At 39.8% G+C, this 72089-nt stretch overlaps 4 protein-coding genes across 5 annotated transcripts; 3 read left to right on the forward strand and 1 right to left on the reverse strand.

Annotated features, from left to right (window-relative positions):
* Nucleotides 1-3474: 3474 nt before the first annotated feature.
* ifitm5 (interferon induced transmembrane protein 5) lies at nt 3475-6734 on the reverse strand. Its single transcript, XM_080505112.1, has 2 exons — nt 6469-6734; nt 3475-5302 (listed from the first exon to the last, which is right to left on the reverse strand). Exons 1-2 carry the CDS (start codon nt 6673-6675, stop codon nt 5081-5083), a joined length of 429 nt encoding a protein of 142 aa, XP_080361238.1. The 5' UTR covers nt 6676-6734; the 3' UTR covers nt 3475-5080.
* Nucleotides 6735-12730: 5996 nt separating this feature from the next.
* hsp90b1 (heat shock protein 90, beta (grp94), member 1) lies at nt 12731-18545 on the forward strand. The gene is made up of 18 exons (XM_080504377.1): nt 12731-12865; nt 13326-13428; nt 13716-13857; nt 13958-14074; nt 14173-14504; nt 14605-14716; nt 14834-14965; nt 15114-15230; nt 15354-15491; nt 15583-15660; nt 15742-15807; nt 15993-16262; nt 16350-16595; nt 16690-16826; nt 16912-16990; nt 17135-17290; nt 17465-17560; nt 17644-18545. The coding sequence occupies exons 1-18, from the start codon at nt 12817-12819 to the stop codon at nt 17668-17670; spliced, it is 2397 nt and encodes a 798-aa protein (XP_080360503.1). The 5' UTR covers nt 12731-12816; the 3' UTR covers nt 17671-18545.
* A 3515-nt stretch (nt 18546-22060) lies between these two features.
* Nucleotides 22061-28867, forward strand: prkar2b (protein kinase cAMP-dependent type II regulatory subunit beta; the record flags this gene model as incomplete). The annotated part of the gene is made up of 11 exons (XM_080504892.1): nt 22061-22340; nt 23395-23430; nt 24859-24911; nt 25045-25128; nt 25343-25449; nt 25645-25798; nt 27872-27973; nt 28066-28140; nt 28265-28333; nt 28438-28573; nt 28734-28867. The coding sequence occupies exons 1-11, from the start codon at nt 22076-22078 to the stop codon at nt 28865-28867; spliced, it is 1215 nt and encodes a 404-aa protein (XP_080361018.1). The 5' UTR covers nt 22061-22075.
* Nucleotides 28868-30589: 1722 nt separating this feature from the next.
* Nucleotides 30590-39760, forward strand: hbp1 (HMG-box transcription factor 1). Of its 2 annotated transcripts, none has more exons than XM_080505399.1 (11): nt 30590-30628; nt 31935-32103; nt 32201-32378; nt 32808-32928; nt 33052-33166; nt 33554-33672; nt 34190-34346; nt 34566-34710; nt 35807-36085; nt 38076-38217; nt 38315-39760. In XM_080505399.1, the coding sequence occupies exons 2-11, from the start codon at nt 32031-32033 to the stop codon at nt 38330-38332; spliced, it is 1347 nt and encodes a 448-aa protein (XP_080361525.1). In that variant the 5' UTR covers nt 30590-30628; nt 31935-32030; the 3' UTR covers nt 38333-39760. The 2 variants fall into 2 exon arrangements, with proteins under 2 accessions (XP_080361525.1, XP_080361526.1); XM_080505400.1 differs by having other exon boundaries at nt 30600-30628; nt 31949-32103.
* The last annotated feature ends 32329 nt before the right edge of the window (nt 39761-72089 follow it).

Raw genomic sequence — 72089 nt, forward strand, 5'->3', positions numbered from 1 at the left:
ACGCCTTGTTGGTTTGAGATCCGATGACTTTTAGAGGTAAGTGGAGTCCAGTGACTTCATTGTCACGTTCAAGAAACCAGTTTAGGATGATTTGAGCCTTGTGATGTTCTGCGTCATTCCTATTAGAAGAAGCCACCAGAAGATGAATATGCTGTTTTCATAAAAGGATGGGCATGAGCAGTGTCCTTTTTGTATTAATGTGTATTTGAACAGGTGTTAAATTTTAATTAAAATTAGGCTGCTGCTGATAATATGTGGAAAAATAACCTTTTTTTTTTTTTCCAAGTGTGAATTTCCATCTTACAAAATGTGCAACTGATTACGAGTCAATAGCCAATGGGAATTATCCAAGGCTGTGAGTGAGGGCGGAGCCAGGGTGGAAAAAAAGACACTGTGATCCATGTGGGGAGAAAATAAATGAACAGCAAATGGATTCAATCTGTTTTTGATTCTGCGCGGTACACTCTGTACTGGTGATGACTAAGCATCCAGCCTTTTTCAACCAATCCAGAAATGTTTTCAGGAAGTGTCTTTGCCAAGAGGTAAAAAAAAAAAAACCCCACCAAAAAGAAGAATACAAAAGAAATCCCACTAAACAGAAAACTTAATGAACATCTTTAAATGATCAATAATGACTTTACTAAAGCAGGTATGATCCCAAACACTGAGGGGTAGTTCTTGTGTGAATACGTCTTCTCCTGCACCAACTGCGTACAAACATTCACCCAAACATTAACAAGACTCAGCAACAAATAAAATCTGCTTGGCATTAGTGCAGAAGAAGATTTGGCAATTGTTTTATAGGTCCACGTGCTTGCTCTGCTTTGCCGTTCCGCCCACAAATGCCCTGGCCTCACAAAAGCTTTAGAGGAGCCAGCAACACACATCTGCTGACACTGTCTGGTTCTAATTTTTAAAAAGTGGAACTGTGTATTTGTAAAAAAAAAAAAAAAAAGATAAAAAAAGCGTTTTGTTGCGACATTACTAGGAATGATATTCTTTAAATTGTGATGTTTCCTGTCTCTATCAGGACATGTTATGTTCTCACCATGTATTTAACTCATATCATAGTACTAATGGTAACTTCCTTAAATCAGATGCAGGCTGTTTCTCTTTGACAGAAATGCTTCTCACATTAAGATGCAGCTTCACAGTGTGAGCTTCTATTTCTGTGCAAACAACAAAAACAAGGTTCTGGACACATACAGCAAAATCCCAACAAATATTTCACTTACCGGTACTTACAAAGTTGCATGAAATGAAGGCATGGGCCAATTCTGACATTTCAGTGCAGGAATGTATAATCCAACTCAGTTCAAAACTTCTGTAATTACTGTATGGCAATTATCTGAAAGAGACCATAATTGTCTTTGTTAAACCATTAACTTCTGACGGTGTTTTGGATTTGTCCTTTCTTTCGATAAGGTGAACGTCCATCAAGGTTTGTGTGCATTTTGACATGTCACTCTGTTTTTTTCATTCAACAAGGGGTTATAATTAAGTCAGAAACTCCTTGAACAAAGTGTTTGTCTGTTCTTTAGTTCTGTAGTCCAGTTGGTCACAAGGGGTCAGGCACTCACTGTAGACTAACCGTATATTTCAGACTGTTTACAGTCTGAACAAAGCCGGTCATGTCCAGACTGTCCAGCCTCTACAAGACTTTAGTCTCTATAATTATGTAACAAATGAACTGACGTGCTTAGTCTTGGTGCGTTTTTAATTTTGGACTTTACAGGACAAAAAGAAGACTTTTAATGGATTTTATTTTGGGCCGCGTTTTCAGAGAAGTTACATCCAGTGTGGAACAACATGTTCCACAAAGCATGTGACCTGCTTTCATCCAAGACACCAACCTCTTTAACCAAAATAAATCTTGACAGTGGAATGAGAAAGTCGGCATTATTCTGCTGCTGTAAAGCTTCTTTTATTTGCAACTCATCTCTTAAGATGTTGACTTATTAATATTTGTCTTAATGTGTTTTTAAAACAAATACGTACAATACCAGGACAAAGGTTGTTGAAACATGTTTAGCTGTAAGACTTTTAACTGATCTAATCCTGCCAAGATTGTGTTATTTGTTTTTAGGGTATCAAAACAAATCTATAAGTAAGATACTGTAAGTAGATTTTGGAAAATGTTTTCAAATATATCCCACACAAAGATTCTGTTAAGATGTTATTTATTTATTTGCTTTTATTATGTGCATGTTTTGACATGAAAAGCCAATATCAAGTTCTTCATGTCTGCAAGTTGTGCGTTCCTGGTTAGAAGATCTCCACCTATTTTTTTTGAAACCATACAGGTTCTCACCTGACACAAACTATGTGAAAACTAAATGATAATGTTATCAGTGACATTTATTTTATGCCCACATAATTCCAGATATTTTACAACCTTTTCTGGACTTGGCACAGACACACTGAACCTCCTGGATACTGCAACAACAAGCATGAATTACAAGTAAATCATGTCAATAAGATGTAGCAGCAGTTACAATTCTCTTAGGGTGTATGTAACCTATTGAGATGAAGCCATTTAGCAGATCACGTATCTTTACTTTGAACAGAAACAGTGAAGTCACCTTCATTGAAGGAACAGGATGTTCATTTCAATTTGTGCGTTAGGTGGCAGCAGTGAGTAACAGCCGTGCTCAGTTTCCTTCAGTTCAGATATTTTGAATTCCTATCAGATGTTTGACAATTTGCATTTTAGTTAGTAATTACGACGAGGTGCAGCCTACTTTCTGTTTACATTTCAATTTGCCATGTTTCCTGGACTGAGGACAGACCAAATGCAGTGTGAGGACATACAGGGGCGTGTTGGTTCCGGCTGACGTCAACACTCTTACCGACAACCCATGGGAATCACCAGAATTTAATAGTGACTGGTGTCTGTGCATGTTAGGTTATTTTTAAGTATTAAAAATACAGAAACTTAAAACTCCTCTTCAGCGATTCAGTTTTAGATTAGAGCCGATGTCAGCCATGTCTTTTAACACTGAGGTTAGAAAGTGAGAAGTGACTGTGACCTTGATTTACAAAAAAAACACATGATTATGAGTCCTTCTCATTCAGATTTGCTGTAGATCCTTGAAAGAGCAAAGAAGAAGCAACCGCCCTCGTGGCGACTTCTTTCCTGTAATTCCATGACTCCGACATCTGTAAGCAGTTCACCCAGACCACGAGAGAAAAATAGAGCGTTGGAAGCTGTAGGCTGTGATTTGGGAGTGTATAAATAAAGCTGTGAGTGAAGTCGAGGATGCAAATATGATGGGAGTACAGAGGTGTGGGAGGTCGGCAGGAGTGAGACACCAAGTCATCGAAGACAAAACATGAGGAAAAGAAAAGTTGAGACTCTTTGGGATTTGATGAGGGAGAAGTGTCTGGATTTTCACCACAGGTGAAGAGCTCTTTGTGGGTGTTGTTCCCTGGTACAAGTAGAAGCTTGAGTCCTAATTTGTAGGTCTAGAATAGGTTTTCTTCACACATGCCTGTGACAGGTACAGTAGTTCAAACAAATCATGCTTGAAGCTAATACACATTACACTAATACCATGGTTTGGACGAGGTAACACTTAAATCATTGAATTCATACTATTGGCGGAAGAAAAATGGACTTTCAAAGTGTGGGTGGATGGACACCTTCTCACAGAGATTAAATCACATTGCATCCCACAGCTCTTGCAGTAACTTGCAGTAGAACACCGTATTTCTTAATGTTTTCAGCATTGCACAATACTATTCCTGGGAGCAGTTGAGCCAAATGTATAGTCATATTCTTTGCTTTTAATTACTTTTTACTTTTAAATGGACACGTGGCCGTGACTCCAAAGTCACAGTTTTGTGTCTGGTCGGCTCTGCCTTACAGCTGGAGAGCACATTGAAACCTGGTCCTTAAATGGGACACTCTGTACATAGCAGGCGGGGCAGTGGGCTCGCAGCTGAGATGAAAACAACCGTGACCAACCCCTGAAACAAACCTATGAAGCCCAAAAGGATCACTCCACAGCTGGGTGTAGGAGCAGCAGTGAAACCACAAAAACCATCTTAATGAACATCTCTCCCATGTTGCATTCACCGGCCAGTTGGAGACTTGAAACAAATCTAACCAAGCGGGATTTTGACGAAGTAAATATAAACATTTAATGAAGGGTTACATTTAAACTCAAATGTATTTAATACTGAGTTAAGTGTCTGATTCCTTTAGCTCTCTTGACCATAAGATAATGTACTGAAAGCACTTCAGACAGCAATAAAATAAGAAAAATACAAGAATAAGAAAATTGACATACAAGTTAAAAACTGCTTAAAGTTTAAAAAAAAAAAAAAACAAAAAAAAAAACTGGAGGTCAATGTTGACTGTTCTTGGTAAAGTTGCTTCTCCAGATTCCATCATTTCCGGTTCCTCTGCTCGTTCTCTTCTTGCCTTGACGAAAGATCCGTTCAGCCCTCACACATATTCACTCAACATAAATACAATAAATAACAGCAACAACAAGGATGCAGAGTAGAGTATCTCCTCGCTCAGTTTCACAATCTGGGTTCAGCTCCTTTAATTTCATCCACATCTCTTTTGAAGTGCATCCATTCCATGGACAACATCACATCTCAGCTGAGCTCTTCAAACTAATGCTGACATAACATTTAGGACAGTACAAATACTCTTTCTACATTATAATTTGTAAACCTCTGTATTTGTTAAAAATATTGACTATATAATATTATATAATACTGATTATACGTTTTAGGTTATTTCACCACTTTCTTGTGTGTGTCACTTTTAACATCTACTCCATGTTCTTTTTATTTTATCTTTTTATTGTATTTCATTATGTATCTCCAAGATGGCTTATTTGTAATATACATATTGTGGGTTTTTTTCCCCCCCAATAGTAATACTGGTAATTTTAGGACTAATCAGAGGTTCCTAAGCTTAGCACAAGTCTCATTTCTTGGCAGAAAAGGAGCATTTTGACTCATGTCCACCTTAATTTCCTCAATCATCTCCAATGGCCTCTTTACAACAGTCAATTCAAACGGTTTGACTATGAGATCTGCGTTGCTCTTCATTTTTTTGTGTCTACCAGCTGAACAGTTTCATAAAGTTTTGGAAACCGTCTTCTCCAAAGAAGTCGAAGGAGCCCTGAGACGAGCCCAGGTGGACGAGCAGGAGGACGAGGAGGACGACGGCCAGGAGAGGGATCAACAGGTTCCAGCCGGCTGCCAGGATGTTGTACCACTTGGCCTTGTCTGAACACTCCTGGGCGAGCTGCAGGTTGCCCTGAGTCTTCTGGTCCCTGGCCTGCGAAGATGCATGAAATCCAAAGTGGTGTCAGTTTTCTCGACAACTGAGGTGAACAGTATTGCAAAACTCCAGATCCCCAAATGAAATATTCCAGAATATATGTGTTTCTCCCTTCAGCTCAGATCCAATATTTACTGGGGCCAGAATGATATGAATCCAGAAGCTGCTATGTGAATTTGTAAGATTTTAGAAAGGCCCAGGCTGGGGCTCTATAAGGCACTCTCTAATTTCCTATAAGTACTTGCCCATTAGGCAGATGCCAATTACACCATTTTTAACTCCAGAGACAAGCAGCCAGTCACTGTCTTTAATTTGAGTGCAGAGCCAGTGGTGGGCCTGTGATTTTGAAGGGGGGAGACCTAAATAGAGAGCACCCACACGCCCTTTTGTGGTGATTTCTTTTTTTTTGTCTGAAACCTTTTAATTCAGGTAGCCATAGTGTCTCTGATCCTGCTGTGTGCCATTGCACTTTCAGACATATTTTAATGGGAGAAGCTTGTGTTTTGGTGTTTTGGTGTTTTGGTTTATGCTTTTTTTTTTATCAGCAGGTCATTCCTGTGGTATAGGGATACTAACTTTCGATTGTTTCTGCTGTCTGACCAGGGAAATACCATGCCAGTGTGCTCAAAATAAGTTGTTTTGTTCTATCTGACATGCATTTTAGAAACAAATATGTTCTTGAGAGCACAAGAAATAAAAGATCCTTGCCAAAGCATTGTTGTACAACAGCATTCTGAATACAGTGTCTGATGCTTTCAGATTTATAGTAGAACTGCTTTTTATTTGTGCTTTATTACTCACTGCTGCATTGTGCTAATTGGACATATACTTCCTACCAACTTGGCCCACCTTTTGTCAGTTATTCCCAATTACAGATTAGTGATTCAAATCTAATATTACATTGCATTTAGGATCTTATTTCAAGTTTGATTTATTAAAAAAAGATAGAATTTCCTGAACAATATCCATGAGATCAGCTAAATAAAGCAGGTTGGGATATTAAATTGGCAATAAAACAACAATAATAGAAACTGCTTCCTATTTCAGCAAGTGAACAATTAATTGTATCTTGTGTTGTTTAAATACTTCCGAATTAACATTTTGAATTCCAAAGTGAAATGTCATGAATGTCAAAGAGGTCAAGATATTATACTCAGGCTCACCTTGATGGAGTAGATGAGTGCCATGAAGCCCAGGCAGCAGAAGTTCACGTACAAGGTGTTGCACAGTGACCAGACCAGATAGTCCTGAGGAGGACACTTGCCACTGTTGCCCATGTTCACCACGGTGGAACCCGCTGGCTTCCGGGCAGACTTGCAGTTGGTGAGAGGGGTGCAGTCAGAGGGGAAGTTGTACGAATGGTTGTCCATGGTCGTTGAAGAGATTCCTGGTCGAGGGCAAACAGGACGCTTTTGTAAACCAGTCGGCCTTCTTGATGCTCATGTAATGTCCCCCCCCCCAGTGAGAGAATTATAAAGGCCCATACAGAGGGAGGTGACGAGGAGAGGACGCATGGGCAGGGTTCTTCAATATACAGCAGGTCTGTCATTATGTGGTCAAGCCTGTGAGAGACGGAAATAAAGATAGAGAAGAGAGGACAGAGAAAAAACTATGAGAGAGAGAGAGAGAGAAAGAGAGGGAGAGAGAGAGAGAGTGCAGAAAAAGATGCATCAAATGAACATCAACTTTCTTTAAGGTCAGACGACCTTGAACATACCAATGAGACTTTTGTCTGCCAGAAACATGATGGGCATGAAGTGAGAGGGTGAAAACAGACCATACGTACCAACTCTATCAGGTTTGACACACTTTCATGTTCACAACCTCCAAACAAAACACGATGCAAGAAGTCACCCAGAAACGTCTGAAACAAGTATTCATTTATTCAATCTATTTCACCAATTGCAGCCAACCAGTAATGTGCACATATTTTACCAAGGAATTTCCAAATATCTGGAAACATTCACAGTCTCTTCCCGAGAGTCTCTTCTGAAACATGTAGCTTCAACTGCCTGAACATGTTTAAGGGGAAAATTGCACCAATACTTTGTTAAATATTCTTGTGTTTATTATGGATATTATAGGAAAGTGTGAATGATGAGCCTTCAGCATGTTAGCTCACAGATTTTTTTTCTTTGAAATATCAAGCTCAGGAAGGACAAGACAAACATTCACTGTGTTCCCTTAAAGGACAGTTTAATTTGGTTTTTTGTTTGTTTGTTTGTTTGTTTTCAGGAATAGCAAAGAAAATACAAGTTTCCTATGAATTGGCATTACTGATATTGTGATCACTTTTGAGAAATAGTTATTTTTGTCATTTTGGTTATGGTGATTTAATTGTAGAAGCTGTACTTGTACTATGTGCAGGGTTAGGAAAATTCAATTTAACTTGGGATGTTGTCTCATTGACAAAATTAGTTGAAAGAAATAGTTTCTTCTTCTGATTTTGTTGTATCGTGTATCTGATTGACCGAATAGAAACTACACATTGTTGTTTTTGGCAGATTTCTCAACTGTCTTGTGACATGATTCATCCGTGTCAGGACTGATGAATGTCAGGTCTTTATTAAGTTACTAAGCCTGACGTCATTACAATTTAGACTAAAACTTAACTGCAATATTCTTCCATAGTCTACATGCAAAGTAGCAATTCAGCATGAATCCAAGTGAAAATGTTTGTTAATTTGCATATTTAATGTCTCAAGCCTCAGCTTGCTTTACGTTCCAACGTGTGCGGTTGTGCAAGGACCGGTTCAACGTGGCTTGCGCCATTAATTTTCCTGTTGAATTTCTTAAAGCTGCTTTGCTCTCAGGGAAGCAGATTCTTCAGGTTGGGTTTTATTTTTTATACCCGCTAAAACCCTCAGTTCTTCTTGCCTTTAAAGTCTCGAGATAAACCTCTTCAAGTAAGCATTGTTTTGTTAATACAGACCACAAATCAGGACTATAAATGTAGAAAGAGTTAATTTATTTCATCACTGAGACCAGACACTACTCGATGGTAGATACTGTACACGCAGGTTGTTTAGCAACACCAGGCACAATACCCCACTTTAAACTAAGTCTTACTGATGTGTTGTGAACACAAGTGTTTACAAGGCTTGATCTATGATGCCCCCTACTGGCGAGTGCAATACCCCAAAAAACAAAACAGCATTTTGCTGGTGGTAAAGTCCCATTATATTATTGAGAAAACTGGGCAGGCACATTTAGAAAGAAATATGTAATTAATATTTTGTTGTTTTTGATAACAACGATGACGATGGATGATGGATTTACACTGTAAGTAGTAATATTGCTACATAAGAGATGCCGTAATGCATATTGCCTCATGAAAAAAAACCACTTGTACTTTTTGCTTTTCTGCAGCCAGTCACCAACTGCTTCTGGGAGTGAGATGCGTGGGTGGTTGTATGTATTCTTCTTAATATGTACCAAATAATTTCAAGGACTTAGATGAAATGTTTTGAACATGTTAAGAAATCTCATCTGTAGCATTTGTACAAATATACAAAGGTTTTGGTGACATTTTTCTTTTCAAGTCAATATCTCCAGTGAGGAAACCATGTTATTTGTAGTTACTACAGTTTTTAAAACTTTCTTTGTGGGTTAGTTCAGTTCAATATTGTTCAGACAACTTTATTTATCCCAAAAGGGCTAATTCATTTGTAACTTCCCAGTGGACATTTCCATTAATGCATACACACAGTCGATGAAAAAAGAAGAAAGGTCAATAATGGAATCGTCACTCTGTTAATGAAACCATTAAGCATGAGAAGTAGGGAGACATCAGAGGAGCAAGATAAAACCTAAAAGATAAAAAGATAAAAGATATAAAAGCAGCATATAAGATAAAAACAAGGCAGAATAAAAGCAGCAGGAACAATAATTAAAACAATAGTTAACACAATAAATACATTATGTCCTCGAAATAAAGTAATTCAAAGGTCATTTAAAAAGTCGTTTGAAATGTTATTTACTAATCACAAGGTGTTTTATTTCATGTTTGCGCAACACTAATCCAGAGAGAGAGAGAGAGAGAGAAAGAGAGAGAGAGAGAGCGAGAGAGAGAGAGCGAGAGAGAGAGAGAGAGAGAGAGAGAGAGAGAGAGAGAGAGAGAGAGAGAGAGAGAGAGAGTCAATTCTGCCATCTAGTGAATAAACTACATGCCTGCAACTTGTCCAGTCGCTTCTTGTTTGTAAAACACGGGCACACAGTGATCAAGAGTAAGCACATCAGTTTCTAACTCACCTTTTCTACTTATAAGAGCATTTGTGCTGAAATAACTCCGTGAGAATAGATAAGTGCTGATATGATGCTCCAACACAGAACAAACTGTTGAAAGTCTGAAGTCTGTTATTGAACATATTTGATCTTAAACCGCATCATGGATCATGATGCCTTTTTGGAGGCATCTTGAATATTCTTTGGTGGATATATTACTAGTATTATTGTGGTGCTGTTTTTCAGCATGGGTACATGCACAGCAGTATTATTCACAGATGTATCTTCAATCAAAGTTTTTTTTTTTTTTATCAAAACACAAATTATATTTGAAATGTAAAAAAAAGTAATAAATTCCTAGAGCTTATAGAAAACACTATTAGATCTAGTTAAAAACACAAATTTGGGAAAATTGTTCAAACTACCTGGCTTCAGTTGGAATAAATTTCACCATTTGCAGTTAAAATCCTTTCACTGTCTCCGTGAATCGCCCTCAAAAAGATTTAATGGCTCAAAAAATAAGTAGTCAAGTAAAGTACAAACATTTTAAGAAATCTACTTATGGCATGAATAACAATGACTTTAATTGCCAATTGTAAATCCAGTATGAGACTTTTTAAGTAGGATCAAAATATTATTCAAGGTCCACTTTGATTATTTGAGAGTTGTTCATTTAATTAAATGTCCATTTCCTGTTGCAGTGTACAGTAGGTAGATTGCATTATTGTGTTGTTTGGCTCTCATGAATGGTAATGTTGTGGCCAATTTATTCAAAACACTTCCAACTACTTTAGCATAATAACAATTCCGTCAAAGGAGTCAGACTGTTAAACAATTTGAACAGCAACATTAAACAAAAGTAGCAAAATGAGTAATTGCATTTAAAAACTGGATGAAAGCCAAAATATTTTTCCTAAAAAGTACAGGGAAGAACAAAACCAACAAAATGTATAATTCATGAGATAATGTGATTAGAATGTCTGTCAAAAACGAAATATAAAGACAACAAATCACACAATTAGAACTGTGGTGGGGGTGATAATAATGGGGGGGGAACTTTTTTGAAGTTCATGAAATTATGCAATATTTTCCAAAGAGCAATTTGAAATGTGTGTTAAAAGGGAGGTAAAAATTTTTTTTTAAAGATTTTTCTTTTTGCACCCTTTTATTTACATAATAATACCAAAGATGGAGATTCTAAGAATTGTATTATTTACTTAGCAAACGAAATAAACCATTTCAACTTGAACTTCTGTTTCTGCTCTGCATCAGTCAATTTCAAGTTCTCTGTTTTGACTGATGACATATTCTAAACTTTTAATGTACCCAAAGGCATCATGCAAAGCAGCTACTTTGCAAAAATCAGAGAGCACTAAAAGTCCATGTAAGCCATGGGGACCCAGGTCTGCCCATCTTAGACAGACTTCTGGTTTATGATGAAACTGCTCTCCAATGGCTGTCCCTTTAACAAGGCACTAGTCCCTTTTAGACATTGGTGATTTAAAAATATCTACTCCTACTTTTAGAGCTTTACATCATCAATCCCACTTACATTCCTGATCTTGGTTAATCCCCATAGACCTGCTTGTATACCAACGTCTTCAGGTCAGAGACAGATTGTTGGAACCCCCAATACCCACTGCAGGATAAGAGGAGATGGATCGTTTCTTTTTTGTGAAAAAACAAACTGTGAATTAAGCTGAATAAGCTGCCTCTGTCTATACAATGCTCTGACTCTTAATTCTTTTAGGAAGCAATTGAAGACTTCTTTATTTAGGTAGACTTAAACAGGGATGTTTACATCTGTCGATCCATGTGCTTAAGAGTTTCATTTTCTTCTTACTTTTCTTTCTACAGTTTCTCAATAGGAGTTACCACAGCAACTAATCTTTTTCCAGTACCCTCTGTCCACCGTCCCCTCCTTCCTGACACCTCTCACTGCACCCATCGACCTCCTGACTGACCTTTTTTTTTTTAATGTATTTTTTTAATGTATTTTATTTATCCATGCATTTATGTTCCAAAATTTCCCATATGCAACAAGGATTTTGATATGTGCATGAATTTGCAAAATTGTGAAGAAAATGGACACCCAAAATAGCTTGGAGCTTATCATGTTGATATCCAACACACCACTACCCACTGCCACCTTCTACTGCTCCTTCTGCCTGGTAACTTCATCCTCCGGATCATTTTCCATAATTAACCATCTCAAACTTGTCTCTTACCTTTCCACCAAGCTGTGCAGTGTTCAATCAGTGAAATGTCCTATATTAAATCTGATTAACATGTTACTTTGGGTTAAACATAAGTTCCTCATGTAGTGACCTGCTGGTGTAATTTAACCTTATCTTAGGGCATTCCTACCTTCTCAGCTCACATAGAAGCATACTTACACGCACACACGCACACCCACACACAGGCCTGAGAACCAGCGTTAACCTGCTTTGTTGTATCTCTGAATGAAAATGTAACTGCCTACTTCAACCGTGTGAATAAAATTGGGCAACAGAGGGAAGGAACTTTGCAGATCGATGAACGACCTGTGAGGTGATTTCATTTATCTGCCCTTGCGCAAGAATATCAATTGTTTTGATTGTCATTACTCTCGATACTGGGGTTTGTCTCTTTCTCTCATTCTTCCAGGTTTTATACCTAACAATGTACTGTTTAGTGCCATCTTGTGGATACAATTTAGTCATGCACATAGTCTTGATATCGTCTCCCTCAGAATGAGACGATTACTCGCTTTTAACTAAATGCAGAGCAGATTTACATCACTCACATTTAAATGAACACGATTCTATAAAGCACAGCAACAAGCACTGAAACAACTCATGCAAATTCAGAGGCAGCAGACCAACAAACTTAAGCATTAGTCATCTTTAAAGTGATCGAGCTCTAAGGGTGTGACTTGGCAGAGACATAATAAAATCTGAACTGACGTGTGGTGCTATATCACTCTTTTTTCTACACACTGAAAGGTGAATTTTTAGGAAGTAACGCTGATCATCCTTTCTTATCCAATGAAGTCCAGCCACGATTTTCGGATATTGACTTATGTAGAAGGATCTGATTGGGCCGCATGTGCAGAAAGCTGCGCTCTGATTGGCCGGTGGTTGTGCGTGGTGCGCAGCCATTGGTCGGTTGTCACGGGTTTAATAGAGTGGGCTCTTTGGGTGGGAGAGGCGTCCTGTCAGTCTCTGCTTAAACGGTGCTGCGTGCACTTCCCTCCTCCGGCTTTTGTTTCAGGAGTTCAACACTCACCCTGTCCTTCCAATCCCAAAATGAAACGAGTTTGGCTGCTGGGGCTTCTTTTCGCCCTCCTGGCCTTCGGTGAGTATCAGGAAGATTTAAGGTCGTTATTGTCCAACATTGTCGCTCCTGTTAGCATATGAGCTAGCGGCCAGTTGCTCATTCATCACTGGAATCTTTTTAATTTGTGTTCATTTATCATCCGATGTGCTCGTGGTTGATTTTACGTTCATCACATTTTACAAGAATGTTATCTGCCGTCACTAATTATCGCCTTTCTCGGAAGTTTCCTGGAGAAACCTCTTGTGTCTTGAAGCAGGCTCGTGTTAGCTTACATCCTCGTGTTGCTGCTCCGAATCTGCAAAATGTAATTTCTGAACTAATCAGTTTTTTTTTATCTCGTTTTGTTGATCATTTTCCATTGTGTAACTGAAGAGTGAAATCTCTCCTCGATAAACTTGCATGTGAAGTCTTTTCCTACACCCAACAGGATTAGTATGACCAAAATGTCATTGTAACTTTTAATATTTGTCGTTTACAGCAACTGTGAAGGCTGAGGATGAGGTTGATGTGGATGGGACAATAGAGGATGATCTGGGGAAAAGCAGAGATGGCTCCCGAACAGATGATGAGGTGGTGCAGAGGTGGGTGTTACTTAAACCATCTCTTTCTACCCTACTCAAAGAAAAACAGTTTTTGCATTAGCAAAGGTCGGGTAAACTTGTAGTTGACCACACAAGGTCAAACTGACCACGATTGCGCACACATGTTATGAGGGCAGGGGTTTGCAGTGTCTCCTGTTCACTGCTCATTAATGGCAGCCTTCGGCATACACCGATCTCCTGAGGCATTGAGCAGGTTTCGCTGTTTTTGTCTGGCAGCTGTGATTTGTTGTGTACTTGACTCTGATCTTTCCTGTGTCCGTCTCCAGAGAGGAAGAGGCAATCCAGCTGGATGGCTTAAATGCAGCTCAGATTAAGGAACTCAGGGAAAAGTCTGAAAAGCATGCTTTTCAGGCTGAAGTTAACCGCATGATGAAGCTGATTATCAATTCTCTGTACAAGAACAAGGAGGTGAGTTTCAATAAATAGGTTTATTTTTAGTAATCTTTACTTAAGCATGTTTAGAAATGCACATGTACAACATGATTTAGAACTTGTTTCTCTTTTTCAGATCTTCCTGAGGGAGCTTATTTCCAATTCTTCAGATGCCCTGGATAAGATCCGCTTGCTTTCACTGACCAATGAGGATGCAATGGCTGCCAATGAAGAGTTGACCATCAAAATAAAAGTACGCACAATTGATCTGGAAAATTTACTCGTTTATGTTCAATCTTCTATATGACCAAGTCTTGCATGTTAATGTGTTTGTGTTGCTGCCGTCCTCAGTCTGATAAGGAAAGGAACATGCTCCACATCACTGACACGGGCATTGGAATGACCAAAGAGGACCTGGTAAAGAACTTGGGCACCATCGCCAAGTCCGGCACCAGCGAGTTCCTCAACAAGATGACAGAAATGCAGTCAGATGGCCATTCTACCTCTGAGCTGATCGGGCAGTTTGGCGTGGGTTTCTATTCGGCTTTCCTCGTCGCCGACAAGGTCATCGTCACATCGAAGCACAACAACGACACCCAGCACATCTGGGAGTCAGATTCCAACCAGTTCTCCGTCATTAGTGACCCCCGAGGAGACACGCTCGGCAGAGGAACCACCATCACGTAGGTTTTCTATCATTATCCAGATATAAGATTTATAGAAATCCACCCTTGTAGTAGTATTCCCCCAACTTTAATTTTATGCTTCTCTATGTAAATTCAGGCTTGTTCTGAAGGAGGAGGCTTCTGACTATCTGGAGCTGGAGACAATCAAGAACCTTGTGAGGAAGTACTCTCAGTTCATCAACTTCCCCATCTACGTCTGGGCCAGCAAGGTGATTGCTAATGACTATTTCTTTTATACTTTGACTCAGACTTGCTCTGAACACACACTTCGATATGACAAATACAGAGTCAAACAAATAGTGAAATAATTTTTCTGAACTCATCAGACTGAGACGGTTGAAGAGCCCATTGACGAGGATGCTGAGGCAGCGGAGGAGCCCGAGAAGGATGCTGAAGACGAGGCTGAGGTCGAGGAAGAAGAGGAGGATAAGGACAAGGACAAACCAAAGACAAAGAAGGTGAAATACTGAGTATATACAGCTCTAGTCTTGGGTTAAAAATCATTAAGAACTACTTGGCGAATGGAATTTATTGTCCATCTCATGAAATTAAGAGGATATATGATGGCGGCGTTTTCAGGGGTTTTTGACAGTGTTGTCTCTGTAGGTTGAGAAGACCGTGTGGGACTGGGAACTGATGAACGACATCAAGCCCATCTGGCAGAGACCAGCAAAGGAGGTTGAGGAGGATGAATACAAAGCTTTCTACAAGACCTTCTCAAAGGTACGAACACACAATCGTTTGCCAAATCACAATATATTTACACTGAAGTTTCTTGTGTGCATGTTTTAAACTCAAATTTGGTGGTTAATATTCCAAACCTTTTTGTCTTTCTTTCTTGAACAGGACAGTGATGACCCTCTAGCTCACATCCACTTCACAGCTGAGGGTGAAGTGACTTTCAGGTCCATCCTGTTTATTCCTACCTCAGCTCCCCGTGGCCTGTTTGACGAGTACGGCTCGAAGAAGAACGATTACATCAAGGTGAGGACCTACATCGGGGTTTTGTATCAAATAGAATAGAACCGTTTCTCCTCCAGATATGCATTAACAATTTTAATCGTTTCTCTTGCAGCTTTTTGTGAGGCGAGTTTTCATCACGGACGACTTCAATGACATGATGCCCAAATACCTGAACTTCGTCAAGGGAGTGGTAAGTTGCATTTAAGAGTCATGCACTGGTATGAACTGCTGACTTTTTGCTTCAGTCACTAAGTGACCTTTATTCTGTCAGGTTGACTCAGACGACCTTCCTCTGAATGTGTCCAGAGAAACTCTGCAGCAGCACAAACTGCTTAAGGTGAGAAATGCTATTTTACTTCATTAACAGTTTGTTTTTATGCTCTTACTCATTGATATTGTGTTGAATTTGACCAAAAGCATGATGGGTTTTACATGGATCAGAAAGAGCTCTTGAGATGTGTTAAATTGCCTGAAAGGGACTTGATGGGAATCTAACCAGCGTTGCTCATCACATCTGTCCAGGTCATCCGTAAGAAGCTGGTTCGTAAGACTCTGGACATGATCAAGAAGATCGCGGAGGAGCAGTACAACGAGAAGTTCTGGAAAGAGTTTGGAACTAACGTCAAGCTGGGCGTCATCGAGGATCACTCCAACAGGACCCGTCTCGCCAAGCTGCTGCGCTTCCAGACCTCCAACAGCCAAACCGAGCTGGCCAGCCTGGAGGAGTACGTGGAGCGCATGAAGGAGAAGCAGGACAAGATCTACTTCATGGCCGGTACCAGCAGGAAGGAGGTGAGTGGAAGCATACATGTCTGGTGCAACGTCTTGAAACCAACGTGTGCAAAAGTTCTCAACAGCTGTCCCGTTCCAACACCACAGGCCGAGTCTTCCCCATTTGTAGAGAGGCTGCTGAAGAAGGGCTATGAGGTGGTCTACCTGACGGAGCCTGTGGACGAGTACTGCGTCCAGGCGCTGCCTGAGTTCGATGGAAAGCGCTTCCAGAACGTGGCAAAGGAGGGTGTCAAATTTGACGAGAGTGAGAAGGCCAAAGAGAAGCGAGAGGCCCAGGAGAAGGACTTCGAGCCCCTCACTACTTGGCTGAAGGACAAGGCTCTGAAAGACAATGTAAGGTTATATTGGCAAAAGCAATGGTACATTTGCCTCCTGCTGCTAAATTCTCAAATGATTAAACATTTTTTTTTTGTGTGTCTCCCAACAGATTGAGAAGGCTGTTCTCTCTCAGAGGCTCACCAACTCGCCCTGTGCTCTGGTTGCCAGTCAGTACGGCTGGTCAGGAAACATGGAGAGGATCATGAAGGCACAAGCTTACCAGACAGGGAAAGATATTTCTACAAAGTAAGTAACTGCCCACTATTCATGGCTGCATGTCTCATTAACCTTTACTCAATTCTGTCATTCTTATCACCTCTCTCATCCTCAGCTATTACGCCAGCCAGAAGAAAACCTTAGAAATCAACCCCAAGCATCCCCTCATCAAGCAGATGCTCAGCAAAGTCAATGTAAGTTGGAACCACAACATTTATGACTCATTTTACTGATGCCTCCCGAGTTCTCTTGTATTAAATGATGTCCTGCAACAATTTGAGTATGGAGTACTGTAATTGGTGCGCGGAGCCTGATGTTTCCTTTCCTTGTCTCCACAGGAGGATGCCGAGGACCAGACCGCAGCAGATCTCGCTGTGGTTCTGTTTGAAACGGCGACACTGAGGTCAGGCTACCAACTGGCTGATACCAAGGCTTACGGAGACAGGATAGAGCGCATGCTCCGACTCAGTATGAACGTCCCTCTGGATGAACAGGCAAGTTGCTGATCGAGAAACTTTTTCCATAGTGAACATTTTATCACGGAGGGCATTGATCATTGCTTATTTTCACTGTGGATATGGTTTAAGTTGGGTTGGGGGTTTTTTTTGTGTGTGCGTGGCTGAGACCTGTGAAATTCTCATGAATTAATTGAGACTACTTTTGCACAGGTTGAAGAAGAACCAGAGGAGCCTGAAGAGGCAGCTGACGACTCTGAAGATAAAGATGAAGAAGAAGAAATCATGGATGAGGATGATGAAGAAACGGTGAGAACACTTGCATGACCTGCATCCGCTACTATCAGAATCAACGTGGCGATGTAATTCATTACTTTTTGTTCATTTTGCAGGAAAAGACACACAGGGTTGAACTGTGAAGCACTGATTGGGAGAGCGCGCAACAAGGCACCTGGCACCGGTTCTAGTGTCACCGTGGTCGACATTCTGGGTGGGGTTCCTGGGTTTGGGGTTTTTTAAGATGCGCATCGTTTGTGGTTTTTTGTTTGTTTTTTTGTTTTTACATTCCTCATGACTGTAAATTTGTTAATATTTAACTGACCTGTTTCTGGAAAGCTGCAATCTGTCTATTGATCAATAAATGTTTCCTGGAAAAACATTTAAAATTTGGTATTTTTGCTGTAATGCAGTTTCATCACCCACCCATTCAAACCTAAAGACAATCTTGCAGTCGAACCTTGAGTGAACATTCTTTGAGAATAACTACTAAATGTGCCCCTTACAAATGTACTTCACTGTGAGGAGCAGGTTTAAACAACTCCACTTTGTTCCTCTGTACCGATATTTGGGTTTAGTGTTTGTGTGGAAGTCTCAATTCAAGGAAACTTTTTCTTGCCTTGACTCTTCCTGTAAAGTATCAATGCTGTAACTGCCAAGCTGACGTGTGAAATAGTTACTTGAACTCAATGGCACAAGTAGGGAAATTGGATGGAGGGATTTGATGAATTATTACTGCATTGGATGGTTTCTAGATGTATAGCCCATGTGCAAACAAGTCGAACGCATGGTCTGAAAGTGTATTTACTTGTCCACTAGGGGGCGGTTCACAACAATTAAACCCAGAAGTGGTCGCAGTGTATGAGGGTATTATTGAAGCAAAACTATTTGTCTATGCGTGTGGTGAGTTTGCCTGCAGTTCCTGCATGTATTACATCTCCATAGATAATCAATTATGTTTTTCCATCACACAATGTCAAGGATCTTCTGTCCACTGATTAAAAGTGAGTCTATTCAACTTTTTAGGCTTTTGCATTTTCCTCTTGATGGTTGCTACAGCGGATCAAGACTTTTGACCTCGTGTGCTTAAACTCCAGTCTCTTTGCGACCTCAAACTCCGTTCATCCTCACAGTTCCCCCGTCCTCTTTCCCATTCACACACGGGCACAATTGCATTCCTCTCCTCTGTAATGGAAACCTTCACACATCCATGTTTTCCTCAACCTTTCATTTGTTGCAACAAGCAGTTCTTGTACTCTATAAGACAATATAAAGACCTGATGGCATAAATTAACTAAAAATATGTGAAAACACCAATATTATAAATCAAAATAACATGCTGTATAAGAAACCATTACACAATGTATTGCAAAGGAAAGCCTTCTCCAGTTGGTGGCACTGTTATCCCGATCTGGAAAGAAGGAAGCTTTGAAGTAAATCAAACTAAAACTAAATTTTATCATCAAATTGGTTTTTTACTGGAGTTTATGGTTTTTAAGTTTACAGAATGTACAAATCCCTCTAAAGAAACAAAACCTTGCAACATACACGTTTGTTTTATTTGTATGTCTTTCTCATCATCAGCTACAATTAACCATCACCATTTCACCTCAAAAGCAGAGAAAGATCCTGCAACTCAATGACCAACTCTTCCAAAAGTTGTCAATATGTGATATTTAAGCCTTGAGAAGTGTGTTGCCCTCCCAAGTGATTGCAATCTAATTATTTACTTCATGGTCATATAATACATCTCCATTATCTTTGTCAATCATCAGTAGTTCTTGTTTATCAGCTTTGTTTTTGTCTAACGGTGCTATTCTTTTCACCAAACCCCTTGCATGTTGTAATAACCTGCAGTCGCAGGCTCCAGGGTCTGTTGAGAAGCATTAGGCGTAAACATTATTCAGGATCCACGGTTCAGAGAGCAGGCCCCATGCAAATGAGTCTTCCAGTGGAGACCATCATGGAGCTGTACCGTACACCCCAAAATAATTAGCCCCGTGGCACACAGCTCACTGTGTGTTCCATCAACAACAGCATTATGCTACAGGCAGGTCAGTCCATCTCTGTGCCCCAATATGTTCGCCAGCGTGAGAAAATATCGTGACTTCTTAATAAAAGGTGACAGATATGGGCCACAGCAGGGGGAGGGGTCTCATAACGGAGCAGCACAGCCTCAGAGGATAATGATAACCATGGCAGATAATAGCAGTGCTCTTTTACTGGACGTTACTTCCTTGAGAGAGGCTCCTGCTGTTAAACAGCCTTATCTATGCTGGAATTCCAACACAATGTGACAATGTGGACACGTCTCTCTGTCCCTCTGTGACGGACCAAAGTCAGTCCTCAGCCTATTCAGTTCAACTGTGTGTATGATCGTGTGTGTTATCATTAGCATGCGTTACATCTGACCTTCATTTGGAAGGAGGAAACAAAGCAGGCTCTACCTTGAACAGGTCGTCCGCTCATCACTGAGTGATTACAGCAACGCACACATCCAAACCAACAATCAATTCACAGTCACCAGTTCACCTAACAAGGGTTTAGACTGTAGGAATTCAGTGCAATCAAAGAAAATCCACACAGGGCATCATCACCAGAGGAATTGCATGTCTTTATTGGTTTTTAATTAATTACATATTACATTATTAAGTCTAATCTATATACTTTTGAAGTGCATCTTTTTGTGTATATTACTGGCATATCTGCAGTGGGTTCAAGGTATACCTGCTGTGAGTTCATAATGTTAACTACTAATTCAATGCATAAAAATCTCCTTTATTTAATCCTTAACTGACTGACGCGTTTCACGTAACAGCTTTACAAGTATTTATACTTGTAAAACAACAAACATAAAAACATGAATTGCATAAATAGAAACTTATTTCTCTTGTGAGAGAACAAATGAAAGGCAATGTTAAAAATTTCAGGAATGTTTTAGACATTATAAACACTGTATCTGACAAGCTTTCAATGTAAAGAGCTCATTATGGATGACTAGTAAGCAGTTTAGCTGCCAGAGGAGTTTCAGACCAAAACTATTTTTGTCACAGTATTTTTCACAACATGTCTTTCCACCATGGAGGTTTTGGTGGCATGCAGTGTCTGCATGAGGGACACAATGTTCCCAAATGTCCCACGACTGAACAAATAGTCAGTTTTATTAAATTTCCTCCAGTGAGAACAAGCAATTGACTCTAAAGTCTCTGTACTATTAAAGGCACTCTTTCATTTATCGTCATCTGTTGTCACATTACTTTTTGTTATGCAAAGAAGAAATCTGGAGGTCGGGAGGGATGTCTTCTGTCAGCAAGTTTACCTTTTAATGTTTTAGAAGAAATCATAAAATGACAATTAATGAAAAACTATAAATCATTATTTTAAAACACACATTTGTAGAGCTAAATTTAGAGTAACTGTGATGGAGACAAAAATGACAGTTCCACACTATATAGAGGTCTCAAACTCAGATCCTGGAGGGCCACAGCCCTGCATGTCTTCCATGTCTCCGTTCTTTAACACACCTGAATATCCTGAAAGCCAGATAAGAGCCACTCATTGCAATCAGCAGTGTTGAAGCAGGGAGACATGGAAACACGCAGAGCTGCAGCCCTCTAGGACCTGAGTTTGAGACCCCTGATATAAAGACTTTAAAGACATGTCAAATTAATATCAGCTAACTAGCAAGAGAACAGATATGTTCTATCTATTTAAAGGAAATTGGAGTATCATGTGGGGAGAACATGCAAACTCCTGGCAGGTATTTTAACCCATAATATTCTTGCTGTGGTGAGAGCGCAAACCACTGCTCCACTGTGCAGCCAATATTATTATTGTTATGTTATATTTTTTTATATTATATTATATTATATTATATTATATTATATTTATTATATTATATTATATTATATTATATTATATTATATTATATTATATTATATTATATTAGATTAGATTAGATTAGATTAGATTAGATTAGATTAGATTAGATTAGATTAGATTAGATTTGAGCGTTGTGTGTGACTGTTAGATGATTGTTTTCTATTGAATGAGATCCTGAATGATTTCAAAAACATGTGCACAAACGTGCACAGTAGGAGAGGAGACATCTTACTGTCTGTGGATTGTGTTTGATCTCACTGTGCCAGAGGAAATCGATCAGCGACTGACGGAGCCCACAGGAGCGCTGCTCTTTCTCTTTTCCCGTCATTTGTATTTTGCGGCTGACTGCAGCTTGTGCGCCGCCGCTGCGCACATACGCACTCCCTGGATAGGTGGTTGCCATGGATTCCTGGGTCACATGCGTGGGTTTCCTATAGCCAGAAGCAGCAGAAGATGCTCGGATCAAAAACCCAGAGCCATTTTCATTCAGGAAAAAAAGGCTCGATGAGCGGCTAACCGGTGCGTCGGATCAAATCTCCACATCTGTGCGCGCGTGTGATTTTGTGATTTATTGTTTTTTTTTTTTTTTTTTTTTTTTTTACCCTTCTCCTCTTTTCGACTTCGCAGCAAACCGGTTTGGTTCACATTCATAGACTGATCACAGGAATGAGTATAGAAATTCCTGAAGGACTGACGGAGCTGTTACAGAGCTTTACCGTGGAAGTGCTAAGGAACCAGCCCAGGGATTTGCTCGAGTTCGCGTTGCAGTACTTCACCCAGCTGAAGGACAGCGAGACCAAAGAGGCCTCATTTGGCCATGAGCAGAATTCGGCCCCGAGACCTGGAAAAGCGGTCAATTTCATTGATGAAGCCATGCAGATCGACTCGGAAAACGGAGAGGAGGACGACGACGATGACGAGGAATTCATAGGTGGGCTGAAGGACTGGTTGCATGTCAGACAGATGCTGTGTGTGCGTGTGTGTGTGTGTGTGTGTGTGTGTGTGTGTGTGTGTGTGTGTGTGTGTGTGTGTGTGTGTGTGTGTGTGTGTGTGTGTGTGTGTGTGTGTGTGTGTGTGTGTGTGTGTGTGTGTGTGTGTGTGTGTGTGTGTGTGTGGTTTATTTTTTTCTGCTGCACTGCTTGCTGATGTGAGGCAGAGGCAGAGGGACACGTCGCGCGCGGTGATGCTCGCCACCTTCTTGCATCCACCGCGCGCGGCTCTGTCGTTCGCCTTATATGGTTACTGATGCTGAATGATCCATGAACGATCCTGCTCCTCATCCTCTTTTCTTTGTGATGAGGGAGGCGTTCAAAGGCCCGCTCGCTTCTCCACGAAACCCTGCACATCTGTGCTATTTGAATATGTCCCTGTTCCGGGTGCAGGTCTGCAGGGCCTATAGATATACTGATTAGCAAAATAACACAAGCATGATGCATCTACTGTCAACTGATCTTTACTATAAGAGGCGATCCATACACAGTATGAGAGTGACAGGTCGGTGCCGGTGCAGGATTGCATCGAGGTGCATGCAGCAAGTAGCAGCAACCCAGAGCTCTGACACAGCATCCCAATGAGTAGTGGGGTCTGCAATTGCTGGCTGCAATGGTTACATAAGGACACCTTATTCAGCTGTCAAACCAACCAGCGTCTTCTTTTCGGTCACATCTCCAGTTTATTAATGATATTTTTTTCACTGTGGGCTTCTCTGGCCCCCACAGGCTGACAAGCTGTTAATGGATGAGCCCTCCCATCTAATGTATATTTCATACAGAGCTATTGTGAATGAGCGTGGCGCTTTCTAGTGGGCGTTTCCCCCCCCCCATTTGAATTTTCTTCTCATTTAAATTTGATTGAAAGACCCAAATCCCCTTCAAAGCAGCTGTCCTTGACAGAAACACTGTAACGTCATCATGGCTGAATATCTGTCAGATCGATTCACTACGCTATGAAATTTCAACATGGTTGTATGTTTTCATGTGTTGCAGCACCGGTGATAAACAGATATATCAGAAGAGCATCAGGTGAGTTCCCATTTCCTGTCATCTCAAAGCATGTAGTGTCAAAAGAAAAACTCTGGAGCGTGTCAGTGGAGGAAACACAAGCTGAGGCTTATCTCCCATTGACTCCACTGTCGGAAAACTAGTTTTTCATCTGTGCTGTGTCACTGTCTTACAATTTTGATGGTGTTGATTTATTAGAGCTTCTGACATAGTTTTTACTTAAACTTGGTATAAAAACCATTGTGTTGGTCGGCGGGACCAGTAGTATTTTGAACTGTAATCCCTGGTCATATTACCTTATTCCACTTTAAATCAGAATTGGACATGTGGGACAGAGTATGTTGCACTGGCAAACAGTAAACAAGCAAACAAGTGGAGTTTGTCCCTGAGCCCTCTTGTTTGTGTAGAAATACAGGAAAGAAATATGGTTAGAATTCTATCCTGACCTCCCATAACCTGCTAACTCAACATATTCTGTATGAAAAAGTGAATTATTTCTCCAAGGTTTGTGTGCTATGTTGAGCGCTCAATATTTACTTGTTATTGTATCTATTTCTGATTTTGTTGATTTTTGATGTGTTATTTTGCTTCTAAAAGATCCGAAATTGACAAGCAATGTCTTTCAAATAGCCTAAATGCTGCCCGAAATTACTTGTTAACGTTCAAAATGTATTTTTGTGTATCATCACACCTTATGAATCAGAAAAACAGCTCCTAAATGGTAAAAGGGTTAATTGTTTACAATAATTGTTACAGCTGATCACCACAACATTTAATGAATTGAATTTTTCAAAGAACCTGACAAGAACAACTCACAGATACAAGACAACCTGCAGCCTATATTATTGACACTGTTTTCCTTAATTTTTCTGGTGAGTTTTTTTTTAATAAGTATTCTGTTTTCATATTCTTTTATAAGGAATATTTTTATATTCCTTCCTAAAGAAATCTCTACAATTGCATTTGCCTATTTATTTGTTTAGCTTTTATCAATGTTGTGTTTCTTAATAGAAGTCTTGTTGTATGTGATTGTGTTCCTCTTAAATCTTGTATGTATTACATGATGGCAATAATCTCGAAGGAATACAGTATAGAAATGACTGAAACCGCAGTGACCCGATGGTCATATGGTTGGGACGCATACAGCATTGTGCATAACTTCCGAGTACAGATTCTGATTCCATTTCTGGCTGGCAGAACAATTAGCTGCATGTCTCTCATCCATCTTTCTTGCACATTTACACAGCCTCTTAACTGTCTGTATGAAAATGTTCCACTCAAGTTCATCTTCAAAAAATATTTCATTTACACTGTGAAAACCTGTTAAATCAAAATCCGCAAAGCAAGTGGTCTGACATGAATACAATACAGCCACAAAATATCATATGTAGCTGCATATCCACAATAGGAAGTCTGTATTTTGTTTATTTGCTGATCTCTGTCTTATAGTGTGTGCTGAAGCATTCAACCCTGATGAAGATGATGAGGATAAAGAGCCATGGGTAGGATGGATCCCGTGTAGTAGATTTTCACAAACAATATAAATTATTGTACTGCATCGGATGAAAATGATCAATCATATGACTTCTTATTCTGTGTGCCCATCCACTAACAAGAGGATGTTTTCACTTGCAGGTTACCTACCCAAAAACGGATGAGCAGAGACAGAGACTACAGGAAGCGTGCAGGGACATTCTTCTTTTCAAGAATTTGGATCCGGTAAGCGGATTATTCTCAAGCATTGCTCTAGGTTATGCGCTGCCATCTCTTAAATCACACAAGGGAGAGCGTGGCCTGAGGCCAGCAGCTTCCTCCTGCGTGTTGAGTGCATTGTGCCTGGTTTCTGAAGATATTTTTTTTTTTTAGTGGGAAAATCAAAACACACAATGAAATATTGTACCAAATCTTTAAAGGACGTTTCTCACCACCACAGGAGGAGATGTCACAGGTGCTGGATGCCATGTTTGAGAAGTTTTTCACAGAAGGAGAACACATCATTGATCAAGATGACGACGGAGACAACTTTTACGTGATTGAAAGGTCATTTTTGGGATCACTGTCAACATTATCGAGTCATTATTTTGTAATCACATCATCGATCAATCAATATGAGCATCATAATCCCTCCAGTCAAAGTTTTCCTGCTGGTTAAAAGATGTAGGAGATGGTAACATGTGGCTGCTGCATCTATGTATTTGCTCTCACTGTTTATCTTTCTGCTGTACTTTCATTCAGTGGGAAGTTTGACATTTTTGTGAAGGTGGACGGCGCGGAGAAACTGGTTGGCTGCTATGACAACAGAGGCAGCTTTGGAGAGCTGGCGTTGATGTACAACACCCCCAGGGCAGCCACCATTATTGCCACCTCGCCTGGAGCCCTTTGGTGCCTAGTGAGTAAACCATTAGAACCGCGTGCAACTGCACAGTTGGCTCCTCGCTCAGGTTTTTATGACACGCTGTGCTGGCAGTTGTCGTGATTTAAATAAACATGCAGGCTTTCTGCAGCAGTGCTGCTACCTGGTATCATAGCATGAGACTGTGTTACCCAACTGAGACATCATTATGTTCTACACCGAGTGGAGGCAACAAAAATTAAAAGTGCGTCACTAATGGACATGGTGTTACATATTCATTGTTTACAGAAAGCTATTAAATTTGTAAAGTGATTATGAAATAGTGTGATTACAAGCCTTAAATGTGGTAGTGGCAGTCGGGGATCAGATTAAGCTGAAACCTCTTCCGGTCCCCTAAGAACTGTACTGGGAGCTTAATGTTTTCAGAAGGTTTTAGTTGAATGGCGTTGTGTCAAACTGATTTTTAACTGTGGTCAGGAGAGCTTTGGTGAATATTCAGGTGCTTGCAGACTTTGTTGTGCGAAGCAGTTTGTTTATCAGTGACTCATAGAGGGTCGTGTCCTTAAAGTGCAGGGAGCAGCTTACATTATGTCATCGCTGTGCAGACAGGGCAGGTTGCTGCTGTATCCCCTGTTGACCGGTGCAGTGTGTAGCATGTGCTCGAGCTTGCAAACTAGCAGGAAGTCCTTTTCAACCAAGCTGGTGGAGGATGGAGACGGCTGCCTCTCATCGTTTAGAGTAGAAGGAGCTTTAATAAAAGACTGATTAGGGAATAAATTAGTACATATTGAGCTTTGTGGTAGCTCAACACAGTGCATGTCTGTGGGTTCAGAAACCTGGGCCTGACTCTAGAAATGCATGAAAATAGAGCCACTTTCCAACTGGAGTGCACCCTCTACAGGCACTGCAGTGAGATATGTTGGACTATATTGCCTTCTAACTTGTTGTCTGTTTAGAATCCACATAGTTTTAAAATGACACACTTCAGGAACATTTCTTACATTTTGCATTGGGAGCTTATGGTGATAAAGGTTTTGCATAATTGTTTTTGAATACTTTATCTTGTAATATACAAAAGCAGCCTTGAAATGTTTGGGAAACTATGTTGCTGTTGTTGTTGTTGTCAGACTCTACAGCCTCTCTCTCTCTCTCTCTCTCTCTCTCTCTCTCTCTCTCTCTCTCTCTCTCTCTCTCTCTCGTCTTTCTACATTAGGATTTCTATTTTCTTCATCGGTATTTCAAGAACCAGACTAGAATTATTGTTTGTCTTTTCATTGGCACACCTGAATGTCCACGGAAGGAAAATGTCAATTGCGCACAAAATGTCAGTATGCTATTTACGTAAAATACAAGACAGTCAACTTTCAACAACAACACAATGAGTTATATACTGTTATCATCTTAATCTTTTGTGTTTATGTTTCCAGATTTATTGTCAACAAAATAGTGCCGAACATTTTAGAGGAAGGTGTCAAACATGCAGCCTGTAGGCCAAACAGCCAGACAGCTAATTCAGCATGTCTCAAATAGCTTCCTTAAAAGTAGCAAAGTAATGTTAGCATGAAAGCCAAGGCAATGCTTTAATATTTAATATCTAATATTTTTTCTGCAGAAATGTCTCATGATGTAATAAGGGGAATCATTTTGAGTTGTCTTTCTTGATCACTATGCTGTAATTTTACTGATTTGGCCCATTTGATGAGTTCGATGCTCCAGCTTTAAACAAACACTGATTAGTCAAAACATAATGACGACTTAGCCAATATTGTGTATTTACAGTAAATTCCTCCTATGCAACAATTTCACCTTGTCAAACTTACTTAAATCCTTTATTATATATCAGCTCTATACTGTATATCAAGACAAAATGTGTGCTTATGACCCAATGGGCCCCGCTCACTAAGTCTTCCCGGATGAAGTGACAGCCAGTGTTGTTCTTTCACATGCCCGTAGTAATAATGATATGGCTGATCTGTATGAAAGATGCCAAAAAATATGCATAAATGAAGTAATTCCATAAATAGATGGAAATATGCATTTACAGAACTCAAAAGGATCACTGTGCCATTACAAATTATTCTAAAGTACTTCTTTAAACCTGTGTTTTAGGATCGTCTGACATTCAGAAGGATCATTGTGAAGAATAACGCCAAGAAAAGAAAGCTGTACGAGGCATTCATCGAAACGCTACCGCTGCTTACATCATTAGAGGTAAGGATTCACCTGGGTTTCCATTGTTAAGAAAGTCTATTGAGTATTTACAGTGAAATCATTATCGATTAAATGTCTTTTTTCACACACAGCTGTCAGAGAGAATGAAAGTAGTTGACGTTTTATCCACCAAGGTGTACAACGACTCACAGCAGATTATTGCTCAGGTAATGGATCTCTCTCTTGGATCTGGTCTTTGATTGTACTTTTTATTTCTCTGCTCCACATGTATGAACCATGAGTCATGTGTCACTGTGTTCATATACAGTTACTTTATCATTGTTATTATAGGGGGATTTAGCAGATAGCTTCTACATTGTTGAGTCCGGTCAAGTTAGAATCACCATGAAGAGAAGCCGGGTAATTTCGTACACACTTGTGAACAACAAACTAATGAAAATCGCATCAGTAGATACTTTTGGCTGCTTGCTGGTATCTTACAGTTTGTATTTCTTCAACACCAGACAAAAAAAGACCAGGAGGAGGAGGAGGTGGATATCGCCACATGCAATCGAGGCCAGTATTTCGGGGAGTTGGCTCTTGTCACAAACAAGCCCAGAGCTGCATCTGCCTACGCTGTGGGGAGTGTCAAATGCTTGGGTACGTTTTGTGCAGTTTTATATTGAATCAGACACTCACTGAGGGCATTTTCTAGTATTTCTCTATTCCAGGGGAGAACCTTGGCCTCTGCTGAACCTTGGCCCTCTGGTGACTTCAACATCACATCATGATACGTTTTCTTTTCTGATTCCCTTGCTAGTCATGGATGTCAAAGCCTTCGAGAGGTTGCTAGGGCCCTGTATGGACATCATGAAGAGGAACATTGCTAACTATGAGGAGCAACTGGTGACCCTGTTTGGAAGTAGCCCTGAGATTGAGCAACAAACTGCATGAGGTGACACCAATGGACCATGAACCGGTGATGGAGGGGGAATGAGGCTTGTGTGGATGTTTTTGTCCATATCCACTTTAAACAGCTTTTCTTACAAAAAAAAAAAAAAAAATGTGAATATCCAGTACTCTACATTTGAGTGTCAAATAAGTAAAAGAGACAAAGTTAGATTCCCACATGAGACAAGAGTCATGTTAGTACAGTTTGTTACAGAGCAGTAGGACTGAAGTAAAGCCAAAGCAGCATTGCTTAAAGCTTGGTATATGTCACAACTGTCACCTTAAAACTAAAAACTAAAACAAAATCTAAGTGTGGATTTTACTTGTCGTTGTCAGGTGCATTATTTGTTTGTATATTGAACACTTTTGTTAACTTTCACCTTTTTCTCCATAGTGTTATAGCTCCACCTGCAGTATGATATCGTTTGTAAATTTCTAAACATTATTCGTCGACATTGGATGCCAAAGCGAATTTCTTACTGGTTAATTGTGTGCGAATATGCCACATTCGCCTGTCACAGTTGGAGGTGCACTGATACAAGAGCCCCAACATGAGAAAAAGTAAGGGATTTTTGTTGGGTGGTGGCTCGAGTAACATCTTTTGCATTTTGATTACAACAGAATGTAGACTTGGCAGTACCTTAACATTTTTACAGAAACACGTTTCTCTTCATTGTGAGATTGAATCCCTTGAACACACGCTCATAAGCTGTAATTCATTGTTGGTAAGTGTTTGTGGCTGTCAGCCTAATATTATGCTTTTACAAAAAAGCAAACTTCAGAGAGATAGCTGATAGTTTTGTAAGAATATACAACACATTGCTGTACAATTTTGAAACTAAGTATTTACTGTTACTATATAGACCCACTTTTAACTTTATAAGTTGCCCCGCTAGACTGTAGTCATTATAGCCAATGTCACAAGACAAATGGGTTTTTCTGTGTTTTAACGTACAATTTAAGTCATGCTGTTCTTGTGTAGGTGAAACATACATTATTATAATATTCATATTTGCTGTCTACCTCTGCCAACAACTTATACTGTTTCCCATTTGACAGGAATCTAAAGTGGGTCTTCTTGCTCTTTCTTTTTGTCTCTCTTTTTAAATAAATAATTGAAGTCTCCTGTATTTTTGTCTGCAGCTTAAATCATTAAAAGATGGTTTCCACTTAGACATGCTACTTTATATTTCACCAAATTAGTAGTTCTGGTCGTTTTTGGAGGCAAAACAACAATACTGGTACTGTATGTTTCACTTTTCATGTCAATAAAGAACGTTTTATAATTAAGAGTCAGATTTCTTTGTTTTGTAATGAAAGCTATTCTTTCAAGGTTTCCCATTCTCTATTAATTCTCCATTCATTCATTGTTCAGTCATTCATTTGTCCATTCTCTCGATTTTGCAGTAGAACGGTAAATAAGGGGCTTCCTCCTAGAAACGAGAAATTAATCTGCAATGTGTGCAAGTTCTTCTTGCCGTTGTTGCAACATTGCAGATAAAAAAAAACAAAAAAAACATGTATTGTTCTTGTTATTGCCAATCAGCTGTTACTGGGTAGAAACAGACATTCACTTTTATCCAATAACACGATGATCAACAATTTTGGCCCCACCTTTTTGATTTACCCCACCTGTCTGGGCCAATAGAATACGCGAATTGTGGTGATTGACGTCCTCATGGACCAATAGCAGCCTCCCTCTTGACCCGTTCGTTTCCGCCCCTCGACTGAACGCCAGAGAGTTTCTTGATGGCGACAGCTTTGGTAAGTGGGAAGTTCACTACTTTTTTTTCGAATAAATTAAAGCTTCATCCTCAGTTTCAGGCCCACTGTTGTGTTATCCGCGTCTTTGCAAAACTAAATCGAGGTTTTAGCGAGGTTGTCACGCGTTAATTTGACGTCGACAGTCAGATTGAGATCGACTAAGGTTTTTTTTTTTTTTTCAACCCCTTGGCGCTCTGACGCTTGTTGTTTTGGTGAAAACAAACCCTCCCGTCAGCTGCTTTCTGCATTTAAACAAGTCGTCTATTCGGTGAAAAGCTCCCGTGGATGTGGCTAAAATGTCGTTGAAGAGCTTCCAAAGGTTTTCTTGTCATTCATTTTGAAACGAGCCGAGAGGTTGCGTCATGCCTCAACTTGTTGACATTCTTTTGTTTACAGTGTTATACCCGACAGCTTCTAGTTTTTAACTGACGACACTATTTACGATCCAGACCAGTATAAAAATAACACTCATGCGTTTCACATCTTAATTTTTTTTTTTTAATTGAACACAGAATATTTTGTGCGATTTATTGGCTACATGTTTTTATAATGCTCGTGTTTACCAAGTCAATCGTTTGCAAACTACTGTCGATCTTTTGTCAACATCGTCGTCATATTTGTCATAATCTGCTTTATTGAACGCTTTAATTCTGTACAAGGGTGTTTTCTGCACATTCCGTCGACATAAAAGGGCAAAAAGTCCCTTTAAGCATCGATGCATTTTGACTTGTCATTGATATTCGTGCACATCTTTTAAATGTTTGTGTTTTTGAGCGTCTGTGTAGCACTTTCCGGGACCTTTTTTTGTTATTTGTCACTATCTCTGCGCAGTTATGAATGAATGAGCTCTGGTGCGCATGCGCCGAACGCTTTCAGGTTTATAAACAAGGCCTCCACGCAGCCTGTCACGTGACTGTTCCCAAAGGTTTGCCGTGTGGATTAAGGGACAAAGGATCACCTGAAGGCTGTCCAGTTTTTACATGATATTGATCCTACACATGGCAATCAATCACGACATTCTGTCAGGGCCTTTACTTGGCCTGGGCAGACTTATATTGCAGCCCTTTGCAATATATGTGGTTATTATTAAATTGTATTTACAATAACAAAGATGGCTTTATTCTATTCATTTGGATGTCATAGCTCTCATTAATTAGAATGCATAATAATTCAGTTGCAGTTTCAGTGTCATTTGTTATCCAGGTCAACATCTTTTTTTGTCACAAGCATAATTATGCACAGTACAACATACAGTGAAATGATTGTGAAATGTCTAATTCTATCTTCTCATTTGTCCTAATACCAGTTGATCTTTTACAGTGGGATAATGGGAGTTGAGTAACTTGAACTGTAGCCTGTCTGAAAACAAAACAAGAAGAGGAAACAGAACGACAGTGTGAGAATGGACGAGTCTTTTGATCCACTCAAGTGTAACGAGGACCTGCCTTCTTCACCTGGGTGCCACATGGATTATGGTAATTTTTTCAAACAGTAAAACTTTTCGACCTACTGCTAGGTAAGTTGTACATTGTCACATAATGTAATGTGAATATTATGGCAACCTCTCTGTAGATGACATGCCCGAGCTGCAGGAGGTGGAAGAGGACCAGAGGTCTTCGGGGTTATTTCAGATTGGAGCCGTGTCTCACCAGGAGCTTAGCTGCTTTCCAAGCACCAACTGGCTCGCTGAGTTAGCCAAGATTGCCACCAGTCCTCAAAGCCCCCTGCTGAAGGATGCCCCACATAAGAGGTTTGTAGTAACAGGTACTGATTCTAACTCCGGCTCAGTAAACACAGACGTGTAAGGTATGTTAAAAAAAAATGTGACAGTGATGAGTTCTGTACACAACAGTCCCTGGGGGGGGGGTAGTTCACAAAGCTGGACTGACAAGTTAGGGGCGCGACTTAAATGTGTGTTGTGAAATAATTCCAGAAATTAGGCCAATTTATAGTTTGAAACTGTTTTTTGCAATTTGCATCAAACTATGGAGGGATCTGCAAAACCATGTTTCACTGTGACTTGGTTTTGAAATGTTATAAAGGTCAGCATGTCACCATCAAAATGTACAGTATGACTCATCTGTTAATGTTAATGTATAAAAGATTTGTCACCACTGTGGTTGCGTTTGATACATCAATGAAAAATGGCTCATATTTATAACCTTGTCGTTATTTTCAGATCGTCTCCAGTTCACATCTTTGGCACCAGCAATAGTTTACATTCCTACGCCCGGCCCCCATTAGCCAGCAGCGCGCCCAACCCGTCCAGAGGCCACCTCAGGGAGCGCAGGCGTGTCAGGGTAACCTCTCACTTTCTGCCTCACCCTTAGAAAATCTACGAATCATCCATTCCTGGATCTGGATTCTTGTGTCACCTGCATTCTGATACCAGTTTGACGGTGTCATGTTTGTTTTTCCAACAGGCAAGTAGCGAGTCAGAGTCCGGAGTTTTTTCGATGTCCTCATCATTTTCAGATGATGAAGACATGGCCTGGTCTCACTCCTGGCCATCCACAGCCTGGCATTGCTTCCTAAAAGGTCCGGTGCTCATGTACAAGCACTCGCACAACCACACGGATTCATTTTAAGACACTTCTGAGGAATACATAATAAGAATGACTATAATTTACACCTTCTCACATTGGAAGCCGGCCTAACAACACATTCAGTGACTTTTCAGTTGCTAACATCAGCTAAACACATGCCATTAATATTTGTATTTGTATTTTTAAACACAATTGCTTTTCTAACACTGTTGTCCGAGCAAACATTTAATTAAGAAAATATTTAGCGGAAGCATCAGCTGAACACTTTTGCTGCACTATAATAAAAAGATTTCTGAAGAAATCTCTGCGGTTCAAACCGAAGTAATTCAGGAATCACATCTGCTTATTTCAAATGGGACATTGTTGTGCTGATATTCAGGAACACGCCTGCGCTTCCATCGAGGTCCTAATGTGGAGTGGCAGGAAGCTGACGAACTCGCTGATTCAGATGACGACTCAGATGATGAAAACATGATGCCATCCACACCCTCGACAAAGGTAAGATGACCAATAGTGACGTTGGTACATCACAACACGGGAATTGTTAACCTGTTTGTAACAGAGAAACTACTTCAAGGACACACATAATACCAAAAGGATCAGCTGATACAAATGTTTTTCAATAGTTTCAAATCACGCTGTTTGTAAAGTCCACTATTTTCAGACGTGTCTTGTGGACAACTCACATGGCCTCTGTGGGCTACCAGGTACCTGAAGGCACCACTCACCTTGTCCTTAAATCATTTATAATTATTTGAATATATGACTAAATTAATCTGGATATCTGTATGGTCTGCATTACAATGCCTCAGAAAGACCACAAGGTGGCAGACATGTTCACAGTAAAAGTGCAAGAATCAAATCATTTCTTTGCATTAATTGAAGTTACCTCGTAGAAACGCAGTGTTCTGACAGGAATTTGATTGTAGAAAAATGTACCCACCTGGTAATGACATAATATTTCCCAGCTTGTTGGTAAGACAGAGCTTTCATTGACCTTTCCCTTCATTTACAGAGATATGGTTCTGATGGACTGAAGTTGGTAAACCACGAAGAGACGATATCTTTCAGCCAGGCCGTTCTTAAACTGACTTTTGACCCAGGCTCATCTGATCAAAGCCTTCTAACAGCTGAATGCCGACTTGATCACCCATTTTTTGTCAAAAATAAAGGTAAAAACACCTCTGGTTTGTATGCAGAGGAAAATATACTAATACCCTTCTGTGTGTTGACTTTAGGAATATGTGTGTTGTCTGAGATGTGATGCTCGGCGAGAGAGGGAAGCAAGATGACGTCATAATGTTTTATAGCAATATGTGAAATCACTACCCTGTAACAAGCTTTCACTCACAAAACAATGTTTAAAAAGGCAAATTGTTTTTATTTTTCAGGGTGGACTTCCTTTTACCCGAGCCTTACTGTGGTGCACCATGGGATCCCGTGCTATGAGATGCAGCTGGGAGATTTGTGTCTGCCACCAAACCACCCTGATGCCATTAACTGCGATGACTCTGTCGTCTTTGACACTTTCAGAAGGTACACTTTCACTATGACTGTGATCTTGCTTGAGTCACCAATCAGACTAGCAGCAACATTTGTGACCATCTGTGGGAAGAATAACATTTTCTATGCTGAGAGAGAGAAAAAAGCAGCATATAAGATCAAAACAAGGCAGAATAAAAGCAGCAGGAACAATAATTGAAACAATAGATAACACAATAATTAAATTATGTCCTCGAAATAAAGTCATTTAAAGGTCATTTAAAGAGTTGTTTAAAATGTTATTTACTAATCACAAGGTGTTTTATTTCATGTTTGCACAACACTAATCCAAAGAGAGAGAGAGAGAGAGATAGAGAGAGAGAGAGAGAGAGAGAGAGAGAGAGAGAGAGAGAGAGAGAGAGTTTAAGTGTTAATGTTAAGTTAAATGTTTCTGGTGAGGGAAATCATTGCAAGAAGTGCAAAGAGCCATAAAGGGATAAACACAACGATTCTTACACATACCAACATCGGCGCTAGTGTGACAGAGGTAGAGTCAAGGAGAGACGCCTGTTTGGGCTTGAACCTTCCTCCGCTGGACCGGGCTTGTACACTCTACCTCCTTCTCTTCCCTCGGGGTGAGCGAGGGAAGAGAAGAGAAGTGAGATGAGTGACAGGGCTTAACCTGCTTAACAGCTTTTTTGATTCGGTGTAATGTTTGCTTCGGAAGGTTTGGAGAGAAAGCGCGACAGACCAATATGTTGATATAAACCTGCATTCTCTCTCACACACACACACACACACACACACACACACACACACACACACACACACACACACACACACACACACCTCATAGCAAGGGTGAGGGTGGTGGAGTCTGGGAGAGACGCCTGTTCAAGTTGAGTTTCCCACCAATTTGGAAACTTTTTTGAAATTGTAACTATTTGAAAGGTTTGCAGAGTGAAAAGAAACTGCTCTTCCCCCGGCAGATAGAAAGAGATTGGACAGTGAATTCATTCCCTATTCCGCGTATCTACGGCTCCCACATCTGCAGAAGTTATAGAAATGAGACAGATTTGGCTGCAAACGGAAAACCACAACGTTAACATCCTGTGAATGCGTGCTTCTCCTTTCTTATTTCATCCTATAGTTACGACTTCACTCCACTGGACTCCTCAGCAGTGTACGTTCTGAGCAGCATGGCACGTCAGCGCAGGGCCTCCCTGTCCAGCGGGGGCGCTGTCAGTCCGGAGTGGGAGCGCGCCAGCTCCCCACAATCCTCCAGTAGCAAATCCAACAGGAGTCACAACTCAGGGACAGCCAGTGGTGCCACGCCTACAAAATGCAAGCGGCCAATGAATGCCTTCATGCTGTTCGCCAAGAAGTACAGAGTGGAGTACACGCAGATGTATCCTGGGAAGGACAACAGGTGTGAAAACCAGTTCACTTAATGTCAAAATCATGTGTTTTTGTAAAGCTGAGTTGTATTATTTCTGTGGCGTCACCACTTTAGGCAGTTGCTAAACACTTACTCGTATTTTGTTTTGAAAAAGGCTGTGATGTCATAGCTATAATGCAGATGACTGGAACTTCCTGTACATATAAAGTTATGTTTTTTTTTTGCAAATGACATATGGAAGGCTATTTTATTTGTACCCAACAACTTAACTGGCTGTGTTCATACTCTTGTCAGACTTGCAGTGATTTATGAAATGTTGCAGCTCGGCTTTTATGAGGAATTGACGTCACTCTAATTTCACAATTTCAAACACCAGAGGAAAATGGTTTAGTTTGCAATAGAACACAACAGCTTAGGCAAGAAGGTGTTGATTTGCTCCCAAAGTCATACAGAAATGCAACAGAGAGTTTTGATATCACAGAGTCAGCCGGAGAGGATATGAAAATGCAAATGCAGGCCTGGCGCCATTATGAGGCAAAGGGTGTTTACAGCAAATAATCATCGGCTTTACTTTTGAGCCACATTCACAGTTTAAGGCCATTAAGGTGTTACACTGTACTTAAAGCAGCTCTTTAAACTCAGAGGCTGGTTTGTGTTCACCTCCTTAGTCAGACGTGTACTAACATCGCTCTCATTCATCAAACTCCAACTCACACGCACGCACACACATAGCAAACTGTCCAGTTTTTCCTCTAAATCACCATCGTGCACATTTATCATCCTGACGACGTTTGTTATCGTTCTAAACCCTTCATCTTAACTGAAATCTGATTAAAATGTTATGAATGTGTTTATTCTGTGTGTGTAAAAAGTTGGTTTGCCAAACAATACTATTGTCTCTATTTGAAGGCCAGATTAATTTTTATATTTCTTACACTGTGGTCAGATGTGGTCAGATTATGATGGTCATTTTATCAGACTTTCATTAACTGCATATTGTCATTACTGATTTGAGAAAGAACACGACTTTGTGGAGCATCTGTCCCGATCCGTCTCATTCCAGCGAATTTCATCGACTATTTTTACTACTTTTTTAATGAGGCCTGACAGCTTGCTTCAACCAAAAGGGAAAATGAAAGAATCAAATATATTGCCCAGGATGAGATTTTTCTTTTTTATCACACTTAACTGTTTCCCTCATTTTCCATGGGCATGTTAAAATATTGAAAATCTGCAGATTACTATAATACAGAATGACTGTTTGAGGTAAAGGGAATTACTCTTATTTATGTTTGATGTAACCGAGTGGCTCAGGCTCTGGGCTGCTCACGTAAAGTCCAAAGTATGGGAGGCTTTGTAGTATCACAAAGAGCATTTTTGATGAACGTCTGGAGCCTCAAGGGCAAAGATTAAGTAACCAACTGAAGAAAAAGAAAAGGTCAATGCAGACACTTTAGGTCACACTTTTAATTCTGGACTTTTATTAAAAGAGAAGAAATGTCCATACTGGTGGCTCACCAGTTCCAATAGCGTTATTGGTTATCAATAAGTAGTATTAGATTTTTTTTTACTCTCAGAACTGGAGCAATACCTATTTATTTAGCCAGCTTTTCTAAATGATGTGCTCTCTGATAGACTGATTGATGACTTATCCAGGTTGTGCTCTGCCTTCGCCCTTATTCAGACTGGATTGGTACAATCCTGACCCTGAAAAGGCCAATGGATAGTGATATATTTTGTTCCCTTAACCAAGTGAATTTACTTTTTCCAGTGTATCTGAGACCAAAATTATTTGATTTTCATGCACGTTCATGTCCTATATGCTGTTGTGTTTAGTTACCTCCTCTTTCAGGTACTGAGTCTTAAGAAATACTTGTGCTTGATAAATCCAGAGGGGATTCATAATCTTTGGAGAGAAACAAACAAACAAAAAAAAACATGAAATAGAAGGAAAACAAATATGAGTTCTCTCAAATCTGACAAACTAAGTTTTGATCCGTCTGTGACCTTTCTGCTGCAGAGCCATTAGTGTCATCCTGGGGGACAAGTGGAAGAAGATGAAGAGTGAGGAGAGGAGGATGTACACGATGGAGGCCAAGGCTCTCGCCGAGGAGCAGAAAAGACTCAATCCAGACTGCTGGAAACGCAAAAGAACCAACTCAGTAAGGAGAGACCCACACTGGCATTGGGTGCTGATTATGCGTCAGTTTTTTTTTTGGCTTCAATGGTGCCAATTCTCCTGCTGTTGTCTTCCCGTAGGGTTCCCAGCAGACCTAGATAATCTCCCACAATCCCCTGCTGCTGGTGTTTTGGCATGGAGAGGTGACGGACACAGTGTGATGGACCGCTTGATGCCTCTTTGCTCTCCTGCGTTTTCAAGACTCGACTGTGATGCTGAACTCACTCGCTTTTTATAATCTTGCAACATTGAAGTGACAAACCAGAATTATGGAGTATATACAAAACATGTAATCTAGTCACTAACAGTGCATATATTTTCTTATATCTTTAACATCAAAGATGTCTTATTCCCCTGATGTGAGAAGACAGATTTCATCTTCTCATTTATTTCAGGTTATTTCTTATTTAGTGGTGGGGGAAAAAAACAAACAAAAAAAAACAACAACAACAAACCCGTGGTGCTACACTTCAATGCAGAAGGAGGCAGCAAACACGTGTATTTATAACTGTAAAAAGGGGAATTTTGGATACCTCTTTCACAACTGTTCATATTGATATTTGTAAGACTCAGTTATATTGCTCAGATTGGTAACGCTTTCATACATTTTGTATTACAAAATATATTCTGCCGCTGAGCTATGGCCAACAGCGTGTGATAACTGCCCTGCCAAATCTGTAGGTTGTTTTTACCCGACCACCCGGCCATATGACGGGAGGGCTTCCAGCAATGTGGTGGTGGGTTTACACTCAGTCACAAAACACTTCAGGCCTTCACTGTAAGTGTTTATTTCTTCTGCACTTTATATAAATATGTAATCTAATCCTATACAGCCGTTGTATACTGTTGGAAAAGCGTTTGTATCATACAGCTCGTACCCTGATAGTTTTACACATTTGACACAATCATGGCTCAGCCGCCATGCTTCACTTTCAGGTCGCTAATGAATTTTATGTCCTTTGTTCGTCATGTACAGGTTTCACAGCCCCAACAAAACCTCTTGCACAAAATATCCTTGTATCATATTATAAATAATTTTTTTAAAACTTGCATCTTATCCAAGTGTTTTTGTTCCAAACTGTAAACAGTCTGATTACAGGTTGACGTGTTTTTGCGTGTCCCTTGCTTTGAATAATTAGAAATAATGAACAAGTCCTTGAATAATGAGGTCAATCAAGAATTTTTTTTTTTTTTTTTTTAAGCTTTTCGGAGAAGTCAATAAACTCTGATCTTAATGTCCACTGAGTAAAGTTTGATGTTACCATGTGAAAACGTAGTTGGAGTGTGTCCCTCCCTGTCTGTCACATCAAACCCCATATTCTGACAAAGCCTCGAGAGTATTGATTGCACTGAAGCAGAATTACTCTTAGGCTGAATGAGGCTAACAGTACAAAATTTTAATTGAATTGTATACTCACTGGAGCCAAACATCTTCCACTCGAGATAAGAAACCTTGATGTCTTTATAGGACAGTGCTCAAATGAACTTGCATCGGGTTTTATTCTAATAAAGAGTTGTAAATCTGTTTTAAGCTTGAAGGAGTCGATCCATCCACCTGATTTTTTTCCCATGTTGCCCAGGAGCCAATTCATCCTGGACAGGTCACATACAAATACTCACATTCTCACCTACAGGCAGTTTAAAATCTGTTTTTAGGCTAACGTGCATGTTATTTGGACTGTGGGAGGAAAACAAGACATCGAGACAAAACTCCTGACCTCAGATCACTCTATTATACTGTATCTGCTTTAAGCCCTGAACACGTTGTGTATATAATCCACAGCAGAGGGCGCTGTTGCTCCTTTAATCAGGTAAATGTGCTGTCTCTCCTGTGACATAATCATCTTTTTGTGAAACATCCTCTGATTGTGAGATTCAGTGTGAGAGAAGTGATAATACACATTATGTGAAATCTACATGTTTCAGGCAAATGAAAAAAAAAAGTTCAAGTTAGGAACAAAGGAAAACAACTCAAATTATTTTTGATCATGAAAATCCCCAGGCTCTGCAAGGTGTGAGAATCTTTACTTTAAATGCATCAAGAATAAATGACAAACACCCCGAAGTAATGTAATTATAGCAGATTCCTAACAAGGCCCTCAAAGAGAGCAGGCTCGGTTGTGCAGATAAAGACAAGTGAAACCATCGTAAGTTGAAATGGAGGTGCACGAGCGAACTGTAATTGTGTTGGTAAATAAGAAGTGTTTTTCAAATCTCGTTGCCGTTTTGAAAATTAAAACAATATGTCACTGCCATAAGAGGAAGAAACGGTAGTGTTTATGAACCTTACTGTGAGGACACAAGCAAACCTCAGCAGTGACTGTCTTCACATTGTAGTGGCAACTTATACAGTACATCAAATCGCCACTTTAATACAATTTCTACAGACTTATTGGAGTAGTGGATTACTTTACTCGTGACTTAAATAAAAATAACTTCCTGTCCATCTTCTATACTATTTTAGGTCATTAGTGCAGGCAGGTCCACTCTGAACTGGTCACCACACTCACCTATTAGCTTCATGTGCTTGTTTCTGGACAGTGAGAGGAAACCAGAGGATTTAGAACGAACTCACATACAAAAAACTCCATGCAAACTCCAAGATGTGTGTCTTGAACTCCAACTCCCGACTATCACGCTATGAGGCTACACCAACGTCGGTTACGTTGATCTCGTTCAGAGGTCTGCAACCTGCTGCTCTGGAGCCACATGTGGCTCCTCAGCCTATCTGTAGCGGCTCCCTGAAGCTTCCAGAGCATTCTATGTAAATAAACATTTTGCTTTTGTGTGCTTAAACAATTAAAATGTAAGATCTCCCCAAAACAGTCAAAATTGCTTAAAAATGCTAATATAGCTAAACGTGTTCTCACCATTAGGAAATCGACAGTGGCCATGAATAGATATAAAATAGTAAAGATGCATAAAATGGCTAAAGCGGCAAAAATCCCAGAAGCAAAAAAAGAAAGAAAGATAAATTATATCTAAAATATAACTATTAAATATCAAGAATGCCTTGTCTTTGTTTTTTCCTCCTATCATATCATTAGCATGTATTGCAGTTTCAGACAAATTTTATTTGTTGGAAAATGACAAAATCTGCTCATTTGTGGTCATAAAGGTTGCAGACCCCTCGTCTATCTTCTGATTCAGCTGAATTCGGTTGGAAGCCGAACGATAGTTACGTCTTAAGTCAAATGTTATCAACTGCTTGCACTTTTGTGAAGAATACAGTTTTCAGCAGTTATGCAGAATTCAACTAACACTTTGTCTCAAACCAAACATAATAATATGTGGAGGGTGACGAGGAGCAGCGACAAGATTACAGCTGAAAGAACTATAAACATGTAGCCAGCAGCAGACACGTCATAATGAGGTAAACAAATGATTATTCGGGAGCTGCAAATATATCTCTGGTTCATTTGAGGCAGGATAATGCTGATGCTAATGCTGACCCTAACAGCCGCTAAAGCAGGGAGCAGGACAGAGAGAGACAGCAGCTTTGTGACAGTTAAATCTACGAGTAAAGGAACTAGTAATTAAATTAAATAAAAGAAGCATTAAGTCAAAAGGATATGGGCATAATGGGTTTAAAAGTATCAAATTACCTGGATGTGTCAACACTAGAGGACATAAAAAGTCATATTGTATGCATAGAATGAAAATAAAGCAAAGCTCTTTTCCATTTAAGGTCAGTGAGTGTATTTTTTGACACGGTGCTTAAATTTATGCCTTAAGCCACTTGACAGGCAGAATCCGGTAATGAATACTAAAATGAACAATTAAAACGATAAGAAATCGAGGCGTGGATCATCTCTGCTAGTTCCTCCTAAATCAGAAACTGCACCTTAATCAAGGCTGTCTAATTAGGCGCAATTAGCTTTAGTCATTCAGTGAGCAGCAGACTCTCAGCGTCTCTTTGTGTCTGACGCTCATGTCTGAATGGCAATTCCTCATGCATGATGACTGTGACTGTGTCAGAATTACCTGCGCACGTGTTTTTTTTTTTGTTTTGTTTTTTTAATATTAGTGCAGTGGCAAACACATACAAACACCCGATTTTCCGCTCATCTCTAATCTTCTTTTAACAGTCAGTGGCAGAAAGGACAGATATGGAATTAAGTGAACTTCACTTTTCTTCTTGACCATCACTGGTGGTTCATGTTCTGCTGACATCTGGAGAGCTGCAGGTCTCTGCATGTTCACTGGGTTGTCAGCAGTGACACAGTGGGAATATATGTGAAGAAAGATGCACGGGGCTCCTTTCTAGATGCTTCTGAGCCAAACAGTCCATATCATCCGCTTTCGTTGACACTTTTGAGGGAGCTCCTGTTCATCATTTTCCCAGTTCTTGATCTGAAACCCTTGGAAATGTGAAAGTGTGTCCAATTTTAAAGCCTTTTGTAAAACCTGATGTCTTTCTTCTTGTTTCCTAATCTCACATACTAGTAATTTCACTTCCTGATTGTTTGTACTCAAAATAGATTTGAAACACCTTTGGTACTCAAGAACGAAGAGCCATGCTTATGAAATAAGTTGAATTGTCCTTTTTCAGGTTACCCCTGCAGCCCCGAGTTTAAACTGTTACACTGGACGTTTCTGAAGACACTTGCAGCTTTCAACCTGCCTCAATTTGAATTTTTTTAATAAAAATTGAAAATCTAGTGAACACTTAGAGGATTGCATTTTATTCCCTGTATTTTTGCTGTTTTTAAGGATAATTTCACAATTTCCTTCTGCTCATGTTGCAATACCACTAAACAGAGAATAAAAAAAAAAGTGTTTCACTTACTGGAGGTGCATACACATTTCCCAATGTGACAAATTAATTTTCCAGTTTTCCCTTCACTAATATTTCCTCTGTGTGCTTGTTTTCCTTTTCACAGACACGTTTAGTTTGGAATAAATATGATAACACCCCTCTTGCACCCTTGTTCATAAGTACTGTAGAACTAATTCCATTTCATGTTTCAGGCAAGAGTATGTGGGTTCTCGTTCTTGAATTTTGTTGTTACTATACATTTGTTTGGGTGTGTTTAACAGCTCAACATCAGATCATTAAAGTGTATAGGGGCTTCACTTCGTGGCTCAAACATAACAAAACTTAAACATAAAGAATGTATGGAACATCCAGTATTTTTTCTTATGTACTGTACATGTATGTGTGTTTGTTGCTTGTATTTTGTTATTAATGTGAAACACACTTTATTGTTTTCCACATGATGTGTGTTGCAAAACTAAACCTATGAATCAAGACTTCCCAAACAAAATAAAGGTTTGGTGACTCCCCGTTGACCCATGATATTACTATACATTCAGTAAGTGTTGAAAGGAGATTGATAAAAACAACAACAACAACAACAACAAAAATAAAACATGACTTTAGAATGGGTATGAAGCCTGTAGCTGGGGTGACGGAGGGTCAGCTGCATCTGAACCAAACACTGAATGCTTTTCGATTGAGCTTTAATTGGGAAAATAGATCCACAATTTGGGAAATACTGTACTTAATAGGATTTTATTACAACTATAAATAACCATTAGTGCACACCCATAAGTGTAACATTTGCAGACCATATATCAGACTTTTAAATGAAAAACATCCCAGGAGGATGAAGAACATATTGTGCTCTTTTTATGTGTCCCAGCAGCTGTGGTCAACATAATGTCAAAAACATTTGGTAGCATTCAACTGAAAATCACTGTTTGACCAGCATAAGGATGTTAAAGCTCCATGAATAGAGGGTTTATCCTCAGAGAGGGACTGCATTTAAAAAAGTGAAAAAAGCTTTAGGAAAAGGACTTTAACCTTTACCTTTGGCCGCAGAAATCTTACACAATCTCTGAGCTGGTGGGATTGTACAACACATTTGAAAACGGAAAGCATTGAGATATTTGTGAGATATTGCATTCAGGAGAATTTGCACATACATCTTGCAAACATGATGTCTTCGGCCATCGTGGAGACATAGAATAATATTGCTTCAGAGGTAATGAAGGCAGGACTTCATCTAAATGACACCACAGGAGACATAATTCTGTCCACTCTTCCACAAAAATGATGGACAACTTGACATTTAAGCTAATAATTATCTGTCAGCATGCCTTTATGGTCTTCCTATAAAGCGTTATCTTGTCACTTTGTACATCAGTGGAGCAGAAACTCAGTTATTCAGTGATTAAAGAGCAAGTGTTTGTGCTTCACCAACACAGCTGTGTGGGGCGGACCGGCACAACTCATAACCAAATCACTGATCTCCAAGGTGGACTTCAGTTTAGGTCTGTGCTGTTGCTGCAGAGTCAGGATGTTAGTGGCAGGTCTCAAAGAGGAATATAACCAACTCATAAGATACTGACTCCTTCAAAACCTCCCCTGCAGGTAACACAAACGGAGATCGATACATTATGAATCGGTTTAGTCCGAGTTACTTTCTCTTTCAGGCCTCGTGCTGCAGCAGGAATGGGCTCATTTAAAAGACGATCACAGTGGAGTGCTGGTAATGACTCCAGTAATAGTCTCCAATCCCTGATGCAGTGTGAAGCTGTCGATCAGACACAAGCAAAGATGGACATCATGAAGAGATTAATGTGACTCCGATGAGCATGTGAATTAAAAAAAGGATGCAGGTTTACATCCATCTGGCTTTCCTTCCTTTATGTGTTTAAACTTGTCCTTGCTCCCTGATTGTATATACAAGTTATATAATGTAGATTCGGTAAATCACCCCCAGTTTATATTTTATATCTGGAGAATTTCCGATTCGTCTTCAGACTGAGAGATACTGCTGTATTTGCAATCAACGAAATAAAGTTTAAAACACACATCATACTTGGCTTTTAATTGATTTGGAAGTTATTTATTCATTGTACATACATTCTTCTTTTTGAATCTTTATATTTTGTTACTTTATGTGCACTTTGTCTATATCCTCTTAACCATGCATCTTTGGATTGAAGTTCTATGTGGTTTTATTATATTTGATCTTTTCTCTCTTGGTTCACATATGTCTGATTGCCACCCTGATGCGTTTCACCTGTGCGTGACTGTGTGATAGTCTTCACCTTTTGGCTTTGGTTTATATTGGACGTTGTCTGTGCGCTCTGGTCTGTATGTTTTCCTGTGTTCCAGTGTAGTGACAGTGCTCCCCTCGCCGTTAGTGTTCTTGTGTTTTCAGACTTGGAAAAAGCCAATCTTTTTCTTTATTTTTTTTTATCCAGTGCTCTTGTGGACTTTATTTTTGTGTTTTGGTTTTTTGGTTTCCCCATTTGAAAATAAAGATGAGCTTTTGTTCCACCAACGGCAGTTTCTGGTATTATGAGTCCTCTTGGGCACCAAACCCAACATTTATTTTCATCCAACATATTTGTTTTGATTTTTATGATCAGTTTCACTTGGGATTTGTCATTTTAATAGCTTCCATTTTTAAAAGTGTTACCAATCTTTTATAGTTACTCTGAGTTACCTTTTTTTAATATCTTTTTATCTATTAACCTTTATTGTGTTGTCACTATCAATCTTCCAAAAAGTACTATGGATGTATGGATTGATGGATGGATGGCAGTAGAAGTTGTAGAATTTGTTTGAAATTAGTTTAAGGCGTTGTTTTGGAAAAAAATTCTTGGTGAGAGCCACACCAGGAAGATAACACTTGGATGGATAGTCTGATTAGTATGGCCTTTGTCTTTCAGTGGAGAAAATGTGTTTTTCTTGAGTAGTAAGTAACCTGTAGAACAAAAGTTCAACCCTTTAAGCAATTTTAGCAGCCTCACAATGGTACGACATGATGTATTTATAAAGTACACCTTTGAAGATGAATATGATCAGAAATGATGGATGTTCTGGGTTTTTAGTAGTCGAGATCTATGAGAAGTGGTCCAAGGTGACTCAGGTGACAAGATCATAGATGAACGTGAGGAGAATTTGTGGTCCAATCAACATAACAGATGAGCCACTGGAGCTCAAACTGCTGCAGAAATTAATGCTGGTTGTATCAGAAATGTGTCAGAATACGCCGAGTGGTTCTGATATTATTGTTGATTAGCATTAAAACTGACAGAGAACCAGCTGTGATTAAAATTATATCTAACTTCAGGTTTGCAAAGCATTTAGTGATTTCTGCACGCAGGAAAGTACGAAGGTATTCAAAGGCACAATATTCTGCTCCTCTTTTGTCTTCTTTCTTCTGTTGCCTGTCACAACCAGCGTTCTTCTTTTGTCCTTTTATACTGCCCACATCGCTGCCTGACTATTGCTTCGTCCCTCGTGTTTCACAGCTCTAATTGGATGGTGTGTGAACAATGTGAAAAGGAGAAAAATCACTCCATTTTCTCAGTCCACAGGTTTCAGGCAAGTAAAAACTGGATTGAATAAGGTCCCGCTGATAGATCAACAACAAAGAACAGCCAAACTAGCAGACAAAAAGAAAAAAGGAACCATTCTCTGTCAAACCAATCAACATTAATGTTTAAAATAATAATTAAAGTTTCGCTGCTTGCCAGTTTGTTAATGTCAATGTGGTCTATTTGAGTAGGTATCACGGCTGTGGGTCATAACTTTTTTATATCGAGCAAGCAAGAGGTAAAATGATGAGACAACGCAGGAGTCAGAGAGAAACTCAATATGCAACATTACTGAAAGACAACATATCATTTCAGCTGTTGATGAGATGGGAAAGTTGCACGCCAGATGTTTCCAAGGCCATTTCATCATCAAGGGCCAAAGAACAGACTTTCAGGTTAATCTATCAAGTAAATGTGAAAAAAAAAACCCAAACCTGTCAGATTAAGTAAAGATTTTGGTCTCTGGTGGGAAGTCCTAAATATCATAAACAGACATCTGAAAAATGGAATGTTTTTCCATTTTAATGTCTTTAAAGTTTAATTCTAATATGTTGTAATCAGTCTTTCCTGCTGCTCTACAGTCAGTCTAAATGCCCTTCAGGGAAGATAAAGTCCTGGTTGTTATTAAAAAAAAATCCAGTAAAGAGCTGACAGACTTTATAAGTAGAAACGTTGTCATTTCCACCTCTAACAAGTATTTAATTGCAGTTTTTAAGATGCGATCATCCGATGCATTTCTAAGTTTTGTAAATAATGAAGATTTACCTTCACACCCATTTCCAAGAAACTTAATGAAACCTGAGGCATCATTTATGTTAATATAATATTAATGTTTGCTTTGCTATGGTATAATGAGTATGCTTCTCCCTCTCGTGCTGGAGGACATGTGATTTAATCCACGTGTTTGGTTTTTTTCTGCAGATCACAATGCATTTGGCTGGTAATAGGTCTACATAATGAGGGCCTCTTATAACCAGGCTCATGTTGTGCCTGGACGCCGGATGTGGAGCTGCAAGTGGTGCTCCAGGTTTCAATAAATTAAGAGGTTAGACCTGCAATATACTACTGAAAATTGCAGTAAGGACATTTTGGTTTGAAGATTATATGTTGTAACAGTTCTTCTCGGCAGCATTTCCAATTTTACTGATTAACCTGTTTATTCCCATTTTTTTTAAGAACATGCATTTGTTGGATGAGCATGAGAAGTGGGTTGTGCACATAAAGAATTTGTCACATCTTGTATATTTTCTTACATTTCATTGATAGAAAAAACTGTAAGACATCAATCTGCTGTTGTATTGACTCTGGTTGTCTTGCTCCTGGAGGAGAAGAGGGAACAGCAGGATAAAATAATTTGACCTTATTCTCTCTCTCCATGTTTATTGAACAGGAAAAATGCTTCAGACATGATTTTGAAATTAAAATACAAAACGCACGGTAGGCCTGCAAATGTCCATGTAAGATTAATTTCCAAGCATTTTTGCTTTGAACGTGTAAGCAAACGCATGTCATAATGACAATAAAACATGTCATGCACTTTCTTAACTGTGCCGATAGTGTGAATTTGTAGTCATGTCTATGCTGTTGAAACAGAAGCGGCGCACATGACTGAAAACGGTAAACGTGATCAGCCTCGTGTGCTCATTTCCTGTGTTTACTACATCGAATACAACTCCAGAGCTCATAATGCAGTTAGCGTCTCCTCAAGATCAATGGCTGGAGAGCATGCAGCTAATGAGACACTGAGATACGACCGAGAGGGACAAACCCAGTCAGATACCTGAATCTGCTCAGTTTATATTCCTTCAGTGCAATGAGAGAAAATGAGGAGTCTAATGAATATATTTTCACTATAGGGTGCCTTGAAATTCTGAGAAAAAAAGATCCCAGCATGGATGTATTTATTGAACGTTCACATATTGGCTGTATGAATTAATAGATAATTAGATTACTGTCATGAGGTCACCACTACATGCTCTTCTAATGTTATTGCCTTCCTCATTGCCTTCTGTGAGATGTCTGAATTGTTTGCCTGATATCAGCAGACAAAGAGAGACATTTGACATTCATGAAACAGACTAATTCATCGAGACACAGAAGCCGTCAGATCTAACGTGACATCCCATCTGCAGCTCCCACTTGTGTTTATGATCATTGCACAGAGGGGGTGAACTGTTTTTTAAGAGTTACACACTCATCTACAGAGATGATTTTGGGTCACAGACGAGTTAAAAGCCTCCATCTGACGACCGCGCTGAGGAAAAGTAACACAGTTTGTGATTTCACTGGGCAGCTGCCACCAATCTGAGTCTTAGAAGAGGCGTATATACGTACATGACAATGTGAAAACTCCAGAAGCGCAGAGGAAGACACAAAGATTAACAACGCAGGCTAACAATGCGGCTGCTCTGACACACCTTCACGTTAATGTCAACCAATTCCCATAGGTGCCTGACACACTCATCCAAAATCCATTACTCTGTACGTCAGCCCTTTAATTTCATTATCTAAATCCTGCCTTAATCAGGGTTGAGCAATTTACATATCAATTAAAGTGAGAATGTCAGCTGTTGTCACTGTGAGCGTAGTGGCATTTTTACACTTCAGCAGACATGCAATGACAGTGTGGGGGTGGGCAGTGTGGGAGAGATCATGAATTCTAAATGTTAATATATTGTAGCTTGTATTGATCTCTCTGTTCATGTTTCACACCTGCTTCATCCAGCTTCTGGAGTCCCAGGTAAGCAGAGACAACAAGACAATTGGTCAGGGGGAATTTAGAGTTAGCAGGTAACCTAACAAGCATGAGTTCCATTGTGAGAGGAAGCTGGTTGAAAAACATACAAACTACACACAGAACGGCCCCCAAATCTGGGATGGGGAGTCTTCTAACAGTGGCAATAATAAACTACTACATCACTGCAGCCCATACACTAATCTAATGTTTACACGGTACATGTTAAAAGAGTTAATTAAGATGGTTGAAATGATCTCCTGGTCACCTCAGTGCAAACCTTTCTAAATGTTCATTGGTCAGTCGAGACATGTGATCGATGAGAAGCGGATGTAATCAGGAAGTGGCTGTGAGGTGAAGGAGGAAGTGTGGACTGAAGTATCAAGACTGCTCCAGACAAAATCCAGCTCCATCTTTCTGTGTACACCATTTAAGAGTGAGCCGACCACCACACAATCCGTCACGTTTCACTAATATATCACACAATAATGTTGATAGTAGAAACGAACAGATACTAGTCATAAAATAGGACTTTGGGAAAAATTGACAATCATAGCAGGTCTGAGAGCTTCAAAACAACTCTTGAGTGACCAAGTCATTGTGCAATTTGGAGCCGGTGAAAATGCGACTTTTCATAAATGCACAGAAACGTAGGAAAACTCAACTCTTCTGATACTCTGTTACTGCACATGCGTTCTACCGCCGTAGTAAGTCCTTCTTCTGCACATGCGCAAGTAACTGAGTAAGTAGAACAACGTTTGACTCCAGAGTGTCATCACTCCCAGTCCATATTCTCCTGGGACTCGGAAGTTTTATAGTTGAGAGTCACGGTAATAACAATCAAACTTTGTTGTCCATCCATACGTATGTCTGTGTAGTCACCGTCATTAATGTTTGTAGTGTATTGTTCACTGCATGTGTATGGTTTCATTACAAAAACAAACAAAAGCACCTGTAACTGGCCTAACATGAAAACTACATTGTTTTCAGCCCTGTTATCCGACATCCTTTTCAAAACGTTGCCATGTAAACGCAAAACATTTTTTTCTGAAATGAAAACACAAAAACAAAGCATCTACAATTAAAAATTGTTGTGGGATCAGGGCCTGAATGTATGCATCAAGTTGATAAAACTATATCAGTTAATATCAGTAGCTACGGAGATTGTTCTTCACTAATTCTGAGAAAAACAACAACATTTGGACATAACATGGAACAGAATAAATAATATAAAGTAATGCAGTCAATCCAACTTGGAAGTAGAGTTATTGTATTACAAAATCGAATGTGTAATAGATTTATGATTTAAATCAAACATTGGCCCACTTAAGATTAGAAAACAAAAAACAGTGAGAGCCAGAACTGAAAAACTGACTGCAGCAAGACTACTTTTTGCAAAATTGCATTAGAATCAAATCCACACTGTACAGGTGAGTTCATAAAAACACGCATGATTCATAGAAGCTTGAGGATTGGCTTTTTCAATTTTTCTTTGAGATAAATATCAGTTTGTTCAAGTTAAGTTTAGCAGTCAAAGCATTAAATCTGAACATCTTTTAAAGCATTGTATTCCTTGCACTAAAGTAAAGGGGCAATTTTAAACTTCCAGTCATTCATAAGTTATTATACTATAATTTTCCTGGTGTATCCCCATTGAGATGAACTCGGGGCCGTGAATTGAAATGAGTTAGGGACCTGTGGGTGAAATTTAAAATATTGGCTAAAACTAAAATGATTCATCTCCTAGTAATCATACATCTCAGTTTAAAGTTTTACTTCAATTTGTCCAATACTTTTCATGGCTTCCAGGGACCTAAACTTTACCCAGACCCCGAGATTGTCATAAATGGCGGAGGATGACCCCCCCCCCCCCCCCCCCCCCCCCCCCCCCCCCCCAATCATAGAGCTGAGACCACTTAACACTCCCCCCCAACTCAGCTCATAATGACTGTTAGGTCCATTGGGAATAATAAGCATAAATCTTGTTATGGTCACTAGAGAGTTTTAATTTAGTCTGCAGGTGTTGTTACGCTCGTGGTTTTAACATTGACTTGAGTCCTTATTGGTTGATGTTCCCACCAGTACAGTGGAACACGACCCCTCGCATCACACATCAGAGTAATGACAAGCGTTTTCATCCACCCGCTCTCATACAAAGCAGTTTTATCACGGGAGGACGTTTATTCCGTGCTTAGCACTGACCTAACCCTCATTTTAGTTTAACTCAAAAAGATGTCTTCAGACAGAAACGTACTGTGTTTCTTAGCAGATAATTGGGTTTTACCCCTCACAAGGACAAAACGTCTTCATAATGTGAGTGTGTGAACATATTTATATCCGCAGGCATGAACCTGCACACACAGGCATGCACGCACATACACACTATATACACATTTATATACTTACAATGTCAAAGGTGAACACTGTAACCTGGCACTCAACTTGTGTCACATGAACATAAATTTGGCTCCACGAGGAGGAATTGACTCGTGCCAAGGACACAGAAGCAGGAAATCGAACGCTTTCGACTCTGGCACGTTATCTTTTATTGAATCATTGGCAACATCAATGAAAACCTAATGGGCTGTTTGCTCTGAACCTGCCACTGGCATGGGCAAATCCTTGATATCTGGCCTTCGCATCACACGTATATATTACGTTCAATTGCAGCTGCCAAGTCTGCTACTTTTACAATCTGAGACTGTTAAACCAAAAACGATGTCTTCAAACCTTTGAGACACAAAAGCATGTTTAGTTTAGTTTTTCTAGTCTATATACATATAAAAGTATTCTGTCTGTATCCTTGTGATGGACCAGCAAACTTTCCATAGTGTGCCCAACCTTTCGCCCAGTGTAAAGATTGGCAAGCTGGGATATGGCACAAAACCCTGATTGGGTTGGATGGATCTGTACTCTAAGATATTTTAACTGTCATATACGACAAAGGAAAATGTATATTTCCTTAGCTAGAAAGCTATGAATATAGCCTTTGATAGCCGTCATAATGATGTATTGATACCTACAAAAACTAAGACAAAAATGTCAGATGACATTACTGCTTATGCATGTAGTGGATCAGAAGTTTCAGTAGCAAACAAACTTTGTCATATCTCCTTTCCTTCCTGTCCATTTGTCGTTTTCACTGTGATAACAGAGAGAAGAGCTTCCACAGATCTCAGATATCTTTATTCTGTCTTCATGTCTCCTGAAGATAACTCGATGGTATTGCACTGTGACTCTCAAACATTAATACTAGCCATCCGAGTTATTAAATATTAAATATTGAACTGTGGCAATATATTCATTTTATTACTTCATCTGTCAGACATTAGGGTGGTGGAGTGGAGAGGGAAGTCATCATTTTCATGTGACAAATTGTACACAAAAAGGGGATGGGCCCATCAGATAACATCTGCATAATTTAAAGCAATCAAATATGATCAAGTTACCTTTTCTTGACCCTCACCTTAAACCTTGCAACTCACAGCTGCCCCACCATCTGGCTCATGTACCCACAGCTACCCCATACATCGGTAATCTCTCAATTCAGATCTCCTCTCCTTCCTAATCCACCACATCCACACATCTCTGCTCTGTTTTCTCACTCCCCTCAAATTTGACACGCTCACCTCTCCTCTACAAAAGCTACAGACCAGACCCTGCAGCGAGGGAGAGGAAAAAGTCCTGACATTATCTGTACCTTCTTTTCTCTCCAAGACACTTGACTGAGCTGGCTTTAACCACCTGTCTGCTTCCCTCTCACACAACAGCCTCCACTGCACTGGATACCCTGCCAGCTGATTCTTCACCCCCCAGAACACACGCACGCACGCACGCACGCACGCACGCACGCACGCACGCACACACACACACACACACACACACACACACACACACACACACACACACACACACACACACACACACACACACACACACACTCGAAACTCAAACCAGTGCACTGGTGCCGATACTTGACATCATCTCCTGTCTTGGACAACAGCAACTCAAAGGCTCTAAAAAGCCCCTGAGATTGTGATCAAAGCTCGCCAGCTAATCCTGAATGCTGCTGCCCACCTGCTGTTCAATTTTTCCATCCTCTCCTCTTGTCTGGTCTCTACAGAGTCTCCCTGCTGCTACCCACATTACATGATTTCATTTAACTGTGTCTGCTTGTGCGTGTGCATGCATTGCAATGAAACAGGCTGGGTTTTTTTCAAAACTATGTACTGTAAAGCATTTTGTGCTTTTTTTGTTGTACGAAAGGCGATTGATTGAATGACTTAGTGATGCTTCATAGGGCAAGTTTGAACCCCATGTCGACCTTTTTCCCCGCATCTCTCTCACCAGTATCAAATTGAAGAAGCTATGACCTCATTGTCCTGGCAAAAACAAAAAACAAGGAGCATTTACTTTTTTGCATTACTATTTTTGGGAGGCATTTTGGAGCAATTTAGAAACACATCTTCCTTTGTGAATCTTTGTTACACGACTGAGATGTTGTTACTTTTTTTTTGTACTTTTTTCTACAAAATAACTGTTGAGCCGCTGCAGATGTTTCCATCACTATGGCTCAGTTGTTAAAAAAGTTGGTGTTCACAATCTGTGAAGTTTCTTTAGGGGGTGGTGGTGGTGGAGGGATCCTTAATGTAGATGAAACACCTCGTGTGTGTGTGTGTGTGTGTGTGTGTGTGTGCGTGCGTGCGTGCGTGCGTGTGTGTGTGTATTTTGAATGGGTGAATGTGGAGTCCTTTTAACATTTGAACTAATTTGAAATTCACTCAGTGGTTGAGTAGGATGGTGAAGCACCAGTCAGTATATGAGCCTGCTGTGTTCCACTAAATGTGCTGATGATAACTTTAATGTACAGTCCTTGTATTATTCAGTGAATCAAAAGTAATGTACTCACAGTTCTATGTTAGTTGTTGTTGTGGTTGTTGCTGCTGTGCTCTCGTTCTATTTCACTTTGTACAAAAGTATTTTCATCGTTTAAGACGTCTCAGAGGTGTTGTGTTTGAATTTTCTCCGGCCTTAATTTGACACAATGTTGTAATTGATTGCATTTTACAGGTCATCTAGAAGCTATATTCATTAATCTTCAATCAATAAATATTTACCACATAGGAAATATTGAACAATACACATCATGGCTTTGCAAAGTGGAAGTAAAAAAAAACAACATTACTTCGAAACGATGATTGTGAATTCACAGTGATATTAAACATGATTACCACACTAAAAGCGAGTCAAATAATCTTAACATAAATTAATTCAGAATAAACTTCATGCAGTCACATTCAGTGTTATAGGTTTTTTTTTAATGGGTGTTTTAATGGCTATTAAGAGGTGTAGGTATACAGAGTGTATTACAGTGACTGAAGATTCTCCATGCCCAATACTATATTTAAGAGTGGTGACTACAACTATTACAACTAATAACCCAAGAAATAATGTTGGCAGCCAAGAAAGTGGATCAACAGAACAGATCAGGATATTGTTAATTCCTGAGAAATTGGCTTTTACACTTTGCAGCAATGTTATGTTTCCAGCAGCAGTCTAACGTGAAAGGGTCATGTCTGATACTGTCTAGCGGGATGGCAGCTGAGACGCTGTGTTACAGCTGGTGTTACCTGCAGGCCACAGCCCACTGAGCAGAGTGTCTGACCTGATCTGACCATGATGGATGGTACTGTCAGCAGGTCAAGACCACCCTCAACCTCACCAGCATTTAATGTATATAGGATGAGAGTATTCTCTGTAGACTTCCCACCTGGTATACAGTATGTCATGGAAGCAGTGCATGCATTGGATATTCAATAAAGATAATGGAAAGAAAAAAAGGCAATAACACATTACCAGAAGGCAGAAGAAGAGACAGAGAGAGTTTATTGAGAAAATAAAGGTGAGAAAAGGGAAGACAGGGAGAGCTGTCATGGCAACATTTCTAAAAATGGCAAAACAGCAGTTAATTACCACCTCCACCCACAGGTATGAAACATACATAATGGTGAAAGTGACGGAACACCTGCTACAAAATCTCAGCTAGTTATCACCTGCAGGTATTTCTGGAGCACCATGTGCCCCGAGACTACCACCCCCTTCCCCTCCTTCTTTTTTAACAGCTTCAGTGCATGTTAAAGAAAATGTGGATGTGTGAGGGAAACACCTAGAGATATGCTGCCCTGACTGTCAGAGATAAGGCTTGACATGTAGTCTCTGCAGGATTTGGCCGGGACTTTTTCCAGGCTGCCGTTGGTACTATCATCACTTGCTGGGTGGTTATGTTATTTATATACGATGTCTCGGTATTTCCCCCTGAAGACCAGAACAAATCTAATGGAGCTGTAAAGATGACACCCCCCCACTTAATTTAATCATGCAAACAAACCACATGCTCTTTACTACCGTGTGTGTGACCTTACTATTGAGTATTGAGTTCAGCCTCTTCACGTGCCTTACAAAGTCTTCAAATATCAGTCAATATCCAAATGAAGATCATGTTGATCTGAGGTAGTGAAGAGCTCTCGTATCATTCCAACCGCATAGATGAGACGGAAAGATGTCTGACTCACCAAGGCGACCTAAAGCTGGGGAAATGCAGATGAAGCAAATGCCAGCTGCACCGAGGAAATGAGGCAGGATCAGGTTTTTGCTCCAGGAAATGTGTGCCGGGCTCTCTGATACAATCACTTGAATGGATGTTAAACTAAAAAGTAAAGACTTCATGACCCACTTTCCTTTCTGTTTTTGCATTGAAAAATAAGTGCTTATTCGTATTTGTTGCTATTTAGACTTTACTCTGCATGGCCATGAAGGGATGTTTATAGTAGTGCTTACAAATCTCAACAAGTCTTCAGAAAAATAGGATGAATCACCAAACACCAGATCAGACAGACACGGCTGATCTGCAGGCACAACGCAGCCAGGGTGTGCTTGTCACATTTATTCCCTGAAGTGGGCCTATTCTCTTTGAGCTCGGAGGTCAAAGATGGTGCGCGATGAACTCTGTGACACACACTTCTGAGGGAAATTGACGCGGAGACTTCTATATTTATTTTAAGGTTAATGTGAAGGGGACAACATGGTTCTTCCCTCTGTTTTCGAGAACAATACAAAACCGTTATTGGCTGTGTATTAGTTTATGTTAGTGTATGTGTCATTATGCAGCACTTAGCCCGACAACACCTAGTTCAGTTCAATGCAGGCCACACTTTTATTCCCCCCAAAAATAGCACCATTAAAAGCTGCAAATGGACTCGAGTGCTTTCTTTTCCCTGGTGCATTATGCATATTGTGGAAATGAGGAACACGCCACATTCGGGGGGACTCCTTTAGCCATTCACAGGAAAAAGAAATTCACTGGAACTCCTCATCAGCAAAACTAGAATTCAAAAAACCGTCGAATGTCTGACAAATTAGACCATCTCAAGCAGTGAAGGAAAATGTAAAAATAGCTTTTTAATCAGCAATTCCTCTTCAACAGACAATAACAGCTGAAAAATACAATAATACAGTTAATCCCAAAACTATTTACCTTCCTGGCAATTCAAATCTCTGAAAGGTCATCCAGTTCAGAGCTGAGCGGGAGGAGGGTGAAAGATGACACACCAGCGCAGCTTGCACTTGTGGAAAGAAGATCTCCCGAGCTGAGAAAGTGAGCTTGGTCCACAGGCGACGGCTATACACCAGGGAGGAGAAAGACGGGAAAGTTGGAAGGATCGGAGACAGACGATGAGACAGGATCGGCGCCCTCGCTTGTTATGTCGCTCTTACCACTGCGGTCACCATCATCAAACAAACAGAGCTGCTGTTATTTGTGGATCAAATGCTCACTGGTGCTGTTTTAGGGTGAATTATTTATGTATTTCTTCTTTTTTTTTTTAAACAGCACACACACCACTGTGACCTCTCATCCTTTCATACAGGCAACAGGAATCCCTCCAGCTTGAAGGTTCAACTCTGAGCACGTGGCATTTTGGCAAGCTTTAGTGGCGATAACTCATAATCACCGCTCCCTCCCAACAGATGGAGCGACATGTCTGGACTTTCACACTTACAATAGGTGATGATCAGTATAATAAGTGCCACTTCAGAAACTCTCTGGTTCAAGTGTTTGCTGTGTATGAGCTCAGATGCAAACGGCTCTCTGCTGAGGAAGTTTCCCCAGATGTCTGTACTTCAGAAGATTATCTTTAGAGACAATTTAAAAGCGGTAGAAGGAGAGTAAAAAGTCTAGTTCTTTCTCTGAATGTCCTGAGATTAATTCAAAACACTGCAGTCTTTTGAGTAAAATGTTCATGAAGTCTTTGGTTTCTGTTTTCAGGACCTTGATATTATCTAATATCCAACTTTATCCGATCACGTTTGAAAGTCTAATCAATCTGCTATAATCCAATGAAAAGTCCACAAATGGCAGGCTTTGACTTCAACCGCACTATTTCACAGCTTTGCAAAATATAATAACAACATTTTTAGATGAAACAAGATGCAATAATGGAATGACCGCTAAATATTTAACAGTTGTGTAGAATACCTTATACTGTTAGCGAAATAGTTTTTCAGTTTTTTAATTACTTTTAAGCAGGTTTAAAGGTAAATTTACAAGTTCTGTATTGCTATTTGTTTTATCTGGCACTAACATACTCATAACGAACACTCAAGGTCATTTGTTTCACTTTTGATGTTTTTTCTTTTTATGACCATAAAAAAACATAAGCTGCTATCGTTCACAAATCTTGTATGTTGTTTTTCCTCCTTGGAATTTGTAGATTGTATATGTTTTTGTTCATATTGGGCTTTATGTGACAATGCCTTTATGTGACAATAGGAGTCAGTTGCTCCATCACATTTTTCCACTATGTTCCTCCAGTGTTGCAGTGCTGGAGAACTGTGATGTTCTGGTTATGGCTTTCATACGAGCTGCTGATAAAACTTTGACGAACTACCAATCTTTGCTTCATATATCTCCCTATGTTAGATTAAAAGAGCTATGACACCATACATCTCTGGGATAATTGCTTCATTAATAGCATCATGAATCTTGTTCTAGAAACACCTTGTTATTCAGACAGCTCAAAAGAAACGTGTATTTGCTTTATTATCACCTGTCCAAAAGCTTCTAGTTTGAGAGGTATTTGCTTTTCATTTCTTGAGTGATGAAAATGTGAATTAAATATATATGTCATAATTTTGTAACCGTCATTATTCAGTTTTGTGTATTGTATTTGTATTATAACCTTGAACACACTGTATTGATTTGAACCTTGGTTTTCTACACACCCACACCAGCTTTAAACTATATGAAATTAGAGTTTATGGTGTTTTGTGTTGACGGACCACATCTTTCCACCTTGAAATGGATGCTGTCCATCCCCGTCTTCTTCTAACTCTGAGCTGTTAACAGACTCTGTTCTCTCAATCCTGTCAAAACAAGTCAATGTTTACCACAGTATTCTCTAAAAATGATGTAATCATAATTATGTGAGTAAGTGTAACTGATTATGGCATGTGCACTATTTATTCAGTGTAAATTTAAACAGTACCAAATATCTGTGCCAAGGACAAAATTTGTAACTGAGACTGCTGAATGTTGTGCTGCAGACAAGGTTTTGAACTGAAGCACTCAAATCATCCTTTCACTTTGAATGGTAGATGCCTGTAGCAAAGTCTTAAAAATGAATCTAATAATTAGGTTGAGCCGTAGCTTTGTGATTAAGGAGGACTTGAAAACATGTTGCCCCTGGCTGTGTCTGTCTGGCACGAGGGCAGAATGAAAAACAAGCCTAAATCACTGTCACATGTGAGTGTCGGAGTCTGAACCCAGTTGTTTGCCTGAATCCCGTTTATAATGCCTCCACACACTAAGCTCTGCATCTTGGCCAGGACCCAGTGGAGCTGTGTAGATGTAATTATGATATGGAGAATTTCCGTGTTGCATCAACAGCATGAGGCAGTGTGGCGCACGTGTTAACAATCAAAAGAAAACCTGGCTCAGCGGCATGAAGCTGATCACAATATAGACGCCAGCGACAGGAGATGTGAGCAGTTTTGAAGATAGACCAGCCTGAAAAAAGTCGATCAACAGACATCATGACCTGTGCGATCAAGTCCTTACTGAAACAAGCTCTGCTGCAAAGAAACTGAGTGCAATGTTTCATAGAAGTAGATGTCAAAACGAGTGCAGAGAAATAGAGGAGAGATTGTGTTTTAAAGAAAAACGCAAGTTTGGGATTAGTGTTTATCCATCCATCTTCTCTACAGTCTGGTCTCACATGGTGGTCACTCTCTGACCAACCTGGAGATATAACCTCTGTCCATGGAGAAAGATCTCAGTTAGATATGCTCAGTAGGCCATATCCACCTGAGGGATGTCCTGCCCACCCCCACCCTCCACTTGGAGAAGTGCAAGACATTTTTCTGTGAACCATGTACTGAGATCTGGAGGTGCTGATCTGCACAGTTCCCAAGTGGAACAGGGATGAATGTATAATGAAATAAATAGTTTGAGTGAAACATGATTAAACTTAAAATCATGCAGTTGGACTATGCTGAGAAAAATAAATCATTTCACTGGCCTACAAAATATGCTATGATGATGATGTTGATGTTACTATTAAAACCACACTGCTGACTCTCTGCTGTTTAATAGACCAAACATTGATTAATAGATTAAAAAGAAGTTCATTGAAGTAAAAAAACCAAAAAAACATTAGCGACTGAATATGCTTCTGCACTGCAGGGTGCACATAATGAGTATTTTATCTATAAATGAATATCTGTGCAGGGGGTGACTTCATAGTGAATCCTTCATCCTTGATGCAAAACAACAAAAACCTTTTGATAGTTTGAAAGAAAATCCAGTGGCATATTAAATAAATAAATAAAAAACCCATAACAGAATGGTAACATTCACTAGAAATATTTTATAGCAGTGCGGCCTGACAGAGGGAATGATTCATGAACACATTGTTGTTTGCCTTTTGTGTCACAATTTAGCTCTTTAGAGCAAATATACTAACAGCTATTATTCTGTAATAAAGGCTTTCTGAAGATTTTAAATCAAACCGCCACTCAATTTCATGGAAAATGTCTCAGCTAATGCTCAATCCTCCCTTATCACTTGACGAAAACATATTTGCTGTTATTTTGACAGCTATTGCCTTGCAGCCGCGGGACTGTCATTCTAAAAACTGCATGTTTTTCTGCCGCTCGAGGTGCAGTAGCTGTGTTGCTAACCTTTGTGCAAAAGAACAATTTCAAACTTTTGACACAGACTCTGGCTTTTTTCTTCTTCACGCTGTTGAAAAACTCGATGTCTTATTAACAGCTTTTGTGAAATTGAAGGTGAAACACACAGGGCTTCAACTGCAAATCAATGCTGCCAAATCCTGCCAATGCAAAAGAGGTTAAAATGAGACTGAGAAATAATTTCTACTCACACCATAACGCTCACTGAAACTGGTGTTTGTCCAGGGACGTAACTGAGAGATGCTCCTATTCTGATTTAGAAACACAAGAAAAGATTCAGTGGACTTAGATATTTTAGAGGTTTGATCGCAATTACTGGATTATCACTGCAATTAATCTGTGCTTCATCCGATGTGGTTGTCAACTGCTCCTGTTTTCTTGTGTCTATACACTGCAGACTTCCTTGTCTGTTGTGGTGCACTTGCCTCCCCCCCTCCCACCAGGCTATATGCAGCCGAGGTTATTAATGAGAACCGTAGTGCAATGCATCACCACAGGGCCAACATGGAGGTGTGGGCTCATAATGGGTCACAGGGTATGCTACGCTCAGCCCAGAATTAATGGCAACAACAGCGTCAAACCTGGGGCACAGCAGGCCCATAATACACTGTTTGTCCTGTGAATAATAAAGCATGGAGAACCGGGTCCGGTGGTTGTAACACACTGAATCCTGGAGAAATTACATCTCATTGAAAATACTGGCGACTGTAATGTATTTACATTACTGGAGATGGCAGTTTTATAGCCAAAAGCTCAAAGAAATATAGATTTCATTAAGTGGCTCCACCGCCCAGATTAGGGAGTTCAGTCAGTGTTGAGAGAGGAAGAGATGCAGAAATGGTTGAGGGGTTAAAGCGATAACTAGCAAGCGCAATGTCATAGCCTCAAGCCATAGCACCTTTAATTGTCAGTAGAAGAAAAACTACACCATTTGGCTTTCTTCAGCTCAGCTGGCTGTTTGTATCACTTCGTCAGACTGTACTGAACTAAATGGTTGAGCACCTCTATACCTCCTTTATACTTGCTCTGTCCTTGACCACAGATATGAAAAATGTAGCATGCTATCACCTCACACTGTGACGAGAGGGAAAACCATCAAGCCTTAAAGATGCAGGAATGAAGAATGATGTTGCAAGCATCACTTCAGCCAACTCACACAGCTGTTTATGGAGGCAATTTTTGAAAATAGATTTAAACCATCTCGTTTAATTTCATTAGCATTGTGACATTTGATGCAATTAATCATTGCATCAAATTTGCCTCACATTTGCCTAATGTGAGGCAAAGGGGTTAAATTGTTTTCTTTGTCATGAAACTACGCCTGTTCCCAGACATAGGACTGTGCACTCACTGGCCTCTTGGGTTAGACCCAATTTCACAGTCAGAACTACTTCAAGTCTTGGTGGAAATCATTTCATTTCGAATTTCTTTCCTTAAGAAGTTTATATGCATTTTGATCAATGATAGATAGATAGATAGATAGATAAGCATCACACAAGCTGCAGATTTGCAGACTGCACATCGATGATGCAAATATCCTTTTTCACCACATCCCAAAGGTACTCACCAGCATTGGTGTAACGTAAACTCATGTTCCATAAACCAGTTCAAGATGGTTTGAGCTTACTTAGAAGCGACATTGGCAAAGTCCTTTATCTTACTGGAAGAAGTGATCAGAAGATGGTACACTGTGGTCCTACAGCGATGGAATATTCTGACTGGTGTTTAAACAATGTTCAAGTGGTCTGCTGCTGGATCCCATCAACTTCTAGGTTCCATGAGTTGTACAGGCAGAGATGGCCTTCTGCATACCTTTGACTGTAAAAAAAAGACAAAAAAACACTAACATTTTTCTCTTTAAACCCTAGAGGTGGTTGAGAACAAGTAAATTATCATTCTATTGTCATACTTCAGTAGTTCATCTGGACTATGTCTACATACATGGATACTTTCAGTTGCTGCCATTTGATCAGTTGATTATCCATTTGCATTTGTAGTGGCACAGCTGTACCTGTTAAACAGTGTTTGTTTCACTAAGAATGCATTTAGAAACAACCGTGGCAATTTATTTGGAAATGTGTATCTTGGACGTTGAATGTGAAAGTTAAGCTACATGCTCAAAATATTTTACATGTTAAATTCTGAAGTTATTTCCATCTTTTATAATGTCAAGTGGAAGATTTTTTACACTAAATCAATGCTGGTTGTCACAACTATTATGTTGCATATTTGCAAGGACGATTATCAATTGACCAACGATCTCCTTCACAGCATCCATGAATCTTCTCTGAGGTCTTCATGCTTGGCTCTTTTATCCCTCCTCAGCACACGTCCAGACCGTCTCAACCTGGTTTCTCTTGATTCATTCCAAAATACTCAACCATTACTGTTTCTTCAATCTGTTCTCATGATAATTTCATAAGTTGTTTGAGGAGCATTTTGGATTGTTTTGAACTGCATGGAAGTTGAAATGCAATCATAGTTTGATTGATACTCATCTACTTGGACCTGTGCAACAAACATATTGTAGTCATGGTGTTCCTATTCAAGTGTGTCAAAATAAAAGCCTGTATCATTTGCAGTTGGCATAAAAGAAAGACCTTTTCCTGAAGTGTGATTCTTCCACCCAACTCGCCACAATATTTTCAAAAGTTACTTTTCACCAGTTCTGTAACACTCATGTTTCCTCATATAATCTGGAACAGATTTGAGGACGTTGCAATCAGGGCTCAGAAGAAGCCATGCAATCTTTTGTTTTTCCTGGCAGTACATGCTTTGCGTTGTTATCATGCTGTTTGTTGTGCAAAATCGAGCGAGTGTAATACAACTGGATAAATAAAATGCCACCCTAATCCTCTGTCTGATGGCGGCAGACGCAAAGTTACTCAGCTATCACTACGAGCCAGACGGGAGGGAATAAATAGGAAATGTTATCTTGAGATGCAACAGGTTCTGCGTGTCATGCACCAAAGACGGGTTGAGAGCTTGACTCCTACAGCGCAGGCAACGCAATTAAAGCAGCATCACACACAAACCCCACTTTAGGGGTGCAGATACAGATACAAGGGAAATGCTGAGAGTCATGGAAGTTGAGGCAAGAATCAATAACAGGTCCTGCTCCGAAAACATTTTATTCACTAATGGCTGACCAGTGTGACATTACAGCATGCTTGTATTCTTAAATGCACAAAAAGATGTCCTCACATGCAGAAGACTCCTGTGCAACATATTTGGATGGATGGATTAAACCCCAACCCCACCACCAACACTGACAGTAAAAAAAAAAAAACAGGTAATGGTTATTGGAGCCAGACAGCCTCATGGGAAAAACACATTCAAAGCCCAAGATTTGTCAGAAAGACTAATATTTTCCCATCCTTGTGTCTGTGGTGCATAACTCCACAGTGTTGTTTATATAGGTGCTGTCATCCACTTCCACAAAGCAGTGAAGCAAAGGGCAACAAAAAAAAGGAGGCCACTACGAAGACTGTTCAGACAGGCAGTGCAACACTTGAATGGGCTGAAGATGTTGTTTTTCATGGGAAAAAAGAAAAAAAAATGTTTTTCTATCAGATAAACTTTACGACAATTTTCAAACTTTTCATATCATCCTAACCACAGAATAGAAAATGTCATTGTTGTTCACACCTTGGGTTTGCACCACAACAGAGGATTAACATGTCTGGGTTATGTCTTCAGTATCTCACTTCATTTAACCAGATGACTGCAATCCAGACAAGAAGGGCTGCAAAGCCAGTTATAGAAAGGAGAGGTGTTGGTTGCATATCACCAATCACAGACAGGTAAAGCTGCATACTTCACCATGGAAGAACAGATCATTACATTCAGAAAATACAAGGATTACAAGCCGATCATCCTCCAGGGAAAAGGCGGGAGCTCTACAGCTGCCAAGAGGCACAAGAATGCCAGAAAAAAAAATCATAATGTTTTCATGCATAAATTAATGGGATTATGATATTAATTCCCCAAATAGTCCTATCTGAGATCTGTTGGTGATATGTATGGTCATTTTAAGCTGCAGTATCTTAGATGCCACAACAATAGAGTGACGGAACATTGCAGTACATTTACCGGTAATTAGTCGGTATGCTTATTGTACAATATATGGACCCATAAAGTTGTAGCTGTTTGAAATCATTGTTGAATTCCTCTACTAGAAATCTATATCTTTCCTACACGACTTCATAGAGAAAATCAAAATCATCAGTTGTGTCGATTGCTTAAAACCTTCACTTTTCTAGTCTTTTATACCTACGGAGCTCTTGCAGATCTGCAGGTCTCGTGCTGAAGATGTATAAAAGCTGATATTAATGGTGACTTATGCTGATTCTTTTTTTTTTGTCTAAAGTAATATCATATTCAGACTCAATGATCTATTAAAACAGTATCCGTCTGACAACTTTACTGAATGATGGCCTTTTGGAGAAATAATCATCTGGCCCAGACCACAACTGTCGGGTTTTTTACGCGACAATATGGTAACTTTTTCTTTGTCTTTTGCTCTCCTTAGGCATCACCATCATCTGCCATCCATTACACCCGATCCCCTGCCTCCTCTACTGTTAGAATTTCCAACTCCACTTCCTCCTTCACAACTTCCATGAACTTCTCTCTTCCTCCTTCTCTCCTCCTCATGCCCTGTCCATTTCTGTCCCTGTCCATTTCCAACATCTGTTGTCCAATATACCCACTATCTCTCCTCAGCACATTTCCAAACCACCTACATCTGACCTTAATGTTTCTTAAAGCTGCAACTGCCATGTGAGAAAACACACTTTAAAGTGTGTGTAGAATGTTCAATTCATCCTAAAAGCTTAAAGACTACCAGGGAGTTGATTTTTAATATGGAGTAATGTGTTCTATATTTTTCAGCATTTTGTTTTAGTTGCATCCTGTTATGCTATACAAAGACAAAAGAAAACAAATATGTGCATCTATACTTCGAAATGATTTCGGGTGAAAGAGGCCATTTTTCTCTTCTTCTTCAGATTACTTTGTACTCTTCAGTTCTCTCACTCTCTCTCTCTCTCTCTCTCTCTCTCTCTCTCTCTCTCTCTCTCTCTCTCTGTCTCTCTCTCTCTCTCTCTCTCTCTCTCTCAAGCTCTTAGTTTGATTTTCTTCTTTGTGATCCAAGATGACCTAATAGTTCGTACAGTTATTACGGCGTGTTTGCTCTGTTCCGTTTTTGTACCTGTACAGAGTACTCTTCTCGGAAAGCACTTTAAGTATTACCTGACAGGGATCACTAACTTGGGAAGGACTCACTAGACCAGACACCACCATGCCATCAAGTTAACAATCTAAAAACTCAAAACACAGAAAAGCCTGAAGCACAAGGAGCACAGAAATCACAAGGACACAACAAACACTGAGGCCACATTTACACATACCCAGGTTTTTACAAAAATTGATATTTCCTCCTTTACCTTTAAAAAATAAAAAAAAATCTTCATTTACTCAGACCTGCATATACATGTGGTTCAGAGTTGCTATGAGTATGCCACACCTGTAGTGGGCAGCATAGCGAGCAGCATGAAGTGATGATAGCCAATCAGAATCCTGGAAAGAAAGAAAAAAACATGTCTTCATGAATTGTGACATAAACAAGAAAAACAAGAAAAGCCTCGATATATACCAAAGTCACCAGGTGAAGATAATCACACTCAGACACAGGTGAAAGACATCACAGCGGATAACAGCAATCAGACACGAGGAGGTGAAGTCAAGGAACCTGAAACAAACGAGGGACAGAGTCAGAATCAAAATGACACAAGAAGGCTGAAGAGACATGACATTGATCACATTTTCAAAGTGGATCTTATATTACATTTCCAATAGCAGGTAGAGATTCAGATTTGCTGTTTAAAATAGGTTCAAATGACATTCCCCAATAAACAATGAAGCCTATAAAGATATCACAACCTTAAACAATTGTAGGAATCAGAGATAAAGGAATACAGAATAAATGTATTAGTTGCCACAGTTTTTAGCAGATTTTTTAAAAATTATTTATTGAAATAGTTCAAATACTTAGTAAAGACTTGTGACTACTTCAAAAATAATGATGGAGACTATCAGGTGTCAATATTATTTAAATGCTATCTAACTACAGTAATGTGAGTATTTGTAAGGTAAGGCAACTGCACGTGTTTTGCACATAATTGCAACAAGGCAATTAAACAGCTTTGAGTTACTAAAGATGGAGTTACCAGAAAGATAAGAAAGGTGAGTGAAAACAAAGGTTCAAGGTTCAAGGTGTTTTTATTGTCATATCACCAGTAAAAGCCAGGTTTCACAGTGAATGAAATTCTTATTTTGCCGTCTACTCTGGAGCCGACATACATAAATAAGTAAGTATATACACAAAAATAGAATAAAAATAAAATATAAAATAAAATAACAGAGCAGTGCAAAAACATTAGTGAGAAAGTGAGAGGTGCAAATGTAAACATGTCAGAAGCTGTTCAAAAGTCTGATGGCAACAGGGAAGAAAGAGTTTTTCAGTCCATTCGCTTTGCTTTTCAAGCTTCTGTACCTCCGGCCTGAGGGCAGAAGCGTGAACAGTGTGTGTTGTGGATGGGTGGGGTCTTTTAACACGGAGGCAGCTCTACTGTGGACCCTGCGCTGGTAGATGCTCTGCAGAGAGGGCAGTGGTGTTCTGGTGATCCTCTCGGCCGTCTTAACCACTCTCTGCAGGCTACTGCGGTCCGCCACAGTAGTGTTGCCGTACCAGGCTGTGATGCAGCTGGTTTAGGTGCCCTCAACCACACAGCTGTAGAAGTTCCTGAGTATCCTGGGAGAAGTGCCGAATTTCTTCAGCCTCCTCAGGAAGTACAGCCGTTGTTGGGCCCTCTTGACCACCTGTGTGGTGTTGAATGTCCAGGTGAGGTCCTCACTGATGTGGACACCCAAGTATTTGAAGCTGCTCACCCTCTCCCCCTCAAGCTCCTGGATAGACAGTGGACGGTGAGGTCTCCTCTCCTTCCTCCTGTCCACTATCATCTCCTTTGTCTTGTCTGTGTTAAGGGAGAGGTTGTTGTCCTCACACCAAGCCACTAGACCAGCCACCTCCCTCCTGTAAGCCGCTTCATCATCCCCTGTGATGCGTCCGATCCCAGCGGTGTCATCCGGAAAGGATAAGCAACAAAAATGCTTTTTGTCTAACCCTAAACAAGAAGACATGTAATGTGTTTCGCTCATCCTGCTATTCATTCCAGAAAATTACACCAGTTTACTGAAATACAACATTAAAAACAGTCACAAACATAAACACCAACTTCCTGTCATAAACATGATGACAGCGCAAAATGGTTGTGATGGATGGATGGATCTTGTTGATAAAGCAATATATTCATTCAATGTGTTCTGAATGCAGGTCAACACTGTGCTCAATCACATTTTATTTATTTATTGTGTGTTTTTTTTAAAGTATTATGTTCAATGTATTATTGTATCATTGTACACATTTCAATTCGACAAGTGAAGCCCCCATTCTACACTGGTTTTTATTATTGCTTAGTTTTATTCCAATTTGTTGATTGGGGGAAACGTTTCTCACAACCCCACTTTGTTTCTTTCTGTCGTGAGTTACTTCACTTTTAGAGAAAACCTATAGAGTCTAGATTGTTGCTGTTGCTCATCAAATGTGCATAAACATCCTGCACATATTTTTAGCCTTGCCCACTTTAAACGGCAGGTCACTGCAGTAATAGTTCTTCCTGAAATACTCTGATGGGAAAATCAATACAACTAAAAACAAGATATAATAAAACTCTTTTTGGCAGTAGCACCCCAAAAGAACTGACAGTGAAAAGAGTGAACGCTGCCTGCTGCTGAACTCAAGTAGCACTCACTCCAGATACTTAACATTCAATGCTGCTATGATGCAGGAATGTTGTGATAAGACTCATGTAAACTGGTTTTTGTATTCACTTACACACTCATCTGCTAACATTCTATACTTTTGACACTATCATCCATATTTATCCACCATATTTCATATTTGCATATTGCTGTAGATGTTTTGTGTTTTTGTCGCGAGCTCCACCAGTTGGTGAACACAATGCACAAAAACGTGATTTGCAATCACGCTCCAAACAAGAACAATAAGTGTTTAATAAGAAATGGGACTCCTTTTATGGCTCAGGTTGAGCACTTAATGTTACCGTAGGTCATGCTAACGTATGCTAAATACCTTAAGCGTGTGAGCCTGAGTTATTCGTGTGCTGAAGTGCCTGCATTCTGGAATAAAATGTATTATGTGTGTGTTTTTCACTTGATCAAATAAGAGAAATACCATGAGTGCCATCACATGCAATCATGTGTGTTCAAATGCCAAGTATTGGTTGCTTTCGGTATAGTGGGACGGCTCTTGTCTCGTCTTCAAAAGGAAGGCGTTTGGACTTTCTGTAAATAACCATAACTTTTAAGGCAAGATGGTAACTTCAGTCTGCTTTCAATCCCTTATCAATGCTTTCCTTCTCCACTTGTCTCCTGCCAGTCTGTTTTGAAAGCCAAGCCATCCTATTTGTGAAATACCGCTGACTCCAGTATTGAAACACACGTCACAAGCAGTGAACACGTGTATACAATAGATGGATTCTATATGCAATACAATATAGGTTTGTGCTTTACTGATTAAGTCAGTCTGTTAAACCATGTAAACAGGAAAATATGTCATACACAATACGTAGTTATCTTCAGTGCACACCCTGTTTTTGTTGAAGAAAATGTGCCGGTTCGATGGACACAATATTTCTAACTTTCCAAAAGAACTATGGAAAAGAACATGGACGTTTATGCCTGGTGGTCTGCAGAGACATGGGGTGATTCTGAATAGTCCCTCCTATCTCCTTTCCTATCCAGTTTTCCTTGATGAGCGGGTCCCTTTAAATGTTGTCGCTAAAAGGAATTGTGGGACAGCCTGAGTTCACATCTTTTGGTAAAGGATGAATCAGTGTTTTCTATGCTAAAGGAGAATTCAAAAACGTTTCTTCTCGTGGCCACCACTTAAACACTTCTGGGGTCAAGGAAAATTGATAGGAAAGGAGACGGGAGGAGGACACACCCATTGTGTGTTATAGCGGCCCGGGCAGAGGATACCGTCCAGAGCAAGCTGGATGACTCATTACTGTGTGCTGGGCTATTTAGCGGAAGTGGCGTAGATATGACAATCTGATCTCAAGTGACTCGCACGACACGCCTGATGCGCACAAGCATAAGCAAGTGTCCGTCAGGGCTCGCCACGCGTCATCTGCTCACTCAAAACGCATGTTAACGCCAGGTGTAAATGAGCCCTTCTGATGGTTTTCTCATAATTACTTTTTCATACCAATATATCTATGAGCAACTAAAATCAGGAGGCGGTTCATTAAGTCTTCAGCTTTTAATTATACATAAATAATTTCTGTTGCTTTAGCTGGGGGGCTGCTGGTGTGGTGATTAGCAATCCCGCAGAGAGAACATAGCCAGTTTGAGTCCGGGCTTCAGGGCATTTCTGTATAGGGGATAGAGGATGGCTAGATCAATGCTTTAGCTGTAAAATCAGTAAACATACAATAACTGTTCTACTTGATAGTTTTGGAATCTTTAGTTACAGTGAGCTGCCAAAGACACTCAGCATCACAACAAGTGAGCAGGAGACATTCAGCAGCACCTGTCTGACACACAGTAGAAAAAGTTATTACTGCCAGGTTCAGCTCGATATGTGACCCGAGGCGGGCGCAGAAATAAATTCCCAAACAAGCTGCGTGTGCAAACATCTCCTTAGCCCAGCAGAGAAGAAAGACGAGGACGACAGGCACTGGAGGGTAAATGCTGGAATCGATTGGTGCAATGGCAGCTGTGATGATCTCAGCTGTATGGATCAAAAAGACAATCTTAAACAGCTCTGACACTACTCCAGCACAAAAAGAAGCTCTTCTTCAGGCTCAAATGCTGACAGACGTCAGTAACTCATCATTTACTGCACCAATGTGAGCTAACACTGTATATTGTAATGCATGTCAGGATTATACATCTTCAGTCACTCCTGTTGATTCTTTCACACCACAAGCATCACTTCATTACACAAGCATGCTGTCATGGTAAGGATGAGATATGATGGATTCATTTAGAGGTACTGACTCAATACTCAAGAGACTGATGCTCCACTCCACTGAAACACAGGAAAAATACTTTTTTTCCCACAATGTCTGCATTTAGGTTTTGTGTGGCGTTTGATGGTTTTTTTTCTTTAATAAAAGATGTGATCAATCACTGATGTGGAAAAAAAAGTTAATTAAACTGAAATGTGAAATTAATTTTAAGTGAAGTTTTGACAAAACCTCTGTGTTTTTCACTGATAAACAAAAAATAAACGTTTTACACAATATGATAACTGGCAGTGCTAAAATAGTGTTAGTGGGTAAAATAGTGGGTTTTTCTAAACTAGCAATGATTAATTATTGACAAGCACCAAAGATATTACGAATAGTTGCGTGACATATTAAAATAGGTGCTGTCTGTAGGACTTTGTGTAAATATTGACTGAGAATCATACTTGCTTTGATATAAAAGTGGGTGTAAATTGCTCTTTTGCTTTGGAAAATAACCTCTTACTTGCTGTTATCCAATATATTGCATTAAAAGATCATTTTAAGACTTAAATCAGGAAATATTTGTAATTTTTGGACAATAAAAGCAATGTAGTGACACTCGAATTAGTCTTCAGTAAAAATTGACCCTTGAAATAGCCTTCAAAGAGTCACGAGGGTTAAGTTTTATATATTTTAGTGGGAACCGTTGGTCGTGTTTGTAATGAAACGATGCACACATGGGCGGAGAAAATAATCCACTGTAAACATTAACAATGGCGAGTACATAGACATTCGTTTGGACAGACGATGAAGTCGTATTGCTATTCCTGGTGTCTCTCAACAATAAAACGACCAAGTCTCAGCAGAAAATGGACTGGGAGTCAATACACTCATGGTTGTTTGATTGCCCTTCTACGCACTTAAGTGCAGAAGGACTATTTACTACAGCCATACTGCGCATGCACAGTAGCAGCATTTCAGAAAGTTCCACCTTGGGAGCCGTTATCAAAAAGATGCATTTTCAGTGGCGCTGGGCACCGTTTTACATTTTCGCTTGAAAACGTTGTCATGCAAACAAGGCCTTAGTTTGTACAAGAATCAGGTTTAAATGGAGTTTACCATTATTTCCTTCGTCGTTCCAAAACGTGCACCTCCGTAGTTGAAGTAGTTTAAATTGTAATTTATTTGGGATTTGCAGTCAACCAACCCAAATTCAAACACACATTAGAGAGAGCAACGCTCTCAGGCTGATTACAATCATATCTTTGTCACATGTGGGAGTAAAATAAGACACCAATGTCTACACATTGAACAAAACTGGTGCTCCTCATAGATGCACAGAACCAAAGTAAAGTTTACCATGGAGTTTACTGTTAGAGCATATTTCAAATTACAATGCAGCACAGTACCACAAATGTCAAAAGTTGCACCGTCAGAGCC

Source organism: Blennius ocellaris (assembly GCF_963422515.1).
Source record: "Blennius ocellaris genome assembly, chromosome: 11".
Classification (NCBI taxonomy): domain Eukaryota; kingdom Metazoa; phylum Chordata; class Actinopteri; order Blenniiformes; family Blenniidae; genus Blennius; species Blennius ocellaris.

What these genes read in the sequence shown, in the direction of transcription:
- ifitm5 (XM_080505112.1), bottom strand. Translation starts at nt 6,675, where the DNA reads ATGGACAACCATTCGTACAACTTCCCCTCTGACTGCACCCCTCTCACC. An exon ending in CACTCATCTACTCCATCAAG is followed by an intron (nt 5,303 to 6,468) that starts GTGAGCCTGAGT and finishes GCATCTTCGCAG; the next exon opens with GCCAGGGACCAGAAGACTCA.
- hsp90b1 (XM_080504377.1), top strand. Translation starts at nt 12,817, where the DNA reads ATGAAACGAGTTTGGCTGCTGGGGCTTCTTTTCGCCCTCCTGGCCTTC. An exon ending in AGATGCTCAGCAAAGTCAAT is followed by an intron (nt 16,991 to 17,134) that starts GTAAGTTGGAAC and finishes TTGTCTCCACAG; the next exon opens with GAGGATGCCGAGGACCAGAC. An exon ending in ACGTCCCTCTGGATGAACAG is followed by an intron (nt 17,291 to 17,464) that starts GCAAGTTGCTGA and finishes ACTTTTGCACAG; the next exon opens with GTTGAAGAAGAACCAGAGGA.
- hbp1 (XM_080505399.1), top strand. Translation starts at nt 32,031, where the DNA reads ATGGACGAGTCTTTTGATCCACTCAAGTGTAACGAGGACCTGCCTTCT. An exon ending in AAGGATGCCCCACATAAGAG is followed by an intron (nt 32,379 to 32,807) that starts GTTTGTAGTAAC and finishes CGTTATTTTCAG; the next exon opens with ATCGTCTCCAGTTCACATCT. An exon ending in GGGAGCGCAGGCGTGTCAGG is followed by an intron (nt 32,929 to 33,051) that starts GTAACCTCTCAC and finishes TTTTTCCAACAG; the next exon opens with GCAAGTAGCGAGTCAGAGTC.